The 72,089-nt window shown below is 36.0% G+C and overlaps 1 long non-coding RNA gene across 1 annotated transcript; it reads left to right on the top strand.

Moving 5' to 3' along the window:
* Positions 1 to 19,966: 19,966 nt before the first annotated feature.
* LOC132326919 (uncharacterized) lies at positions 19,967 to 50,654 on the top strand. The gene is made up of 6 exons (XR_009486368.1): positions 19,967 to 20,050; positions 39,005 to 39,098; positions 45,119 to 45,286; positions 48,010 to 48,206; positions 49,379 to 49,448; positions 50,385 to 50,654. It is a non-coding gene; the product is annotated as an uncharacterized LOC132326919 (long non-coding RNA).
* The last annotated feature ends 21,435 nt before the right edge of the window (positions 50,655 to 72,089 follow it).

Below are 72,089 nucleotides of genomic sequence, written 5' to 3'. Positions count from 1 at the left end.
TTAAAAACAATTCTCAGAAACATTTTCTTCTGATTAAATGTGTGCAACTTGCAGATTCTTCACACAGAAGGAGAAAAAGTAACAAAACAATTCTTTGATGTGTACAGGAATAGAAAGAAACAGTAGATCCTGGGTCTTTGGGAATCAGCTGGATTTGCTAACATAGGGGAAGAGAATGTGCGTATTTCCAAAGGGATTTTGAGGCACAGGCTTACTACTTGATGAAGTCTGGTAATGAAAAAGAAAGGAGAACTGGAACAGGAAAGGAGGGAAGATATTGACCACACTCTGTGGGATGTCACTTCAGCTGATGTCACTTCAGCTGATGCTAAATCTCTTCATCTATGCAAGGGGCAACAAATATTTTTAGGATCAGTGGACCATTAAAGTTGGAGTCCAGTAGGATTCAATATTGGGTTTTGAATTATCACACTGATATGCAGAGGAATGAAGGTAAGGAAGGCAAGTTTTACTTGATGGCTGAATAGTGTTGTTATTTGATTGTCATATTCAATGACATGAGAATTGAAAATATACTACTAAGTCAGGGGTTTTTTTTGTTTGTTTGCATGTTTGTGGTTTTTGTTTGTTGTTTGTGTTGTGTTCATGTGGCTCCTTCTTCTCATGAACATAGATAATGTCATCTTTATATTTGGTGTTAATTCAAATAATAGAGGGACAGAAAGTGAAGCATAACATTTACCTGGGTGTTTGTAGGCTCCAGGACGTTATTTGCTGGTGTCTCTAATACTAAGTGGAGATATAGTTCTATCTGTTACATGGTCTCTTGCCTTATTTCTAGCTTATAGTTCTAGTACAGCATTTGTGGAGGAATGAGTTGCACATTCTTTCAAAAAAAAACCCCAACCAAACAAAAAGTCCAGTACAAAATCAGATTAACCCCCATAGGTCTGAAAATGTAATTGGATTAGGTAAAGGTTCAGTAATGGTCTTTACATGTTTGCACACTCTCAGGAATATTTGCAAAAGTGGAAGTGAAAATTATCATCTCTGTAAGAGTTCTGTGGGTCAAGGATCAGTGAAGAGTTACAGAAAATGAAGAATTGAAGTAATACTGTAACAACAACAACAGTAAAACATTTCTCTCTGAATGTGAACAAGGTATGTTGTAATTTAAATTTTACTTCAGTCAACTGTCAATTTTGTGTCAAGATTGGCACTATAAAGAGTACAAAACCAGGGTCATCACAGCTGGAAGTAATGGGGGACACAAGAACTAATATTTCAGGGACAGGAAAACATATTGTCCCAAGGACAATATTACTCACTGTTAGAAAGAAGTCCATATCTCTTTAATATCCCCAAAGGGTAAAAAGTTTGTAACATGGAGCTGATATCGCTGGTTTAAACTCACATTATTCTATGAAAATTAAGAACAAAAAGTCAGAACTGTAGTATGTATTCAACCCAGGCTTTTCTGACAGAGTTTTTTTGTGTGTGTGTGGCTGTATACTTAGTGATCAAAGAAGCAGAGTACATCTCTACAGGAATAATCTGGTGCAAATGTGACATGGTTTATGCATGCATTACTTACTAGTTACTCTACTACCAGTGGGATAACACATGTATAACATTAGGATTCAGAAATTACTGTCTGGAGAACTACTTGCTCTTTCGACCATATTAGAAGCTGGCTACCTTTTTAAGTTGTTCTGAATATTGATGAGCATCTAAATGGGTATATTTTTATTTACTGGGAACAAAAGGAATGCTGAGTTGCAAATACACCTAGGCTCCAGAGACTTTCAACTGAGCTATAAAGAGAGAACTTTTCAAATTTGCAGTCAGAAAGAAAACATGGACTCCTCTAAATGTTGTTTAAGAATTAGGTGTCTCCTCAGTCCTTTTGTAATTTGAGTTAACGGAAACATTGTCTACTGGTCAGTAATCACAGGTGAAAACTAGGCCTTGTGGGTGTCAATAAAAATTCTGCCAACAGCATCAGGGGAGCCAGGTTTTGCATATTCATTTCTGGATGTGTGTGCATTATGTTCACGAATAGCTAGAGTGAAACACTGTCCATATCCATAAATCTGCATTTCATGTTTCTACTTACCAAATAGGTATAAAATTGTGTATACCATACACTACAGCCTATACCCTTGAATATGAAAAAATTGGGTTCTAAATATGTCTTTTGACAAATATACAGATTGCCTGAGAAAATCCTTAGATGAAAAAATTTACTGCTGGCTATATGCAGTATGCCTGCATATCAATTGTAATGACACAGTAAAGTTTATTATAGATTTTCAGAGGTGTACTGTGATATCAAGTTTAAAAAGTGCTTGAGGAATATAAACTACCAATGAAAATTGTAAGGAAGAAGAAGTACACTGTGCTTTATGCATTAGAAGAATGATGCTAAGAGCATTACACCTGATGGAGTTATAAACTAGCTGCTCTAATGTATACATTTTACAATGTATATAATACAGCACCATTTTTGAGAACAAAAAGTTTTGAATAGCCAACTGGAAATTTCTCAGTTTCACTTGAAGGTCATGATTTTGAAGAGGACACAGATTACTAAATTTTTTTCTGGTAGCAGCAGACTCAAAAGGTCATTCATATTTTAAAATGATAGTATTTTTTGTGTGTTCCCTTTTTGTTCACTTTCAATCAACATTTATGTAATTCAGCTTTATTGCCATGACAGTTTGAAAAAAGTGAGTTTCAAAGTCATGTGCTCGACAATTAAAGTAAAATGGATTTTAAATTTATATACATAAAGTGATCTCACCAGCAGTGTTTGCACATTCATCTGCTTGGGAAACAGGTCTAGTGGTGGTATTCAATTGTTCCTACTCAGAGTGAATAAAGTGCACAATAATTTGTGATGTCTTTAAAATTCCATTGAGAACTAAGGAATTTCTCAGAAAATGTTAACAATTGGGTCTCTGTTTTAGGTTCTTTGCAAAGATATTGTCATTTAGTACAAAATCATTGGAAGTCTCAAAACTTTGTCCTTTATGGTCTATTAATCTATCCTAATCTATTTCTCCACATTCTTTCTTTTAACACATGGACACATTATGTTGTATCTAGATGAATTCCTCCAGTCTTAGGAATCAAAATATTTAAGGCTCCTTGGCTTGCAAATTAGCTTTGTTTGGTGTTTGTTTGTTTAAGATCTCTGTCAAACTCAGTGTCAAAATTGTGGAAGAATTGTAGCCTAAAAGATCCTAGTAGCACATAAGTATCCTCAGCTTGAGCATATGGTTTACAGCATAACTATGTAGTGCCTATGTCACTTTAGAAGACAGTGAATCCCAGGAGAAATCCAGCTGTCCTTTGATGGGATGAGCTTGTTGATCAAAGGCTTACACACAGTTAAAATGGAATTGATCTTTACACATTGTCATCAAAGACAGTGTGTGCACCCCACTTGCTATTCATTCTGCTGTCATGCTGTATTTTATCTTTTACTGATATAAATACTTCTGAGTTCATATTTCAAACCAGCTTATTGAAATGATAGAGGTCTCAGACTTCTTCAGTATGTTTTCCTCTAATTTGAGATATTTTAGAAAAAAATAACTCCAGTATTTCATCAAATTTTTGGTTTGCCAATGAGAACACTGTTTTATATTGTAGGCAGAATAATGTAGATAGATCCCAGGTTACCAGGTCAGGAGAAAATGTATGTCCTTTTTTAGCTAAGGACATTCTGAATTTTTGCATCACTTTATAATTGAAACGGTAAAAGAGTGTTTTCTTCAATGATTTTCCTCATTGGAATTTTGGTTCCCACAATGCCTTGAAAATCAGCTTGCAAAATCACAAAATGCCAAAATTATGCATTAGCATCCATAGCCTCCATCCTTGTGCTTATTTGGGATTGATAAAACTCCTTTTCTATAGTACAGTATAGTAAAACATCAGTATTAAGCACTTCCATTTAGTCTGATAAGTAGAAGTAATTTAAATTTAATTAAGTCTAAACTGACTTAACTAAAAACATTACAGGCAGCTGAAAAGCATGTAGACAAACTATCTTTTCTTCTTTCATTTGGATGGGTTTTTTCTCCTTCAGTAGTTTTTTTTTTTTTTTCTGTGATGTATTTAAAAGAAATAACAGAGTATTTCACTAGACCCACACTTCTTGCATAGAAGAAAGTGACAACCACAAGAAAACTAAGATACAGCACATTGTTTGAAGAGACATGCAAGTCTTTTCTTTCTGGGTGTTGTATACTCTTTCCCCAAATATAAATTTCTTCTAGCCTTGTATGTATAATGCATACAGGAGGGATAACCATGTCCTGGGGTGTACCAGGCACAGCATCACCAGCCAGGCAAGGGAAGGGACTGTCCCACTCTGCTCTGAGCTGGGACAGCCTCACCTCGAGTGCTGGGGGCAGTTCTGGGTGGCACAATGTAAGAAAGACATTAAATTATTAGAGAGAGTTCAAAGGAGGGTAACAAAGATAGTGAAGGGTCTGGAGTAGAGGCCATATGAGGAGAGGCTGAGGTCACTTGGTCTGTTCAACCTGGAGAAGAGACCGAGGGGAGACCTCATTTTTTCCTTCAACATTCTCATGAGGGGATGCAGAGGGGCAAGTACCAATCTTGTCACTCTTGTGACCAGAGACAGGACTCGAGGAAATGGCATGAAGCTGAGCTGGGGGATATTTAGGCTGGATATCAGGAAAAGTTTTTTCACACAGAAGGTGTTGGGCACACAGGCTCCCCAAGGAAGTGGTCAGAATACCAAGCTTCTTTGAGTTGAAGTGTTTGGATAATGCTCTCAGGCACATGGAGGAAATCTTGGGATATCCTGTGCAGGGCCAGGAGTTCAACTTGATGATCCTGATGGGTCGTTTCCAATTCAGCATATTTCGGGATTCTGTATGTATGTATACAGGTGAAAATTCACTGTACCCTCTTTGAGGGGTATCAATACTTACCAACACTATTTATTACATAGGACTTTTTTCTTTTGTGGTGAATTACAGACAAGTTCAAATAGAAAGAAATTCAATAGGTTATTAAAAAAAGAAGCTAATTTATTATGATTTATTTCCAGATTTCTAATGTATTACCTATCTCCAAATACATAATACTGGTTTCTGTAACACCCAAAACCCTTTTTGTGAAGCTCAACCCTTTTGTAAAGCTGTGAAACAGGTTATCCTGAGACAATGTCTCTCTTCTTGATTGTGTGTGTGTTTGTAGGTTGGCTTAAGATTCCTTCCAGCTTGAATTATTCCATAACTATATGATACAGCTGAAGTGGGAAATTTGTAGCAAAGTGGTAATGCCAGATGATTTTAAATTTAGATTGCAATAATGAGTATCCACACAAAATCACCTCAATGCCAGATGTCCTACAGGGTTCCAGTGGGATAGTTTGCAAAACAACAGTCATCACATTTTCAATAAGAATTGCAGGAAGAATGGGTATTTACTTTGGAATCTTTCCAGTGGGAGCAAAATAAGTAAAATCTGTCTCTGGAAATGGGGAGACTAGTATAAAGCATCATTTCTATGTAACCATGTGCATGCAACCTGAGTCAGCTCGGCCAACAAAAATGGCATTTTCAGGCTGATACCTACTTACCAGGACTGCAAGTGAATAAATTACTTGCAAAATTATGTTAGGTCTGTTTGAATGCTCTTCTGATAAGCAATCCAATTTTGCAAACACCTATTACCTCTGCTGTGGATGATCCATACAAGCAGAAAAATCTTGGCTGTAAAAGTGAGTTTGAAAACTCCATAAAACCTTGTTTTTTCTTGGAGCTTGAAGTGAGGATATAGCTTTGCTGGGCCAGTGGAATCTGTAGGGGATTAAAAAGATTCTTTAAATGATTGCATGGGAGCTATTACAATACAAAGGAATAGCAATATATTTTTCTGTCAACTGTACATCTTTCTCTTACACTGTTTCCTCCTTTCAACAACAGAATACTTCCTTACCCATGCTCCATCAGACTTTTTCTATCAGCCAGATATGAATTTCAGCTCCTATTGTGATCCCTTCTTTTGGTGCCAGCAGCTATAGTTTTCACTGGAAATGGGAATTATCTGTCGCTTTTGGTGTCCCTTTTCATCTCACTCAATGTTACGCCTCTCTGACTGAGTTTTATATAGGCAAAACTTTATACAATCTTTTTTTTTTTTTTTTTTCCCCTGAGTGTTCAGCAAATGTCCTTCAGGTAACTACCAGATCATATTTTATAGAAGTATTTGAGAATTTTGCATTATTTTTCATATATAAATAAGCAACACCTAAGGAAATTCTAGTGTTATCCTAAATTAGCTTTCCAAACATAGTAATTCCTTGCATGTTGGGTTACATAATCAAATGCAGAAGATTGTATGCGTGGATGTTCGGCAGAGAGATGGAAATGGTGAAATTAAATGAAGCCAGATTTGGTCAATGCTTATTTACAGCATACCAGTTAAAGCAGAGGTAATGGGATAAAATGCAGTTTTAGAATGAGAATGATTACAGTTTTCAATTTAGCCATAGGAGAGGGGAGAGCAAGTGAATTAGCCCTTCAAGAATTACAAGAAACCTCATTTTCCAGGCAATTCAAATGTCTTGGAGTTCTTGTAGCCTTAAAAATTCCTTTTTATTTTTTTAATAATACTTTTTTTTTTAAGAAAAGAGATAAGAGAAAATATTAGTGATAGAAATACTCAACATCTGGGATGAATGAATTTGCTATTGATGTGTATGAGTGTACTATTAGATGTGTATTAGTGTACTATATATATAGCAGGCTATATATTAACAAAAAAGGGAGCTAAATCAATTAATGTTCATTTATTTGCTTCCTTAAAACTTAAATATGATATGCAGTCTTAGAATAAACTGATAATTTTGTTTTGCTTAATAAAACTGAATTGAAATAAGTGATACTCCAGCTGAATTCTGCATGGTATGCTGAATTTTTCCAATTCTAGAAGAAATTAGTGATCCAAGTTGGCTTGGAAAAAACCTGCTGTCTAAACCACAAAGCTGTCTTACTCTTTTTTTCAACATTAAAAGAAGTACTTATTCTTTAAAACAGACTATTAGAGATCTGAAATGTAAATAACTATTTATTCCAGTTCTCTGGAGGAAAATGCATCTAGTTTAGGCATTGATTTAGCCCTGAAAATTATTTGTCTGTAATTATAGAAGACATTCAAGAAGAAAATTTAATTAATCTGATAGTCTAGTAGGGATTTATATTTGTCAATGTCAATATAGTAGTAACATGTTAGAGGAGTTAACAAACTACAAGTTGTCCTGAGAGAAATTCTTTGGCATGAAACATCTTTTGCTAATGTTAACATCCTAAAGAATGCAGTCTTCAAGAACCATGTGGGATGGAGAGGCATGTCAAAAAGTATGCAAACATCACCAAGCTGCTCAACATTTAACTGTGCTACACAGAAATTGTGTTGGTGACAACACCTTCTAGCTGGCTTTGATGTAACAGGGAAGGAAAAGGCATTTTTATCAGTTTTTAGGCGTTTGATTTCTTCAGCGGGAATGGATCTTGCTTGCAATTTCAGCTACTGAAAACATGTTTTCTGGAAAAAGCAGTGGTCAGGGAACTAGTGACTCCTACTGATCCATCACGGAGTGTACAGTTAGTGAAAACACAGGGGCAAGTAAGAGCAGTTAGGTTTAGCACGTGAATATTTAACCCCAGTGCAATTATGCATGGAAGCACCACAACCATTTGCCTGAAACCACAGAAGCAGTAAACAGCACTCCACAGCCCTTAACAGATTTCCATATGGTTGGTCTATGATAACCCATGGCAAGGCCTCTAGGAGGCTGATGGTCGTGTCAGGCTGCAGTTGTATCACACACGGCTGACACCATCACAGTTGAGAAGGGCAGCTGTCCTGGGCTTGGTTACTGTGTTGTCCTGTCTTGTGAAGTCCCCTCTCAGCCAGCTGAAGGATTTTGATTTAGCCACAAATCCTTACCTTTCCTCCTCCCCTTCTGCACAGGAAGTGATGAAATGATGACAGGAATCTCAAGGTGCCTTTAGGAATTAGGCATTTACTTCCTTGTCTGAAACTAAGCACTGCTGGTAAGTAGTTGTAGGAAGAGAAGAACTACCTTTTTGCTCTGAAATCCTGGGTCACTTTCTCAATATTGGCAAACTTGAAAGGAACAGATTCAAGATTTGTCTATTTCAAACCTATCTCATGCTTCACCTGGTCTTCTATCACCTCTCTTTCCATATGTTAGCAATCATGTATGTCTTGAGTGTATGTAAATAAATGATAGTTTATTCAATAATGCTTTGTATTTGTTTGGTTTTCCAGTTGATCTGACACTGTTTAAATGCAGTATTCTGTAAAACTAACAGGAAGGCTGGTTTCTACCTCTGAGCATTTATAACCTCTCTCTCTGTAAATAGACCTTGCAAAAATGAAAAAGTGTTAACAGTGGGTAAGAATCACAGAACAGAGACTAAATAGCTGGATTCCTTTCTCAGGGCTGCTGCAGAAGTGCTGTATTTTTGACCTTGGGATGTGACTGGTCAGAATGCAGAAATCATATTACTTCAGAGGAAATAATAATTCAATTTTTATTAGAAATGCATGTATCTCTTGTTATCTGCTCAGTTTTGTGTTGTGTTCTACTGAGGAGTTAATTTGTTTTCTGGGACAAATGAGTAACTGTGACAGTTGTGCCAAGAAAAGGAATTACTTTTGAGGCCCAAAACACTTTTGATTTTATAAATTTTTCTTATATTCCTAGCTCTGTAAACTACTATTATATAGTTACATATCTTCTTAATTAACTCCAGTACATTTCCTACCCTTGCTCTTAGATGGTTTCATTTTAATTTTTATTGTTCTATTGTTTTAGAACAATAACCTGACTTTCTAAAAACATTCTTGAAATGTTGCACAGTCTTATTGTCAGGAAAAGGACCAACAAGATAAACATTTTGTTCTCCAACCAAAATCTGAGAAGTCATAACAAAAAGCAGGGCAAAGAAGCTCTTGGACTAACTCTAAGGGGACTGACCCAGGGTGGGTTACTGGGGTAGCTGAATCTCCTATTGGATGTACCTGTTAGATATCTTAATTAGTTAACCTTATAAAATTGTGAGAATCGGATGCTGGCTGTTCCTGGTAGTCAGCACTAGCAGGACATCTAGAAGCTTCCAAATAAAGGTCTGCTTTTTTTACTTTGATATTCTGACAGTGCTGCAAGAGGGATTTTTTCCTCTTTTGGTTATAAGCAATACTTTGATGAATGGGCCTGTCTTTCAGAGATTATTCCGTGCTTCTGGTTGAGCAGTTAGTATGAGTACCTGTGTAACTGTTTCAACTAAAATGATCTGTGCTTGTGTACACCTTTAAATTGTTGATCTTTGATAACTTGGCTCAGGTTGTGGCTGTGGTGTAAAGTCAAGGATGGCATGAAGGAAAATTTTCTTAAAAATTCTGGGGGTTGACAGTATCATCTGATTGCAGATACATGAGAAGTACAGCAGCAGGTCATAACTTTTAACATTGGCAGCTAAAGTCTGACGCAGAAGGAAGACCAACGATTTGTAAAAAAGACACAGAGATAACTTGGTCCAAAGTTTTCATTTTCCCCATAATGTGGGGAAAAACCCACTCTCCTCAACACAATAGAAGTGCTTGATACCTTGGGCTAGAGAGGTGGGTAGGTTTACTACTGCACATCAACAGTGCAGCATCCTTTCCCCTTTTAATTCAAGAAACTTAAACAGAGCATGCTGCATGGTCAAGGAAAGTTTTCTCATCCTAGCTCACAGGGAAAATAAATCTCCAGCATTCCTTTGGAGCTGAATGGAGGGTGATTGTTATAAAAAGAGATAGGAATGTTGAAGCTGGTAAGACAAATTTTGGTAGATGGAGTTTTGTGGCCTTTGTGTTTGTAACATATGTAACATCTATGTCAGATTAAATTCTTATTCAGATAGTATTTAAACTGTTAAAGTCGTAAATCTGGAGTCATGCTAAACATGCTCATGCTCCAGGTCCAGAACACACTGATATTAAAATGGATGCTTTTGCCTGTGTATTTAAACATCAGTTTATTTAATGTATGATGATGTGTTGCATCAGGTTGGTTTTTGCCATGATTATTTCCATGCTGCAATGCTTTACACTTTCCTAGATTACAAAACACTCTTACTCAAACATTAAAAGTCTTAAATAATCTCCTTGTCTAGTGACTGTGTGTGTGAAAAGCTGTCCTTTTTCTTTTAAACATGTCAGTCTGGCTATGAAAAAGAGTTACTCTCTCTCTCTGAACTTAATAATGATTAACAAAGGATGTCTGAAAAACTTCCCTTCTTCACTTCAACAGAGAATTTACAGCAATAAAACTGGTAGTGATGTTAGGCATGCTTTGCAATATAACAATTTAAATCCCTCTTGTAATCATGAGAAACTCTGCTAAAAACATGCATACAGTTAGTTTGCACTCTAACGGTTCTGCACGTTACTCAGTGTCCTGTTCCTGTCTTCAGTGACAGAGTTGCCTGTTTTGTGGAAGATATATTAACCAACTGTCATAGTCCTGATTGAGTAAAGGAGGGGAAAACAGAGTATTTAAAAGGAACCATTATTGGGTTTTATCCTTAATACACTGTAAGCAGCTGGTAGTGCTATTAGTCATTCCCTTTTTTATTTTCATGAAATATTGAGCGGATTCAGTCACACACCAAATAAACACTTAGAGAACTTGGGACTTTCATTGTGCCCAGTCTGTTCTAAGATGTTATCTCTACAGCTTTGTCAGTAAAAATAGAGCAGAAGACTTGTAAAGACCCACCCTTCTAGTGACTTTGTAAAAGAACTTAACAGAGGCTAAGAGAAAAAAATACAAGAAAAAAAGATGCAAGTCCTTTTAGAGCTTCTTCATTTATCTTTAAGCAGAGAAGGGGTCATGGGCCATAGTGATTTTATTTATTGAAGTGCTGGGTTTTGTTCTAGTTTGGATTTATTCATATTTGGTTATGAGCAAAGGCTGATTCTCTTTTTAACTCTCACTTGAAATACAAGGAGGAGTAATTGCAGTGTGTGCTCAGTTAAATTATATTCATATAAGTCTTCTATTAAATGATTGATTTGTTGTTGGGAAGATCTCACTCTGATAAAGTTGGTGGTAAAATTTATCCCTGATTTTGAATGAGCTGTGAAATTCTCACATAAAAATATATAGCAGGTCAAGAACAGCATTCTATCATTTTTCTGATCATGTCATGTCTATGACAACAAAGGAAAGAAAAGCTTCTGGTAAGATGCATTTGTTCTTTTGTTGTTAGCTCTCCATCACCTAGAACAGCAAAACTACTGCAGAAGTAACTGTATTTGGGTAATGGCTCTGACAGCAAACACTGTTGAAAAGTGCTGGTGACTCACATTTTTTTCCTGTCATTGACTGTAGCTAAAACCCTGTCTCATAACAACGTGAATAAGCAGCAAAATTTTGTATGATTTATTCTAGGCATTCAATATACCCCTGCGTTCATTCCTATGGAACAGTAGGTCAACTCAAAGTCTGGATGAAGAAATTCATGCTGTAGATGGGCAAAATACATGAGCAAGACACATGCAGAGACTTTGTTCACTTTGCCCTTTCAGCTGCCCATGGGAGTCAAATGCCCATTACCACAAGAAATATGTCAATTGGTTTGCTTTGTATTTCCTATTGTACTTGTCATAGACAAAAGAGTTTGCCTACCCAAGCTGTTCTGGTAGAATTTTCTTTTTAACTAATTGGTTGCAGCATAAATTTTGTCTTCAGCCTTCTTCTCTTATGGAGCACTTATTTAAACTTAGACACTTTGGCATTTTTGCCTTTCAGTATATGAAATTTGTTACACTGACATTTAATCACTTCATGATTTCCACACCAATTGTTCTAATGAGAGTAGACTAACAGTAGAGCAGAGGTACGCTCTGCAATTTGGTTTGCAAATGAAGTACTGGAAGATCTGGTGAATCAGAGTCCTTAAGCACAGAGTTAATTTGAGCTGATGCCCTCTTCACATCAGAAGGAGTATCCCCTTTTTAAAAATGTTTCATCAGGTCAATAAAAAACATCAAATGCTGGCCTTTTGTGCATCACTTTCTGATTAGAGCTTTGGAAGACTGGTGTGTGATTACCAAGTAACCTTCATGTCATATTAAAAGGAGCTTCACTGCTCCCACTTACGTTTAGAACTGAAAATCTTTCAAGATCACATAAACTATTACGGACAGAATATGAATGTGCTGGAGAAACCAAAGAGTGAGTATAATGGATGGGAAATGATAAAACACCCTCCAATATCCTAAAATTCCCATTAATTATCATAACTCCTTTCTTGATTGGGAAATTTACATCTCTGATTTTTCATAAGGTGTCTGGAGTAATCACTGCACTGCCTCCTATCCACCAAGCACCTAAAAATATTACTTGGTCTGTGACATTTTCTTTGTGGACACTAATTTCTGCTTTATTGACTACTTGCCATGCTACTCCTTCTGCTTTCCCTACCTTCTCAGGGGAAGTTTAACCAATCCAGATATTGTAACTTAATTAATACTAATGCAACAAGATATCACTGATATATTGGTACAGTTTTGTATCTTGGGGGAATGAGACTGTCTGTAGAAGTTCATCAAGTGCAGCGTGAGTGGTGGTGGGTAAATGTGTATCTCTATGAGAATTAAAGCACATTGTATTCCTTCCCAAGCAAACTTCTTTTTATCCTACACCTTCATGGGATCCATTGAAAATATAACTTTTTGTACTGAACCCTGCCCATCCAGGGGTGTGCAGCTGCTTGCAAGATAGATGTTAAGTTTGCAAGGTTTGGTACAGCAGCTGTTAATGGGGCTGAATTGTCAGTTGCTCAGTCACCTTGGTGACCAAACTGGCCAGACAGGTGAGCTAATTGGAAGTGGTTCTGAAGATGATTGTCTTTTCTCCACACCAGCTGTGATTTCAGAAATTCTATTTCATGCCACAATAGAGATTGGATACCTCAATATGTTGGTAATTTTTGTGTCAGGTGCTGCAGGGGCTGTGCGTAGTAGCCATAGAGCTGATTCCCTCTTTCTGTCTGAGCCGAAGGAACGTGCACTGCCCGTCACCATGTGCCAGGTTTGTCCATTTAAAACATCAAAACCTAAAATATTTTCATGATGGCCTTTCATTGTGAAGTGAGCAATTGCCATGTGCCTCTCATTAGGGAGCCATAAACTGCCCTTGGCAATTTAACACACACTTGTGCAGTTCACACTGCTTGCCTCAGCTGTTTGCCGTATGGGTCTCATGCCCTGCTTCTTGGCTTCTTGTGTTACCATTGAAATTTGTGCTCCTGTATTTATTAAAAATGTTGCCAATTGTCCCTGAGGACTAACTGGAGTTTAAATGTATGGGACATCATCATCTATTCACTGATCAGCCTCCACATCCTGGACAATCAGGCCCAGTTACTCATTTTCTCATTTAATGGCCTGCAGTTTCTCCCTAAGTGGGAGGAAGGGGTTGCCTCCCTTTTTAGGGAGTTGAAATATGCTTCCTTCACTGTTATTTTTTTTTTTTCTGTAATGCTTCATTTAGACTCAGTGTAATGCCTATAGGCTGACCTTGAATTGAGGCTATAGGAATGCTTAGGTATGCTGTGGGAATTCAGCCATAATTCATTTCTCTATTCTTGAGATTCTGTTCAAGGGTTCTTACCTTTTTAATCCTTGGTCCAGTTTTCCTTCCCTCTTTTACTGGTCTGTCTTTGTAATCTTCTCCCTTGGGGGCTTTTTTTTTTAGGTGGTGCGTTTCCCAGCCAATTTCACAGCTGGACCTAGCAATGCCTCACATTAATTCCACACATTTAGAGAGTTGTTTTTATTATATTCCTTATCTCTTTCTATTTAATCCTGTTTTGCAGCTAGCTAAGGTTTAAGCATTGTCATGGATCCTCTAATCACTGATTTTAACGTTGAGAAATCTACTGTAGCAGATAATGGGACATCATGGGGTCCTCATTTGTGCATGACCACGCACACATGGTTTTTGCAATGGCTCTAGAGAGGTCACTTGGGATTTAATGGGGATTGTGGAGGGTTCACCTTGCTCCATGGTATCTAACCCTCCAGCCCAATAAGCTATTTGTTTGGTGATAGAATGGGGGAGTTTGTTGCTTTGGGTCCTAAACTTAAAAAAACTCCTGGGTCCAATAGCCATTTGCTCTCAACATGATTCTGTCGCCATCACTTAGACATACTTGCTGCAAGTGTTCAGTTTGTTTCACCAAGAGTTTTGCTCTATCTCCCTTGCAAATTTGTCAGTCGCAGTGGAGCCCTTGTTTGTTTACATGTCAGAAACCCAAATTAAATGAGAACTGCTTCCTCATGTACTATACTTTTAAAATAAAGTGAGAAATGTATGGGAACAGCATCAGAAATAAAAATAAACTGAAAACTTTACAAATGTTAAATTAAAATAGCAAAGAACAATTTTTGTATAATTCAGTATCTATTTTTTTCTCTGCTGCCATTCATAAAGGCAATAATGGGAACTGATGCAGCTTTTTCCCATTTATTGATGGTGAGTTTTCAATTAATTCAATGTTGCTCATTTTCTTCTCAATTTCCTGACAATTTTTGTTCTTTCCCAATTCCCCTCTTTTCCTTAATTTGGTGTGGAATGTATACATACACATACATATATATGACCATGTATATGTGTGTATATACGTTTTGCTTCCATTGTATCCAGGTTTGAAATTTAATGTGATCTGAGCACTCATTCTTTTGATAACCTGTCTGATGTTGGTGAGTTGGATGGTGTTCTCTCTCACACTCCACCATTAGGCAGGAAGGCAACATTTGGTGATACGTTCAGTCTGAAATAGCTGTGTGCAACCATGCAGACAGCCAGTTCAGTGAGATTTGAAAATGTCTGCTAACATGCTATTGCGTTCCACTTGTATTGAAATGTTTCCCTTTACCATATAACATTAAGGTTTGTAGTACAGGGGCAAAGGCACAAATGTAATGAGTCTCAGACAATGTGAATGCTCATTTATGTTCTGTCCACTGCACTACCATTCTGTTAGAGAAATAATAGAATCCCCCATCCGAGTTTAGTCTATGCTGCATGCTGCAGTGGTGAACATGAAAAAACAAACCACCCAAAAGTCAAACTCTGAATGCTGCAGACCCATCATAAGGAAAGAATTCCTTTCTATATACACTGTCTGGTGATGATTACCAGCCCTCCTGGATACTTGATTTGGATGACTCCCATGTGTGCATGTAACTTAGACATATGTAGCTGTCTAGGAAAGCTTGTAAGAGGAAAAAAAGCTCTTATCACAAAGAACTCTTCTATCTACTCATACAATATTATATATAAACTCATAAGTCTTTGTCTTGAAATAATAGAATTTTCTTCCTGCTGTTATTACTCTATTTGGAAGCCTTTTTCTGAATTTGTTGCAAAGATGCATTTATAGCTGACATTATATTTCAATCTTGTGCTGATATTGCCCTACTTAGCTCTAATAATTTTAATCATTTTAGCAGATATTCTAATTAAAGTTAAACTTCACTGAAACTAGTTGTCCAGAACCCTACACAGTATTTTTGATTAGGCCTTTTGTTTCCAAATGTCTTTTTCCATGCATTTGTGAACTCATTACCCCATACATAACTTCAGTAATCACTATTCATAATCATCTTCCAGTGGCATGAATCTGCTTTTCCTACTATTAATCTATATTTAATTCTATCAGTTAAATAATAATTAATTTAATGCTTTTATAAGATGTTATGGTCTTTGTAAAAATGATAATCCTGTACAACTTTATAATGTTTGCTGAATTCACCTGTAATTTTTGTGAGGATCTTTTAGGAAATTACTACACAGGACTGATAAGTCACTTAGTAAATGATCCTCATTCCTTGTCTACCTTATCAGCATAAGTTGTTGTTGATCCCTCTAACTGCTTTAGAAACACCCATCTTTAGCTGCTTTAGAAATTGAATATTAGCATCTGGCTTCTCCACCTTTAGCAAACTTTCTCTGCAGGGAGATTGAATCAAATGTCTTATTTAAATATCTGATAAATAATATTCTCCTGTCTAATAAAGCAGATAACTTTTGAAAAGAGATATTGGATTAGTTTGAGATGATCTACCTTTGATAAAGCCACATTATAACTTATACTGCCTTTTATTTGTCTCTCTGCCTTTAAATCTTCCTTCAAATGGTATTCTGGGTATTTTTTTGTAAATCAGTTTATTAAGTCTATTAAGTCTAGTAGTTCCAGAAGTTGTCTTTGCTCATGTTCTTTTGAATTTAGTTCTACCTTTACTGTTCTCCAGTCATAAGATACTGCCCCCAAAAATTCTAGCAATTAGAGTGTCAATTTCATGTGACAGTTTCATATTTCTATATTCCACCATGGACTATCCAGCCTGTCTTATTTTTGCTTTATGAGGTATTAAGAATGTTAACATTTATTTCTCCCTCAGGTGCCATAATTTCTTATGCACTACCTTCATTTTTGCTCCTTTCTCCACTAATGTCCTCATCATTAACTTTACAGAAGATGGAGGCAAAATATGCATTTAATATATGGATCAGGACTGTAATCAGATCAGAGTAAAAACTCTGTTTAACAATAAATTCTATATTTGCACACTGTAACATTTTTTGTTCCTCATGCTCCTTTATTGGTTGCAAAGATTTTCTGCTGATTGTTTTAATGGTAAATGAAGTCTCTCTCACACACACACACATTAGCCATTTTCCTCTTTTCTATATCCTGTAACTTCTGAGAAACAGTGCTCTTTCTTTGTTCTTGGTAGATTTGCACGTCTACAAAAGCAGCCAATTCACTGAAGTAAACCTCATAAGCTTTTTCTTTTAGCTTCTTTTGTTTTTTCTTCCTTGCAGCTTAAATCCTGAATAGTGCCTGCTCTTTGATTTAAAGCAATTCCTTACTTTCTGTGTTTTAAAACCTTTGCATTCCTATTTCACTGTGTATGCTTTCATTAGTTCCTTTCTAAAATCTCAAACATTAGTCATAGGCAGGCCTGTTGTGTGTCTTCCACCTTGATAGAGACTGATTCAGTTTATGATCACTACAGCCAAGATTATTTTCTATGAAAAGCTGTTCTGTAAGACCTTGATTCTTGCTAAACCCATGTCCAAGTAGCATCAATTTTCATTGGTTCATTGGGTATTTATTAAAGAAATCTGTCTTACAGCAGGTTCAAGACTACCTAAGCCTTCAGTTCCTAACAATGGCATTTATATTGCATCCAAGTTGGGTGATTAGTTTCCCAAGCTCTCACCATCACTACTCTTTATTTCTTAATCTTATAGAGATTTCTCTTCATATTGCATCCCAAACTTAATATTTCTGTGACAGTACTCCAAAGCTTTCTCTTCTGGTGCTTTTCAAATTTTATCCTAAAGAGATGGATTTTTTTCACTGCAGGATTAGTTTTCAACCCATGGTCCACAGGACCAGGGAATTCCATAATCTATGTCTTTAGGATGAGTAGAGGGTAATTAGAAAGGCAAATTTAGTGTCAATAGGCTTAAATACCTAAATTCTCCCTTGACAGCTTCATGCTGTTCCCATCCATTTCTATAACAATGCAGAGCTGCCCAGTCACCTCCAGTCTTATTTCTGTCCTTGGATAATTGAAAGGTTTAGCTCTTTTACTCAAATCACAAGTAATTTTTCTGCCTGTTTCCATTTCTGCAATATCCAGCTACATTTTATGCTTGATGTTAGGCTTGCAAGAGCATGTTGAACATGTTTTGCTAAAACATGTTTTAAATTTACATGCTTTTTAAATAAAGTAATTCAATGGAGAATGAACATTTGGGTTTTCTTTTGAAACTAAATCAGGAACTATTTGGATTTTTTGTAAGTTTTCAGCAATTTGTTCAATCTTCCAAAATACAGATTACAACCAACATAATATATAATTGTGGTTATTATTGTTATCTAAAACTTGAGTGTTTTCAATTTTTTTCCCCTCAGAAGCATAAAGTATTCCATTTAAAATGAAAGTGCTTCTAATTTAAATATTTTTGCGTTCAGCACTACATTTCTGAAGTAGCTCCTGACCAAGCCCTCCATCAGAAGTTTGTGCTTTGCTTCATTACCTGAACACTAAGTAGTAAACAGGCATTAATGTAAGTCCTTCTTGAAGGGAAGAAATTAAACAAAAACACAAAAGGCTGCAAAGCATCAAAGTTTTCTCTGTGACAGCTGTGCTTTTAAATTTTAGTGAACAATAGCAGAGCTAAATGAGGTTAGAAAATTATCATAATTAAGAGAAAAAAGCCCCAAACAATCCTTCAAGCAGCTAGAGCTAATTAGTGAAGACATTTTAAAATCCTGTTATTATAGAGATTGATTAAAAATAAATATCATTTCCTTTCCCCACAAGAAGATAGAAAATTTCACCTGTTGTACTTTATTAGGATTATCAGGAGTGTGTTACTGCAAAGCCATCAGGCAGGAGTGCAATAACCCACAGTACACTGGTCAGCAATTACTGCCAGCATCCAAGTATGAAAAGCTGAGTAGAGAGAGCTGCCTGTTTCACTGGATATTTTCTTCCATATTATTTGCTACCCTGTGTGCACCTTGTTCTCGGAATTTCCCATGGTGTTCCAAAGGTACCTTGTGACTTTCACAAGGACAAAAAAATAATTTCACCCCCAAGTAAACCTGTAAATGGAACTGGGTGGAAAAAAAATTTTTCTGCTGCCTGATGCAAGTAGATTCCTAGACATGAAATAATCAACAGGATTCTCAGGAAATAAACGATTTCTAAAAGTCAATATTTATCAAAATATTAAAATTATTGTCTCTATTTATGAATACTCCTATTGGGCAACTGGTGTTTATTTTGATGATAATATGAAATGCACTACTATTTTAAAACTTTGAATTAACTATTTATGATCCAGTGCTTGCTTCTCTTGTAGGATCTAAGTGTTTCACTTTCAAGTCTTAACTGATGATAACTTTCTATATTTGATCTTTTTCTATCTGAAATCATAAGTGACTTAAGTGTATTTTGCAAAAGATTTGCTCAGAAAATGAAATATTAATAGCCATGAATCCAAGTGATTTGTTCCATCTTTTTTCCTTACAGGTTTTAATCTTCGTACTATGTATAACTTGAACATTAGCTTTAGGTGCCAGATGAATTAATGCACAGGGCTAGTACTTTGGCTCTATGAGTTCTTTCTAATCTAAATAGACAAAGCTTGAAAGAGAGATGTTTATTTAGTTGTTGCAAAATTGAAAATAACATTTCTCATTTACAGGTGGGAAGATGATGTCTAAAGATTTATAAACTGGCAAACAACATATTTGAGTCCTACTTAAAAATACAATGCCCTATTCTGCTTTTATGAATGAGATAGTATCTCTGTATTTGTCCTGACTAAAACTCTTGGGGTGCTATTTTTATAAGATCTTGTATAACAAAGTATATTTTATATAAAGTAATTTTATGCCTTTTGATCAGAATGTGAATGTCTGGTAACAGGACCAGCTTGCTGGTCAAAATATTCAAAATATTCTTTAAAACTAAAGTGAATAGCTGACTCCGAAAGAAATTTGAAATAGCTGGATAAAATTTTCAAAAGTGCAATATGATTTTTCTCATTGAAAATACTATTAACTATTGACTATTGCTGTATTAGTTATTAATAATAGCTACTAGCTACAAGATGTTAATCAATATGAGAGATTTAGACTGGAATGCTTACCTTTTCCAGGGAATCTCATCTTATCTATTGCAATTTGACTGTTGAATTGCTCTGCAATTCAAAAAAATGAAAAAAAGAACCAAAGTCTGAGCTGGTTCAGTACCGAAATAAGTGTTAAGAAAATAATTCTGGATTTTGAGGGAAAAGTATCACATCTTGATTATGACAGATGAAATAATTTAACATGTCCGTCTGGCTTGCAGAAAACTTGGAGTTCACTGATACCCGTTGGCTGAATGAAGAGGAGCTGGAGACCTGTCCCAGTGTTGTCCAGGATTAGAGGTAATTTTCTCCCCAGTAGCAGTATAGTTCTGTGTTTTGGAATTAAGATAAGAGTGATGTTGATAATACACTGATGTTTTAGTTGTTGCTAAGCCATGTTTACAGAGTAAAGAACTTGTCAGCTTCTCATCTCACCCTGCCAGAAGGAGAATATGCAGCTGGGACTGCTGATGCATATTGGCCAAAGGGATATTCCATACCATATAATGGCACTACCAGTATATAAACTTGGACAAAAGATGGTCAAGGGCCACTGTTTGGGTATGGCTGGGCATCATTCAGCAGGTGGTGAATCACTTGCTTTGTATATTCTAATCCTAATAATAGTATTATTGGTATTGCTATTATTAATTCCTCTTCCTTTTCTGTCCTACTAAAGTGTCTCTTTATCTCAACTCACAAATTTGACATTTTCTCCCCCAGTTCTGTCTCCTATCCCTCTGGGATGGTGTAGGGGAATTGAGTAGTGTTGGTATTTTACTGCCTGCTATGTTAAACTGTGCCAGGACCTCATGCTAATAAGGTCATGTGGGTGTTTGCTTTTTAGTTTTATTTTATTTTTTATATCCAAGATTATGTTCTGATGCATGCACATGGCAGGAACAACTGTATCTGGATGAGAGCAACATCCTTGTAAAGGCACATCATCTAAAGAAAATATGTTTTAAGGACCAGGATTCAGATAATATTCAGTTCAGGTGTCAGAACTAGTCAGAAATAGAATCATCACTCCAAATGCTAGTAGCTATCTTCATACAGTGTTAGAAGGAGTACTGCATATAATACTTGGGATTTTATAGGCCCTTGTATGAGTTTGAAAGATGTTAATGAGGGCTTGTGTGTCTTAGCATCATAGAATAATTTAGATTGAAAAAGACCTTTAAGCTCCCTAGAATTTATTTTTGGGAGGAGAGAATAAGATTTCAATAGCATTTGTATATATTTTGACTTTTCTTTTAGGGATATTATCTCTCCCTAGATATCCCATCTCTTTTAACACTCTTTATACCCATGAGTGTTAAAAGAGATTAAATCTCTTCGGTACTCTTATGTGCAAAATGTGTCCTTCAGAGTCAATTATAATTAAGGCTGGGGTAAATAGCGTGAAGTGTTTTGAACTGCTAAATGAATTTGTTTCAAACAAGCTTTCTCCTTCTTTTCACCTCTCCTTGCTGTCCAGATAGTCTGCCAATCCTAAACGTTCACAGAATGCAAACCCCAAGGTTTCATGCACTGTGGGAAACAGCTGCATTTTCCTTGGACAACACTTGTGGGATATGCCTATAAGTGCATCCAATTGGGAGTGTATGCAAATGTCCTGCAACACAGCTGACCAGCTGCAGATACACACTGCTTGGACTTTGACATTTTTAGTTATAAAACCAGATCAATATATGAATCTAATCTGAGCATTAAATTCACACAAATGGCAGCCTTCTGGCAGCTTGTCCTGAGCACCCACTCTGTCAGGATCACTGAACAGACTATTCTGTAAGAAATACTCAGCAAGCATTTTGCAAAGTACAGAAGTATCCAAAACTTTCTTGTACTTGACTGCTAGAAGGTAGCCCAATTTTCTGACCTGTTATGATACTGTTTAACAGGTAGTATGATGAGATGGTGGCAGATCTCAGACATTCATAGCTCTGAAATTGCAACACTTGGGTGTTTTGGAGGCTTCTGATCAACTCCAAAGAAGGATTTGTGAAACCTTTGAAGCAGAATTTTTTGTAATTCTCTATTGGATCTTATTGGAGTATTTGACAGTATCAAAATAATTTTTGCAATGCCAAGAACTGCTTGGTTTTAGCTTCAGCTGGAGTTTCTCCAGAATGTCTACTACCGCTGTGGCAAGTGGGAATATGTTGGAAAATATTCAGTGAACTGCAGATTGTTTTGTTTTTCCCTGCCAAAAAAATCAAGATCCGCTGAAGCTCTGACATCTGTACGTTGCCTCAAAGAAAATACTCCAAAGAAAAAAAAAAGTCCGTTAAACTTGATAGCATATTAGTGTCTAATGATCAGTTAATTTTATAAATCAGTTTTTATCGCCCACATATTGCTGTCACAGCTACCCTGAGCAATGACCAGGACTTAATTTCTCTTTGCAAATCACTCCATATCTTGTCTTTTACTTTTATTCCATGGTTACCATTCAATGTAATAGGAATCTAAGGGGAATTTTTTTGAATAAGAAAAACAGTAGGAGAGTTATTTTGAAAATAATAGTGGACCAGAAATAACTAGGGAAACAGTTGATAGCAAATGGCTTATTACTACAATGAAAAGGACCTTGCAATGATTAGCAGTTGTATCTCAATGCCATTATCAACTTTCACACATTCATATGGTGTCTGAGAACAAATGATTTCATTAACATTTGCAATTACCATTACTAAATACGATTCTTTTCTATGCAGGCTTATTGAGAAATTTTCTTTTGATGTAATAGCATCATGGCATGTAGGTTACCTTGATTTTTCTGCAGCTATGGAAATGGAACCAATTTCATGATCCGTACTGATAATAAACTGAATTCATGTCATCTTCCTGCTTCTCTGAAGAGCACTGAATTGGAGATAAAGCGTTATTCTGAAATACTGGCATGTCTTTGGAGTGAATGCCAGAAATATAACCAAATCTTTTCATGCCAAGTAACTGTATTTGGTTGTCAGATATGCAAGGATGAGGTAACTGGACACGTACTAATATGCCTGCTGGATTAGGAAAATCTGCTGTAGAAAAAGGGTCATGTGAGCATGAGATTTAGGATCTAGACTTAGGAAACCTTAACCTTTTTTGTATTTAAAAAATTGTTTTCACTCTATTTCTTTGCTTCTGCCTTTTCACTGCTTCTTGGCTCCACAGTTCTGCCCTTCTCTCATGCCAGCTTTGGTGCCTGTCAGACATTTATGAGAGCCAGCTGAGTTCCATAAGCCAAGATAAAGATAAAACACTCCCTACCTCCTTGGTTTTTTTGAGTTTTAGTTTGGTTTTTTTTTTTAGCTAATTTTCTGCTAGATTAATGCTCCAGCTTCTCCTGCATGGAAGGCCCAACAAATGCTGTGGCTGGTTCAACTGATATGAGTGATACAAGTACACAGCAGCTGGGGTAGTGCAGAGGGAGGAAGCAGTGGTATCACTGCCAGCTAGAGAATGTGAGCTTCTGGATACTAGTATCATCCAAATCTGTGGGGTTTTTTTCTTCTTTTTTGTTTTCTTCTTTTTTTTTCAGAATGAAGAGTGAGAAACAGTTTTCTTAAGTACTTTTAGTAACCCAAGAAGAACTAAACACTTCTAACAGCTGGCAGCAGTTCCAGTCCTATGAAGTCAGGGAATAAGTATAAACACTTTACAAGAGGATTTTTTGCCACCTCTCACTTCTCAGCCCTAGAGTCACTGAACCATTGCCATCTCAGGGTACCACTAAAGGAATTTGAGAAAAGCTCTGACAAAATAGAGTAACTTTTCTACTGATTGTCTTAAGTATCTGAAACTACAGCTGAGGCAGTTTCAGTTGAATTCAGTTCTTAAAATAATGTATAATATGGGGGTGAACAATCAAATCTGTTAAATCTGTTGTAGAAGGTAAGCCCCAGGAGAGAAAGTCAATGATAATGCCAAGTATTAAGACATATTGATAAATAGATAATCCTGCCACTGAAATTCCTCTTTATGAAGCAATAATGTCTATGCCAGAGAACAGAATGACCTCATACTTCTGACCCAAACAGTCAATTTTAGAGAAGCTTATGGGTTCTTCTCAAGAGGGGAATAAACTGATAATGGAATCATATTTCTTTCACGTAATGCTGATCATTTCAAAGAAGGAATTTTCTGTTGTCCTGAACACAGTGTGAAACAAACAATGAAAAATAATTTCCTTTTTCACAGTTCAGAGCATCTTTCTGGCTGGTACTCTATCCAATCTTTTTCTGTCTGTTTGGTATTTGAATGCAATGGTGCTTTTTTTTGTTGCTTTTTTTCCCTTTCTTTTTGTAGCTGTCTGGTCTGTATTCCGTGTCTCATGTTTTAAGATGTGCCAGAGAGCACACCTTTGTTTTCTAGACTGTCCAGCCAGAAAGCTATGGTCAGCTGAATCATCTTCTGCAGACAGAAAGTCAAAAGCCTTTCACATCAGTAGCTGAATAACCAGCCAGTAAATGCAGTCACAGCTCTCTTTTGGGTAGGCTAAGGTAGTGAACAAAATGTTGGTCTGTCTTGCTGGTTGCTTAGGCACATATGATTAAAAATATCTAGTAAAGAAAGCAGAGACCTTAAGTCTTCACCAGCCTGCCTGAAAATAGAGAGTAAATGCAACTACAGTTCTCCTGACAGCAGTGAGGAACTGTCATTTCAAGCTCCCCGTGCAAAAAAGACAGTGTTTTGTGTATTTTCAGCGCTGTGAAAATAATATATTTAATGAGAAGGATATTTTTTATGAGACTGTCATGCAGCTTGGGTATTCCCAGCCAGTAATAAAGTTAGATGGTATTCAAAGCATACTGTAATGAAGAGGCTGCAGTTCAGTCACAACCATCATTCCTATCTTGCACTTAGCCCTCTTCTCATGGAGGATGTTTTCCTCTCTTTTCCATGTGCTTTGTATTTCTTCTTCTCTCTAGGACAGAATTCGAACTGAGATACATCCATGTCTTCCATTTTACATGGTCACTAAAAAGGGACAAACTGAGTAGCTAATAAATAAGCTCAATGTCACATGCAGAATGGATGCAGTTCCTGTATAATGACTGCACTGAACTTGTACTTGTTCCAGTATAATCATAGTGTCCTGAATAAATCAATGTGGTCTCTGAAATTTGCTGCAGATTCTTGTCTGTTTCAAACAGGGATTAAACTCTTAAGGAGAACTTATGATGATTTTTTTTTTTAAGCAAGGAAAAAAAAACCCTGGGAGATTAAAAAAAAAAAAAAAAAGGAATAAAAAAAATGGGAGAAAAAGAAAATGGAGTAGCTGAGACACTTCAGAATAGTCTTCCTAGTAATTCTACTCTTGGTTGGTTTCCAGTATCCCTTGAATAACCTCTTTGATAGTTAGAGGGAACATCCTTCTTGAACTGGCTGGAAAATGCATAATGACAATGGTCTGTGAATGCAGTCCTTTATTTTTGGTTTCTAGGAGCTTAGACACTCATCCTAGGCAGACTCTTTGCAGAGCTGAACTGCTGAGCTCTTTGAAAATTTCTGCTGGACATATCCAAGTGACAGCTTATTTCATGGCTGTAGAACCTGGCTAGGTGTAGGTGAATTCAAGTCTTTCAAAAGATAAGACAAGGTGAGTGATGACTCCCTAGAAAATTTAAAGCTTTGAATTTAAATTTGAAGTTTAGTAAGTACTAGAATTTTTCAGTGTAGTAACTAAACTAATAGGTTTTTAGGATCTTTCCGCCATCACCTCCTGGAAACTCTCTCAAGTTTCTTTACAAATTGTTTACTTAACTACATCAAAAGAGGAAAGCTGAATATTAAAAACAAAAATTCCCCAAATCCATTAGTCTGTGCAGAGACCTACCATGGAAAACTTCAGCTAAAATGATAATGTTAATGAAAGTTATAAAAAAAAATGAAGAGAGACTTTTACTTATACATGTCTAGACTTTCTTTGTGTGTTTAAATTATTTTCTCAAGCAACACTTCAACACTCCAGAAGCCAACAAGCATTTTAATGTAGCAATAGTGAAAACAAAATTCTGGAGACTTCTTTCAAGTATTTCTTGTCCTTTTATTAAAGACTAATGGATGGGATCTGTATCACTGGTTTCAGACTGTCCTCCTCGATGTGATTTTGCATATTTGATACTCTTTAATCAAAATTTTACCTGTAAATTATAAAATGTACATGCTTACATTTACCTCAGATTTTTTACATCTGAAGGAGATCCCTGCAGGGCAGGATTGTGGTCCTTCCCTGTGGCCACGGGAGCAAGTCAGTCCCGGCTAGCTGCTCCCCAAGCTTGGCCGGAGGCAGCCACAAGATTTGCCACCCCCAGGATCTCTTAGAGGACCTCAGGTGGTGGTGCCGTCTGTGGCGTGGGGGGCACAGGCGAGGATGACACCACGAGGAGTCCAAGGTAAAGGAAGAAAGAGAGGACACTTGCGTGGCTGTCAAGGAGGACTTATTCCTCAACGGGTTCAGCGGCAAGTGACAAGCGAGACAGGCTCGGGGAGGAACTGAAAAAGGGAGTGGGCGTGGAAGGAGGACACTCAGGGTAGCCAATAAGGAAAGGGCAGGGGAGGAATGGACAACATACCTGAAGCAATGGGGATCATACATAGGAGGGGAAAAGCCCTGGAGGCAAATCATACAGCACAGTAAGGATGACTGACATCGAAAAATCTCGAACAAAAGGGGGGTGGTTACAGTAACTGACAAGGGGAGTAGGTGGCACCACTGGGAGGGGAGAGGACTTATAAGGGCAGGGAGGGAGGAGGGAAGGATCGCTGGGTTTGATGGGCAGGCAAGTGGCGGGAAAAGAAAGTAACAAACAACCTGGGACAAACCATCGTGAGGGGAGAACATGGGGGGAACCAAGGACCAAACCATTTTCTTAACACAAAACAACGAACACAACCAATAATAACAAATCTTTAAGAACACAATGCCACACAGGATGACACGGTCTTTGGGCTTAGTTACAACATTGTTGGTAATAGAAGGAGCTGGATATTTGACTGAGTGTTAACTAATGCTCATTTTCCATAGAGCATTGATTTACTTCATTGCCTGCTTAACAAACTTGAGATTAATCTACTTTATCCTTGTAACTCAATAGAGAATATCTGCATTTTGAGCAGAAGAATCAGAAAACGTTTTATGATGGTAAGAAAGGGAATGTCTGGATTGCCCCTAGGTGGCAGCGAGGCATTATTTCTTGACATTGGCTGAACTGCCTGTTCTGCTGTCTCTGCAAAGAAAAGCATGCTTAGATACAGCAGCTCTGTCTGGTTTTCTGACCATTTTGGATAGATCTTGAAATCCTAAACTCTGTATTGCAATAAAATATACATGGTTGCAAATCAGTTAGTCCTGGCAGACAAAAGTATTGTGTGATATGTGCAGTGAATCAGCAGGTCTCCAATCCATGCTTTCATGTGACTCTGATCAGTGGTCACATTGGGGATCCTCAACAGATCTTCTTTATTTCAGAAATCAATGGCTTCAAATGGTTTCTTTGCATTTTTGCATCTCTTGTGTGCTGATATGGCTGCCTTCTAGCACAAATTATGTTCCATGTGTTGGTACTGAACCTAGTCTAGTGAAAGACATCCCTGTCCAAGGTAGGGGGGTTGGAATTAGATGATCTTTAAAGCCCCTTCTAACAAAAACTTTGCTATGGTTTTATAGTTCTACATTTGGGTTCAGTGCAATGATGGTATATGTGATATTCTGTTCAGATAAATGACTTTTATCACTTGAGCATGAGCAATGGACCACACTAAATGCAGCTAGTAAAGGGATCAGAGACCCTTTAGTAAGTCCTTGCTGCCTGACAATATTAATTGTAGTACTGAGGAGATGGAAATTGGCTCTGCAATTGTAATTCAGGCTCTGATTTAACAATGTGTATAAATCAATTACTTTTAGCATGTGCTTCTGTTGACTGCATTTTAGCAGTGTAGCCACTAACTTTCTCACTACTCATCTGGGGAATGTTTTCATTTTTATGAATGTCCTTATTTTCTACCTAGGAAAGTGCTTTTTCTGCATACACAAAGAAAAGCATGTCCTTAAATGCTTTACAAATTGGGATATACATTGCCAGCTTTGATACTGTGGGTTAAGAGAAAGAAGCACGGTTTTGAACTGGATGATCAATGATCAGCAGAAAAATTTTTAAAAAACTGTTTTGATTGTGATCAAAACACATGTCCTTTTGACTATCATCAGTGTCGTATTCTGGAGAAAAATCCAAATGAATTTTTTATTTAAACAAGCCCCACTTTTTAACTCTGTGTTTTGCATGGGTAGGAGTATCTAGTAGTAGTCAGGAAAAGCATGGTGTTAGAAACATGGTGGATCTCAATTGCTTGAGAGCTGAATGTGTCAGTAGAAATGTTTTGTGGATTGTGCCAACCAAAGGAAAATGTATAATGAGTAATCAATTTTAAACTGACTGAGAAGAAAATGATGTATTTTGGAGAGGTTTCTAATGCAATATACTTTGGCATTAAAATTTAAAATTACTCTGAATACATTTCTTTTAGAAAACACTGTGGCAATCAAAGACTTAGCAGCTTGATGGATGTGAATGAATGAGTCTCATAAATTGAGATTGCAACTGTGATTGCTGCATTAATAAGAATAAGATTATCATAGTGTTAAATCATCCAGCTATACATTTAAAAGTATGTACTGGGAAAAAAAGAGCATATTATGCAATATGTCTTTGTCTTCTGCTCTCAGGCCAGCGCTATCATGCTACATCACAAATATGAACATTGGTAGACTCAGACAGTCTCATACAAGGAGCAGTTTTCAGAGGCAGGTTTATTAAATGGGTGCAAAACTGCAATAATTATTGCTTCTGATACTAATGTCAAAAGAATAGGATTTGGAACATAATTTTCATACCAAAGATGTAGAAAATAATACTAGTTTCAGAACAGTTCAGGTTGTAAACTGGCTTCCATTATAAATGTACTGTGTTTTGAAGATGTGCCACATTTTGCTTGGAAGGGCATCACACTGAGATATGATTTTGTGATCAAATTCTTAAGTTATTAAAGAAAATTATGTAAAACTTTATTGTTTTGATTAGTATTGCATTATTTTGCTTTGTTCTTGATAAGTTACATTCCTGTCTCAAGGTGTGAGGTATAATTCTTGCTTGCTGTGTGGAGGATTTTCAGAGTTAGGACAGCAGTGGCTTTGTGAACTTCCCATGGAAGCTCTGTGCACACTGTCATCTCTGGGGATCATAGGAGAGACAGTCCTGCAAGTCTTCCTACACAGGTCTCAATTACTGGCTGAAGCCAAAGTTTCCCTATGGAAATACATCTAAAAAAAATATAATGTCACCTAAAACTGTCACACTCATGGGTGTTTTAAATGTGACTTTATCCTGTCTGTGCTCAACCTGTTCAGTATCTTGTGTGCTCATGAGTTGAAAACTTGTCAGTGCTGTCATCTTAGTAAGTGATAAAAAATTACTCTAGCAAGTGTTGCTGGCTTATTATAGGCTTCTTTAAAGATTGGTCTGATCTGGGAAAGGATCAGGAACTGAGAAAGGATCCTTCTTTAAGGATTGGTGAACTGATCTGAGAAAAGAAAAAAAAAAATCTCCTGTACATTTACATTGTATTGTGAGAAGGATTTAAATGAGAACTCTCTCAGAAACTCCTTTCTACTCAGTGGGATTGTCAGCCAAATTGATGGAATGTTTGTCAACTCTGCTTTAATTAAAGATTGCAGTTTTTGACCTTTCCTTGTACACACTTAAATAAACATTAACAGATATACTAGTAAAAAACTAAGATAGTGGGATAGCAGTTAAAAGGTTTTAATTATATATATTGTCTTCAAAATATGGTGCTGCAAGGTTTTGGGTAAATTCTGATAAAATTTGAGTATTTTTGGGATTTCAAAGTTCTCTTTTTACTTATGACCAGAAAAAAAGGAAGCAAATCGGAGGAAAGAGAAATACTAGTTAAAACCAAAACAGCTCCAAATTTGAACTCTTATATTTGGAAGACAGACCCTGGAACATAGTGCAATAATATGTGAAATGCTTTGCTTTTGTCCCAGTGAAGGACAAAATGCATAATTCTGAACTTAAGCTGACATGTAATGCAGCTGTCTACATAAAACTAGATTAAGGATTTTTTAACCTAAGTTTGAGTTTGCATATGGATGTTATTCCCTTCAATTTCAGTAACTAGATCCTTAATACTTCTGTCAAGAGGTATCTTATTTTTTTTTTCTTTTCCTCTGAAAATTCAGCAAAACTGATGATGCTGAATGGTCAGTAACTTCCTGCTCTGATAAACTTTCAAGGATGGACCATTCAAATGCTTTCACTGGAGATCTGTGTTCCTGACAATTCCCCTCTTCATTACTTGCTGCTCTTTACTCTTATAAAGGTGTAGGTGCTTGAGCAATATCAACTCCTTTGTGCTATCTTTTTTGGATACGTCTCAGACTGACAGATTTTTTTTTGTTTCATTTTATTCATTTATTTAATTTTTAAATTTAACATATTGTTTTTATATAAAATAAAGGAGTCAGTTCTGAATTAGATAAATTTTTAACTCTCTGGGATTCTGAGGATGAGCAAAGTGGCATTATCTTTGTATTTTTACAGACAAAACATATCCCCATTTTTTTCTTGCTAGAGAAAGCACTCAACTTTCCTTGAAGGAGTTTATATTCTTCCAAATTAATCCAAGTGGAGCAGATCCTATGAGATCAGGTGAAGCTGGAAGATCTTGACACCTGTTTAAAAATCTAAATCAGGATCTCAAGTATGGCCTCAGGTCCCAGTCTGTAGTCTAAAATCAGTGCTTTTGTAAGAACAGCTTTTCCATCTCTTTTCTCACCTTTACTATATACTGAATACACTACTGGTGAAATAACATAATTATATAGGTAATGTTCCACTTTATAGCCTGTCACCATAGGATGAGGAGAAAAAAGGTATTCCATAATGTGAGATAAGAAAATAATGGTAGCATTCCCGTGTTGGCTCACCTGTATTGTGTCTGTGTTATGTGAGCTTACTTGTGGCCAGGTCTCTACAGTGCACCAAGAAAACCAGCAAATTTGCTGTTGCTGATTATTGCCTTACTGTATGTGTCCTGCTTTTTGGCGCAGCAGAGACACAAATGGGTCCCTCCTGGGTTTGTGAGAGAGAACAGCTTTACAACACAAACCACTAGTAGCTAACAAAGAAGCAGCTCCGCAAAGATTGTCTCTAGTGAAAGTTGCATTTTGATTCCACTATTTGAATTGCTTAGTAATGTTCCTACAAAAGTATCTGCTAACTTCCTTGGTATCATGTGAGCAGCTGGCTGTACTACAGCTGGGTATTCATAAGGAAATTCTTCAATGAATAAATTACCGAAAGCATTCTTTTCACAGAAAGGAAAACCCTTACATTCTTCAACTTGGATATTCTGTTCTGAGTCTTCAAATCAAGATGAGAGTCCCGGTAAGAGTCTCTGGAGCGAGGGTCAGGTTCTTTCCTTCTGTAGTTGCAAATAATCCAGCTGACAAAATGAACATGTTAAAAACCCAAACAAAACCCCAAAACCAAAAGACCACAGAAAAAGCTCTGGGATCCATCAATTTTAAATTGCTATTAAAAAATTAAATATTTTATGTCAGTGATTTTTTTTATTAGCTGTTCTGCAATAACTTGACATGTAGGGTGTCAAGCTCATTGGCCTATAAGCTCATGGTGATGTGGTTTATAAATTTGTCAGGCTTTATTAAAGCTGTGCCTTATTTCATACTTTAATGAAATATATTTAGAACTGTGTGTATTCATGCCTTTCAGGTATGTCTACTTTCATAGAGGCTGAAGAGCAGGATAAATTAGTTCTCACTAATCATCATGTCCTTACATAGTACTGACAAGCTAGACTGATCATTTGGAAATTAGTTTGGGCATTTCTATATTGCAGGAAGATTGCCAGAGCTTACTGAGAAGGAATTAAAACCTGTCTTTCCCCTTTCTCTTCTGCTTCTTCTTCATTGCTTCAGTAGCTCTGACAGTCTCACTGTGTGGTTCCCCTCCTGCCTCCCCTCTGCCTTCATCTGTTTCAGGCTGTCTCAGTCCTGGATATCCTCTTGTTCTCATTTTGCACTCTTTGTGGTTTCTTTCCTTTTTTTTTTTATACTTTGCTTAGTGAGTGAGACAAATGCAACCTCAAGTTACCAGAATAAGCATAGGGCATATGTTTCTCCCTAGTGCTGGGATTTCCACAGTAGCTCAGAATTGCATGTCCAGCTTTCACTGGTCCTTGTCTCCAGACTCCCATGCATAGAGCCTCCTTTGCAAACATCACCCAGAATTTATATGCTCACCTAGTATTCTGTAGTCAGCAAGTCCCTGAAGGACTGTTGTTCCCTGACACATTGTGCAACCCCTAGTCAGACTTCTCCAGGAGTAAAGGTGCTCCCATTCAAACCCCTTCCTCCTTGCCTCAGTTCAATGGTCTGATTCAATCATGCTGCTCTGATTCTGTGTGGAGTCAAGCTCCAGAGCAATCTGATTTCAACTTGAACAAGCAATCCCCACCATTGAGTTGTCATACTGCATAATGGCAGGTGCATGCCTCAGGCCTGGAGAGAGCAGGTGTTTTCTTAAAATTGCTTTGGTGTTGGAGAAACTACAATGTAGGACAATATCCTAAGAAGTTTCTCAGCATAAAATGACTGCCTGTGATTGCTATTTAGAAAATTTCTAGGTACAGGTTAAATTCTCTCTTTACCCCCATATGTAAAGATGATATATTTATATCAAGAGAAACTTGAGAACGTTTTAATTAGGTCAGAGGATTCTGACCTGACAGATGTTTATATTAATGCATTTGAAGTATGGGGAATGAAATCAGATAACCTAAAGATTTTTCTGTTTGATAAATCTGGTTAGGATTATGGTAACACAGGCTATATGCAAGAAATGCTGTGGTGATGACATAATATATATCTGAAATGATGTAGTGTTTCTACAAATCACAAGATGAAGGGATAGCTTATCTTCAGATTTTAGCACTTGCTACTGCAGTTTGAATTATATTTTTATATTTTACTTTCATTCTGAAAACTGTATGCAGTCACATATATTTAATTTAGGAGAAAGGCACATAAAGTAAATTAGGTTAAAAAACCAAACTCTGCATTTTGTAATGTTGATTTAATAGTAAGCAGCCCAAAAAGAGTATAGCAATGATAGGGCATAAATGTTAGCATTACGTACAAATTAATGTCAGGCATCAGTTTCCTTATAAATTTTTCTCAAGAACTGAGTTAGGATAGATGTCCCTTGTGACAAAAAGTACAGAACATCTGACAAATGCCTGGCAAACAAGAGGTTTATCAGAAAGCAGGTTATAGGAAATCATATAACATTCAACACCGTTCTCTCTTGAGTAATCTTCCCTCATTTTCCTCCACCAGCTTAGTGCAGATGAGATTGATTGTAATGATGGCCTTTTTAGGCCCCCCGGAGAGAGAGGGCTGGGAACTGGAGAGAACACACATCTGGGAAGTTTCTAAGGAGCCTGGGGAAAGCTCAATAAAGCAACAGGGAAAAAGAAAGACCAGATGGTGCCCTGACTACCAGATTCAGAAATGGAAGATTTTCTGTTTAAATAAAAGTTCCATTTTTATATCCTGATAAGATCTATGAAGAAGTTTGAGGTTGCAGTTACTTGATACAAAGTAGATGATGTCTTGCATATTAATTGTCCCTTTGTCCTTCATCTTAAGAGCTTCAGTGTGGCGACATTCGTGAGATGATTATGAGGTGTAAAACCATAAAGAACTCATTTAGCCGTCAAATGTGAGAAGTTGGTACACTATGCTTTTCTCATTGAATTATGTTAATAAGTGTACAGGTGACAGTTTTGACAAGTCTGGTAATTAGAAAAGTATTATAATATTTTTCATTATCTCATGAACTATGAAGGTACTTCTTAACTGTAGTTCCTATTTTCTCTTTGAATTATTGTTTAGCTAGACTCAAAAATATATTCTGGTTAAAGTTATAATATTAAGGAAAGAATAAATAATGCTTTTAAATGACAGTAAACCAGGATTAAGATCAATAATTTAATTTTCAGGTGCCTTAAAATGTTTGTGAAATATATGTGTTTTCCCCTGCAATTTAATCTGTGTTTTTAGGAAATTTTAGAGACAATCATGTAGTGATGCTTATTGCTCTATCCAATAATAAGTTAGCATACAGAAATGTGCTTTTGTGAGGGTGGCTGCTTTTGTGATTGAGAAAGCTGAACTCTGATCATTTCATATATACAGAATATATCCTCTTAGGTTTGTAGTCAGAACTGTTAGGGAAAATTGTAGTGTTTGTGTTCTTTATGTGTGCTGGTTATACCTTCCACAGACTTCATCTTGGGAGAATGAGGGAAAAGCTGTCCTAGAAGGGAGAGAGAAGCTGGGACAAAGGTCCACACCACAAGTGCAGTCAGTTTGGTTCAAATCACTGTTTTTGGCAATTGAGCACTAGGGCCCTGAGAGCAGCTTTGGGGGCTGCAGCCTCTCCCCTGCCCTGATGACTCAGTGCAGTGTTTCTAATTCTTTCACAGAGCTATTAATAGACAAAACCAACCAAACAAAAAGATTCTAATGCTAGGTTTGTCCAAGTTCACACTCACCATGTTTTCATAGACATGCCATTTCAGTCTCACAAGAAAGGAAAAATTGAAGGGGAGTGGGTGGTGATGGGTTGGCTGTCCTGATGGATGGCTGGTGAAAAGCTTGAAAACACCTATTAAAATGTATGCTGCTTACATATGGGAAATTTTTAAGATATATTCAAAGTTAGCTGAGTGTGAAATATGATTCTGAGGTGATTCAAATTTTGTGAACCACAGCAAAATTGGCCAATAAAATGGTAATAATAGTAAGAAAGAAAGCTACAAATGCTTGTTAAAAGCGTAAATCAACCCAAAAAGTGGTTTTTACAAATCTACAGTTGTCTTCTACATGGTTTTTAGCTGTAATATCTCAGAATAACTAACTCAGGGTATTTTTAATATAGTGAAAGAAATACATTATTTCGTTGTAACCTCATGATAGTCTACACATTGTTCCAATTTAATTTCTTACCATTACTGAAAGGAGCCTAAAAGAAATCAAAATGGGGTTTGATAGCTACCTGGATCTATGAGTGCCTTGAACTAGGCATGTATCTCTCCAATTCTATAAAATTTTATGTGAAATAATCAGTGCGTATATATGTTATTTATAAGCACTATGTTGTGCAGTGAGAAAATGGCATGCCAATATTCTTCTTTCCTTATTTTCTAGCACTGCAGATCTGCTAGATAATATAGATAAACAAAAAATTCTTATAAAACCCTATAGATTCTGGTCATGGAGATTTGTTTGGTAAATTTTAAATGCCTCTAATATACAGAGTGCAATACCCTGAAATGTCAGTTCTTACCTGCTTTTGGTTCCTGTGGGACATTTGAATTTCACACAGTGGGTATGTTTTCCTTTTTCTTTTGCTCAGGCTAAACATCCAGACAACCTGTTTTATGTACTCCAACCATTGCTTGCATCAATGAAGTTGTGAAGTTTAAATAACAAATACTATTTTAAGAATTACATGCTTTTAGAGTAATTTTGTTAGATGCATTCAACAGAAGTAATGGTACCTAAATTGATAGCATTACTAGTAATTTTATTGTGGTTTAGAATTTGGCAAGCCTGTGAATGCTTCTGCCAGCTGGGCCTTTAGACCAGGCTGTTTAAAGAACAGTTACACACAGGAAAAGTCACTCTTCTTTCTAAACATCTAGTTGTATTTTCTATGAATAGCAAGTTTTTTATTACAAGTAACAAGGATAAAATAAAAGAGGCTAATTCTTTCTAGTTTTCCCTTTATTAATGCAGCCAATTTTCCAATGGATAGAACTTTCCCACAGCCATAGAAAAGTGAAAATTTTTATTTGATTGGAAAACCTGATTAAAAAAATGCAAAAAGATGGCAGAAATAAGTTGTGGGGGTTTGTTTGTTTTTTTCTCTGTTTGTTTGTTTCGGGTGGGTTGCAGAGGGGCAAGACTTCAGATTCTCAATATTTCAAGTTGGCAGCATCCTGTTAAATTGTTTTGTGAGAGCTGGGAGTTTGCTAGCTGATGAATGCATGCTCTGTACTGTGTGATACCATGCATATAAAATGGTTTATTGAGCAAAATAAACAATTCTCTGCAGTCTCCATCAGACAACTCTACATTTCTCTGCAGTCCCATAACTGACAGCTATGACCAGCCAAGTAAACTCTACCTGTGCATTTGCAATACCTTCTCTCTATTTCATGTAATTTAACCCTAAATGCCTCCTTAGTAGTGCACACCCGTCACTTGTTTTGTTAGTTGGAATTTTTTTGATAATCTAATTGTCTTATGTTACACACAAAGTATAAAAAATATTTTACATTAATATCTACCTCTGAAGCTTAGTCTGTCATAGACCCTCTGCTTATCTAATATCTTCTGTCAAACAGTTGTTATTTCCTAATTAATATACATACAATTTTTCTAATCATTATTTTCAGTTAGCATAGGGAGGACTGAGGTAATGTGTGTTGTTTAGTTGTTCCCTTTAAAAGAACAAAATCCATGCAATTTATTTTCATTATCCAATTTTCTTATTTTTTAAATGCAAAAGTGGCACTTAAAGAAACACAGGGACCCTAACTTTAAAAAAAGTTATATTACTATTTCAGAATTTATTTTGTCCCTGCTAAGTACATCCTGTTATTCAGCCCTTACCACTGATTTCATGCTTTTATTTACTTGTGTCAAAATGCATAGGAAAAAAATAGCAGATAGCAGACATAGCAGAGCCACTGTAATTTCATCCAATATATCAAACCATCTTTTAAGCTTTAAAATGGTCTTGTTTTTCTGGTACACTGTTATTAACAGAAAGAGAGTCTGCAGTCTTCCAGCATCCTTCGTTACTGCTAAGTATCCTGAAACTAAAATGAGTAGAACCTGTACCTTGATGATAGCTCTGTGATTCTGTGCTCATTATTTTTGAAATCTGCACAGAGTCAATATCCAGATGGAGATGAGAGGCTGACTAAAATCAAGGTAATGTTTTTAAGGTATCCAATATCAACAATAGTCTATTGACAGTTACTTGGCAATTTTGTGATAATGAAGTAAATTTAGAAGTTAAAAATGGGCGCACAAGGATGAGCATGTTCAAAGCTGACATGCCATTTCTGCAAGGGACCTTTTCTCTGTCATTTCTGATCACCTTCACCACCCTGAGAAGGGAAAACTCTTCAAAGAGCTTATTTTATGGCTGGTAAATTTGAAAACACTTCGAATAAGGAGAAGTGGTCTTATTCCTGATCTGCATCAAGATAATTCATAATTGACAAGTTTCTTGCTTTTAAATGACCTCTTTGCCAACACCTGCTGAAAAGGGTAATTTCCTTAAAGAGAAACCCGGAGTCCATGTGAAGAGGAGTACTGTGCAGAGATACAGACATAGTGATGTGCTTTCCTTTATTGCTTTTGAGGTAGCTGTGTAATGGTATCCTGGATTAGTGATAATAGGAAAATGCCAGCAGGAGACTGGGTCGCTGTTCTATTTTCCTTATTCTTTAATGGTATTAGGAAGAAAAGCTTCCACACAAAAAATTTAACTAATGAGAGAAACACTTGGGTTTTTGAACATTTACAGTACACTATGTTTTTCCACTAATGAGATATTAAAATTTTAACATTTCCATTTGACCACCTTCTCAGCACCCTCATGAATTAAAATCCAACTCTACTTCTCTAATAAAATTATTAATTTATGGCCATTATGAACTTCTATAGCATGGATCAATATTTATTTTCTGAATTGGTATCCCACTAAACTTATTAAAATAAACAATCTGATCATAGAAAGAAATATTTATGCTTCAATTGAGTAAGAAGCTGCTTGAATCTTACTTCTGTATTTTGAGAATTTGAGGACTCCAATGAAGACTTAAAGCAACTCAGGCCTGCCTAAGGCAGTGAGTAATAGTTTTTATGGGTTTTGGTCAAAGGAGTCAGCATGAGGAGTAACATTTCAGTTATTCCTGTCACTAAGAGAACAATTAAGCCTTTGAGCAACTTGCTGTTCTTGGCTCCAAAAAGCAAATTATTTAGACCAGTTTTGGACTAGTCTAAATAATTAATCACAGACCATGTGCAGAGAATCAGACTATCTCATGGCACTGAAAGATCAGACACTGACTGCAATTCATTGCCTGCATGAAAGTGTCTAGCATCATGTGAGATGCCCTCAGGGTATCCAAGACCTCTGTGAAGAACTGGGAAATATGACACAGGATGAATGGGAGACCTTTGGTCTTCTAGCATATCACCTGAAGGCCAAGCCAAAAAGCATCTGAAAGGGTACTTGATGCCTATGCACGGGCAAGTGTATCAACCCCTTCAGTCAGAGAGTTTAAGAATAAATAGCTTGCTGTTCTTATTGGAGCCCCAAGTGGATAGATAGTGTTAGTGTGTTTTGAAAATTTTGTTTTCACGCTACCTTGCTTACGCTTTCCTTTCCTAACTTTCTTCTCATTATTGACCCTTTTTCAGTTTTGGGAATTTAAGGGTTTTGGGGTTTTTTTATTTGGATGTGGCATTTGCCTTGGCAGATGTAAAGATACGTATTAGGTTGAGTCTAAAATATGTCTTTTCCTATATTTCCCATTTGTAAATATTTTCAAAATTCTGGAAGATACTTTTGTTGGTTTATCTATTCGTTGAACATGAATGTTGTCCATAATTGTAAAAGGGGAGAGTGCCCTGTGATGTGTGTTTTCAATGTAATAAGTTAAATAGGCAACATTTAATGAAGCAGCTGTTGGATGTAGTCACGACTGACTGCTCAGAAGCAAAAGGTAAAAGCACTGATCAGAAGCAAAAGTGTGATTTACTGTGGGAGAAAGTAGCTAAAGGAAAGTCAAACATTAGCTGATGCAGTGGAAGTTTCTCTGTTTTAAATGATAATGAATAGCTCTCTCCAAATAGGGTCCTTGCCTTCCCTACAATGAGTGCAGATGGGAAGGCTTATTAGGTGGAGGAGAGCTGATTACTATGTCTCCCTAAACCAATGTTATTTTCGGATCATGCCTTACTATCTTAGAAGACTTTCCATAACAGAACATGTAATTTAACTACAAACAAGTTGCAATGAAAATGTTAGAAATAGAAATATTTTATTCCCTCCTCTTTTGCAGATTTTCTTTTCGGGCATAATTGAAAAGCACTTATGATACAGAATTTGGTCTGCATATCTGCAAGAAGAATTTTTAAATCAGCTGGCTTTCTGGGGTAAGGACCTCACATGGGGATTCCATGTGAACTGTTGCTTATTAGAGCTTTCCTGATTTCTAGTGTCACTTTTACAGTGTTAGCTGGTGCCAGCATACAACTGGAGAAATGTTGATTCATGAAAGCTTTATGGATTAATCAGTGTGAGTATCAGTACCTCAGACACTCATAAATATGTGAAAACTCTGCTGTTCTAATGCCCAAAAATCTCAGACAGGTATTTCAACTGAAATGCTTGTGTGGTTTTTTTTCCACTGAATGGCTAAGTAGAAAGTGAGAGATTGTTGCGGAAATAAAAGTGGTTTATTTTCAGTGACAGAGAAAGTGGGAAAGGAGGCCATAGGGACTGTTCTAATCTCTTCTGCATGGTTATAAGTGAATGCATCCTCTTTTGTCTTTTTCGTTTTTTTTGATCTTTTGTCCACCAGAAAAAAACAAATGCTCTATCTATTGTCCAGTAGTTTCCTGAATTGAGTCTCTCTCCTATGGACCTCTGACAGCAGATTAAAAAAAAAATGAATCCCTATTGGGAATTACCTTGCTTTTCCCTGATTTTGATTTTTAAGTGAAGGTTGTTACACTAATCAGTGCAAAATAAGGAAAATGCTAACATGGGATGTATCTAACAATCTGCAGGTGGAACAGATGTGTCTGAAATTTACTGTTGTCTGTTTTCTGCTATTCAAGAGCTGTACATAACAAACATAATAACCATGCAGTTAAGCTGTGTTTGCTTTTTTCCTCATGAGGGGAAGGTGAGGATGCTGGAATATGTAAAGTGTTTCCATTGCTTCACATGCTCTCTCACACATTTCCCAGTACACTTGTGCACCTCCTGTTACCCTTTGCTTCCTACCATCTCTGTGGGCTAGATCTGCTGAAAGTAATTGCTTAAGCAAAGAAATATTTATGACTGACAATTAATTTTTCTGCCCTTCTTCAAAACTGAAAGTTTTGGTCTCAGTAGACAGAAATAAGAATACAGTTATCTCCTTAGAGAGACTTGCAAAGCGTTGGACCTTTTACAGCATGGACATTACTTCATTTTAGTCTCTGTGGGAAGAAAAAGGACAGTAGCTATCCCATCCCAAAGTAAGGAGGAGTAAGAAATGTAGAGACTGTACAAGACCTTTGGTTAAAAGTCTCTGAGACTGATGGGGTAAAAAACTCACGTGTACAAAAATCATACTAAACTAAAAATGTAAGTTGTTCAAATTATTTTAATGAATATTAATGAAAAAGATCTTAACTGGGAAAGAAATTTTATTGACTTCAAGGGGTATTGATACATATTAAAAACAAATCTTCTATATGTACCAAATCCAACAGTTATATCTATGTTCTTTTACTGGAGAGCTGCCCAAATTCTGGCTTCTTAAAAACGCAAGCATTTTCTGAAGTTTTAGCCTGTGTTTATCTTTTGCGCTCTGAAAAATAATGTACAAGAGCCTTGTAAGCACTATGGTTGTTGGGATGATTGTATGAGTTAAACTATTTTGTGGTTTTTGAATTAATTTTCTTTTCTTAGGTTGTTGGAAGCCTGCCTGTTTAAATGCCAGTCTAATCCACCAGAGCTGGTTTTCATACATGGCAGGGACAGCTGAAATACTTGGAACACTTCAGATAAATACAAATTATGTAAGAGATTTTTTTCATGGTTTTAAAGGAACTGTTTTCAAAATTTTATTTCTGAGTAACAGTCACTTTGTTCTCAGTGGATTCATTTATATTCAGGGATATTCAGCCTGAGTGCTTTAAAACTGGACAAAAAATGGCTTGATGCATTGCAAAGATCTGAAATTTCTATTTTAAGCACGAAACTCATCTTGCCCTTATCAGAGGAGCCAGAAGCAAAGCCCCGTAAAACACAAAATCCTGCTGTTAAACAGGTGCCCTCTCTTGGTGTGTTGCCCGGCCCTTGTTTTTACTGAGCAGTTGTTATGATCCAAAGGCACATGGGAACCACAGCTCCTCTTTGTTCTAGGCATAGTACAAATTTGTAAGAAAAGGGACAGTCCCTAGATGAAGGGTTCAGGTATGCTTGGCTTTGCATTTGTGCTATTGGGACCTAAAAATCTTTGTGTTTATATTACCAATGTTATTGGGTACTGTACCAAGGAGTCACTGTTCATCATGTTTGGAGTAAGCAATTCATTATCTTTCAGACAAACTTCATGTTATAGTAGTAGCAGCTGCAAAACTACTGAAATACAAATAGCATCTGGAGAACCCTGTTTGATGCCTGATGATCTGGATCCTGGTTTGGTTTTTTGCTTTGTCTTCAGACCCTTTCAAAATATTTTTATTAAAAGACACACTCAGTGTAAAATACCACTCATAGTAGGGCTGTAAATACATCTTCGTCCTGTTCTTGGGAAATATTTTTGTATGATCTTGGTTCCCTTTGCTTTTAAAACCCAAAAACTTAAAAAACAACTTTGGTACAAATATCTTTGATAATGATGCTTAATGCTTTTCTATGGTATAAGAGAAAAATAATGAGGCCACCTCAGGAACCACAGCATTAGCAGCAGAAGTACAGCTTCTGTAGAGTTTGTACTTTGTATTTATGAGGTGCCTTTGGTGGTAATCTTTAAAAATTCATTTTAGTTCTGTTTTCTTCATCCATACATTGCTGGCAGGCAATGTATGGATGGGATAATTGCTGCTATCCTACACTGATCAGCCTCTTAAAGAAAGAGAACTTTTTCAGACAGTGAGACAAAGTCTTGGGTTTGCTACAGGTTTTGATTAATGTTATTACAGCATTTTTTTCCTCTTTGTTTTCCTGATATATATATATATATATATATATATATATATATATATATATATATATATATTTATATTTATATTTATATTTATATTTATATTTATATTTATATTTATATTTATATTTACTTAATCTCAGATTTTATCTTAATAGGACTTAATGCAGCTTGCATGTAACACATCCTTGTCAAGTAAAGAAAGGTCAGGACTTTTCACATATGAACAGATGATATGAATTCCTGCCTGAAACACTAATTCATTCAAATTGCTTGGGAATATAGTGCAAAGAGAATATCAGCTCAGATCTAGTTTAGACACTAGACAGATTTTGATCTGTGTTAAAACATATGTGTTTGAAACTTGTGTCAGTGGCACTTATCTCAGATTTATATCCATGTAATTGAGAAAAATCATCTGATCCTCCATGGCTGGTCTGTCCCCTAAGATTTCCTTTGCTTGTCTCATGCATCACAGAGATTGTCCCTGTTGTCTCATATATAAATTGTTAAATATATGTCTCTCTTTGATCAAGTTATGTTTGCCATTTTTGTATCAATCTTTACTAGTCCAACCCTGTTCATTGGTCTAGTTTATCTTAAAATTTTTGAATGGTAGTCAGAGAAAGTAAGAGAAATATCAGGACATTTTTGTTTGACCCGTTCAGATTTGGGTACCTATTCATCACTGCTAAGAAAATGTATGGGTTGGATTGCTATTGTTGTTACCATTCCCATGTTCAAAAACATGCTGAATAGGAGTCAGAAGTCTTTGCAAAATAGGGTGGTATGTGAAATGAGTCCCTTAATGTTGAGAGTCCTGGATCAACACTTCTTTGGTGTCTGAGAGCTAGGTAAGCTGTGAGGGGAAGGCTGCTCAGCTGTCCAGTCCTTGTTGCCACAGCCTTTTGCTCTGTGCTTTAGTGAATAATTCAGTCATGCTGAGAGGGGTTTTCCAATGAGGTATAAATGATCACTTTGCATGATTTTTGTAAGGTCCATCTTGGCAGTAGGGGGGAGCTTGGCTAGGTCTTGGAAGATGCTGAACCATCTTTCCTCCTTCTGACAAACATGTGGTATTGCTTTTATTCATCCCCTATGATCTTAAAACACTTAACCTAAGTACTCTTGTTACAATATATTACTGGTAAAATTAGTGGAGTAGTATAGCATTTTCAGATTACATCTCAGTTAGCTGAAGATGTGAACTGTCTTTTGGACAGGTCTGTTTATCTCTGTTTTAAACCAGGAGCCTGGACTGACTCGGTTTCTTACCTGAAATATCCTGAATTCTAGAACTCATGTCTCAGTGCTTTGCATTGAAAAGAGGCTAATTTGATATTCCTTCGTCACATACAAAATGAAGCAAATACTTTTAAAGTTGTGGGGACATCCACATATCTAGGATTGATGGGGCTATTTTCTTCAGTTTTATATCAAGTCCTGGAATTACTTCCTAACGAAAAGATTTTCTGAATATTAATGGTTATGGAATATTTGGGAATGTAAAACTGAATAATCAATTCTTTCTCTTACGTTATTTTTGTTACTTTTTTATGTGGAAAAAAGAGTAATTTGCAATACTGTGAATAAGGTGAAGTAATACAAGAGTGGTTTTCAGTACATTGATTTTGCTTTGTGATGAAGGAAGTGCCAAATGGTTCACTGCTCCTAGGTGTAAATGAGTCACACTTCTGTTCTTCTCATTTTGAAGTGAAATGCTCTGGAAATTGAGTATATGAGCAATGTTGGATAGTCAAGAAGGTACTGGTAGAATGAAGTAAGTTGCTTGAAATTAATTATTTGGGAAGTGCTTTGCAAAGCAGAACTGTAAAGAAGGGTAAATTTTCAACTGGTTTATTGAAATGTGAGCACTTTATATTATAATCAATGAATAGTGATTAATATCCCATTTTATTTTTGTGTAAAGTACAAGATCTGAAAACTAAAGTACACCTATTTTCAACATATGTAACCTTCAAGTGCTTTGTCGGTGAAGATGTACTTTGATTAATCTTTAGGAATTTCATCTATTTTTTAACTTTAGACATTGATTTCATTGTTTTGAAATGCCTGATATTCTGAAAGTTGTGTATTTTCTAGCTAAACTTAGATCTGTATCCCACATATTTATCTTCTCTATTTGTCTTCAATTTGCCTTCAAATGAATTTTCATTTCTCATTTATTTTTTTCCTTCTGTCCATTTTTAAGACATCTGAGTTCAAGCTAAAAGTACAAGTGCACAGAGGTATGATCTTTGATAGCATTGAAGTGCCTTAATGTTTGGATAGGCTTCATGTGTGTCTTAGAGAGTTCTGAGTTAACTGAGTCCTTTAATGATTTCTGACACTGAATATCAAAGCACACAAAACAAACCAAAAACTTGCCCCCTACTATGCTGTCCTCATGATATTAGACCTCAAATACCATTTAAAAAGTAATTTGGCCTCTAAGTCATTTGCATTCTTTGTTCTCCAAATACCTTCATAATTTCTCCAATTCAGTGTGTATTAAACAGATATATGCTATATGTAGTGCATACATTTTTTGGTGGGAGTACATTTTTTTGTGGAGGCTTTGCACTGGAAAGTTAGGAGGGTTGGAGATGTGGGGTGCTCCCATGGGAATCTTGGTATGGCACAATAAACAAGCCTATGGGGTGCACTGAGTGTATTTATCCCACATTATTGAAAGTCACAGTCAATGTGAACTGTACACTCAATAAATTTGTCCCTGTAAAAGCCAGTGTGTTTCTAGGCATTAAAAAACCTAATACCTTAGGGTTAATCAAGCAACCAGAGCATGGGATCTCAGCATCATGGTTTGTCATTTGCCTTTGCACCAGACCAGTTTGTGCCTCAAGTTGTACCCAGGCACTAGAGTGAGTAGAAAAAATCATCTCTGCCTCATTTGTCACTTGCATAGTGAAGGGTGTTGTTAGCTGAGGTACCAAACATTTTGGGTGTGCAAAAGACAGCATTGCCTAAGCCATTACCCCTTCAGGATGTGTAGCAGTAGTGATGCCATGCTGCATGGGGTCATGCTGCTGTTCTGTGCTCAACTCTTTGGAATCCTGTTGTCCATTTGCTATATATTTATCCTCTGTGGTAAATTGTGTGGTGCAGCGTGGAGCAGTTGTCTTCAGGAGAAATCATTTTACTCTGAGTCAAATTTAAGTGAGTGGTGACAGGAGAAACAGTGGATTCAATCAATAACCTGCCTTTCTCCCCTTTCCCATTTTCCCCATACAGGGAATGATTCATTGTGTGCCCAGATTCTCTCTGTTTCTCAATTAAGAAGCTATGAATTGAAAACTGGCATCGACTTTTCACAATACTGCAAGGTCTGGATCCCCTTGGGCTTTCATCCCTCCTGCAACTGAACACTTCAACCTTCAAAAATTTGTTTTGGCTTTTGAGGTAGGGATGTCATATCATTTTACAGCAGTGAGTGTTTCTTTCCACTTGCAGCTATGTGGAAGTCACCACAGGGACCAAGATTGTTCAAGTGTTCAGCAAGAAAAGCTGTATCACGTTCATAAATCTCTAAGTCAAATCTGAAATAAAAGTCATGCAGCAAACCGGAAAATGAATTTTATTTTAAATCGAAACAGGGATCAGAAGATATAGCCTGGGATTTGGAAATGATTAAGTGTAGGATTCAGTTAAGAAGTTTCACCTCTCAAGAAAATATAAAGCAAACATTCTTATTCCTGACCTATAGATCTTCACTGTGTTCAGAATAATAAAATGACTGATCCAATCACATATTGATGCAGAAGCTCTTGGGGTATTTTTACTGAGACATGAGTCAATAATAGATTTTGTGGTTTTGGCTTTTCTTTCCTGGTTAGATCATGTTTTAGTTTCAGCTCCTCTCCCCCTGAATTGTAAGTCCTACTTGTAGATGTTGAAATGTGCAGAAGGTTGTATTTCACCTTATTCTTGTTTGCATCAGTGGGAATCTTGTGTAAATTGAGATTGTGGTCCTGAAGGTCCAAGTGTGCTTGCTGTATTTCTTGTCTTTTAGACTCATGTTCAGTGAAAGAACTGAGATTCAGAAGGAAATGTATTGAGCAAAGTATGTAAATCTTATGTCCTAAGTGGATATAATTACAAATCTAAATTAATGGTGTTTCTAATTGATTCAATTCAATGTGTACTTGCAGTTTTCAGCTTTGAATCCTAGAAAGATTTTCAAAGCCCACTTAATCCAGTCTTCTAGGGACTCTTCTCTGCACCAGCTATTAACCCAACTTTCCCTTGTCATCTTGTTGCTTACTACTTGGTTTTGAGGTTTGGATCATGGGTTTCCCTACCATAGCCAAAATGACTTCTAGATCTTTTCCAAATTTGAATACTACTCTAGTGGTAGTGTTGTTGAATCTTGACTAATGGTATAGATAAGTTCATCATATTTAGCTCTTATTTTTCTTTACTTACTTTATTGTCTAAGGAAATGACTGATAGTATAAGTTAAGATAGCTTGTAGGATATGATGAGGTGGTAGGAAAATTTTGAGCACTAATATATAATCCCAAAATATCCCTAATCTCACTATGCATGAATTATGCATCTGTACAAATTCCATTGGACAATCTGAATTTGAAAAAAACCATGACTGAGAGTAACACTTGCCATTTCCTGGTTATGATGCTCATACTTTTGATGTGAAACTATGCATCTCTCACTCCATAGAAGAACCTGTTAGATTGGAGCACTCTCTTCAGTCTCCTGCAAAAGACAGAAATACATGATTTAACTATTAATCCCCGTCTCCATCTGCCACTGGAGATTTTCACTGACTAGACCCTTCTCAGAAACAAAATAATAGGGAGCAAAGTTTATATTTGTGGACTTTATTTTAGTAGGCTTTATACTCAGACTGTGTGCAGAAGCTTTTTTTCATGGGGAGACAGTTTTTTTGGGAGTGATGTCAAGGTCAGGCATTTTGACCTTTGGGAACAGGAGACAAGATTCCTCTCTGTTCATAGGATCTGAATGCTTTTTTCAAAGTTTCTTCATGATCTCTCTCCTGCCTTTATTTTTCCTTTTGTGATGAATTCTTATGAATGGAAACTGCATTTTATCTGCTGTCATGCCCCACTGGAAAGTTTTTAGCTCATATTTCACCCAGATGCTTGATGGGCAAAATCCTCCTTGCTTTGGCATTTTCCTGTGATTTTGAGCAAGCGATACTGCACTTGATATTTATTTCCATTAAGCTTTGTAAAATTTAAGACAGAATCACTGAAGCAGTGACCTCTGACTCTGACAAAAATTTTTTCAAGTCAAAACTCTTCCCAAGTGCATGATACACAGATTAGCAGATTTGTCAAAACTGACTTTAAACCATCTTTGGCCTTCCTAAAATTCACTTGTGTGTTATTTACCTTTCATTGACCTATTATAAGTACATCTCAACTGAACCAAAATTATACCAAAATCTAAAATTCAGGAAATAATGATTTTGGTTTTCATGAGCCTCAACCTAACATCAGGAGAATTTAGCTTGGAAACTACTGCTGATATTTGTGAGATCTAATGTTTTGTCTAGCTGTGTTAAAACAATTTACTGAAACATTGATGTTTGGGTTTTTGCCTCCAAAATAAAATGCTAATGTAAAGTAGTATCATAGAAAAGGAAACCAAACACAGATACTTGCTTTACTTTAATCTAAAAATTAATAATCCTAAAACATCCTGCTGCATCAATTCTGCTCTTAAGAGACTTAAGCATCTGGAGATGAAGATGTGGTAGTCCTAAGTTTTTATAATCGAAATTGGATCCTGGAACTGGAAGGATGTGAAAAAATTTGCTTACCTTAGCTTCCTGATGAATAAAGCATTTATTATTAATTAAGGCTTGGGAAGATAATGCTGTAGTGATGCCATGAAAAGATCAAAGGGCATGAATCTTTCAGGTTTCAATTCATATGGAATTTATACACATACTGAACTTTATCTGGAGAACTAATGCCATGAAACTTAGTACTGATGTTGGATAGGGAATTCTGAAAGTAATTCTGGAGATAATATTTCAAGATAAACTACTGTTTGGATTAAGAAGAAATATGAGTATTATATTAACCTTGGTTTTCAATGTCCTTCATCAGATTATCAATTTATTACTTTTGCTGCAGGCAGTTTATTCTTTCATCCATACCCAGATACCTCAGGAGGAATGCTGCTGAAGTTGGATTGAGCAACCTGGTCTGAAATAAGTTTGACTTCCCGCTCTGAATGGCAGGATGCACCAGAGGATATCCTGAAATCCCTTCCAACCTGAATTATTCTACCATTCTGTGTTATACTGATGAGAGACCAGAACAGGGCCCAGGTAACCAAGGATATATTTGAAATTTCAGGTGTACTGGAAATGCAAACAGCTGCCACAATACAAGAAGTAAAATTGTACATTCTAGCAACAACTGACTCACTCGTCAGCAGTCATCAGCACCTGTGCTTTGTGCACTGAACTGAATGAACTTTTCCACCTACTCAGGACAAATAATTTTTTTTTTCCTTAGCAAAGATAGGAGCTTTGTTCACCAAGAGTGAACAAGTCAATTTAAAGCTAAGTGGGAAAACCCTAACCCTAACCCTAACCCTAAACCCAAACCCTAACCCTAACGCCTAACCCTAAACCCAAACACTAACCCTAACCCTAACCCTAACCCTAACCCTAACCCTAGCCCTAGCCCTAACCCTGCCCCTATCCCTAACCCTAACCCTAACCCTAAACCCTCACCCTAACCCTAACCCTATCCCTAAACCCTAACCCTAACCCCTAACCCTAACCCTAACCCTAATCCTAACCCTAAATGGCGGATCGTCACAGAAACGAGACATTCTTCTTATTCTGAATTATTTGACTGAAAACGTAACTGTAATTTCGTGTTACCTAAGGTTTGCTTGGAAAAGGTAAAATCTTTACCAGAAGGCTGTAAATAATATTGCCATACTAGACAGATGTTGCTTTAAGCTGTCCTCCTTACAAATATAAAGATGTCCTTTTGGTCAGGGATCAGAGACAATGCAGTATGATTGCTCATCTAGCCAGGAGCCTGAGGTAGGAGAGGGTGAATGCTTAGAATGACTAACTGTCTAAGTCCAAGCCATACTGGAAACAAATTGTTGTTGAATAAAAACATCTATGTGTAGTTGTGTAAATTTTTAAATATTTTAAAAATACAGAAGACAAATTTGTGTAATCATGCATTATCTGAAGATATATTACATCTAGCCCATTGCAAAGTGTGTAACATTGTTGCAAAGGGGTGGGATAGTATTATGATTATTATCTGGCAAGCCACTGAAGGTAGGCTGTGAAATCTCTCAGATATAAGTGCATTGTGTGCCCAAATTGTGCAAAAGTAAACTTCTGCATATAGTGTTTTCAATTATGATTATCCAAAAATAGTGACTAGATAAGATTATCTTTGATTAGGAGGACTAACTGTAGATACCAAGCTACTATAACTAATTATTTCAATCTTACACTATTTACAGATCTTGGAAGGAAAAGCTCCCAGCCCTTTCCAGCACAGAGAATATTGAGGTCAACAGCTAAAAAAATGAAGTAGGAAACTCACTGCTTGCACCTGAAATGCATTACTTTTCCTTAAATAAGGTGTTTTTTCTTTAGACTGTTTCCCTCTTTAAGGATAGCAGCGAATTTCCTAAAGGCAAAAAATACTCTAAATTTATTTGTAGAAATGATATATTTTATCAGTGTAAGGATCAGAAAGAACCTCAGACTCATTGGATTTGCCTTAGGAAGAAGGACAAATAGACTTGGTGCAGATGTTTGAAAACATAAAAATGAGTTTTGTATCTGAAGAAAATTAAAAGCCATACTGACATTTCAAAATGTGCACTTACTGACTGATGAAAGTGTGTTGATATACTGAGGTAAACTGTAGAGCATCAAATGCACTTACAAAGGAAATTTTATTGCAATAATTTGTTTTAATATCTTCATGCTAAAATAAGAACCATTATTTCAGTAAATTTCATTGAATTATAGCATCTATTCATCTATGCAAGCAAACACTTAAAAAAGTGTTTATCTGGTTTTAGAGCTTATTTATACAATACAAAAATTTATACATACAACAATAGAGCTTATTTATCCAATACAACAATTTACTGGAAACAGCAATGAAATAATAATAAGTCAACAATAATAGCAAGAACATTAATAGAGTGTACAAGGGAGGTGAACATTTCCCATTCAAGTGGTCACCATGTGGAGGCCTTTTCTCAGGAATAATCAGTATTAATACATATAAATCTGTTTAATGAAACCTGTAGTAGAAAATAGCACACAGTGGGGGATTTTGTTAACTGACACTCTCTTGAAATATGTGAAAATTTTTCTATGTCATGTAAATGGCACACAGTTAATATAATTCTGAGTGAGAAGAGACACTAGTAAAAATAAAAGGAAAATATTGAACAATCTACTTTGTTAGCGACTTTATCTTGTCATGTAGTTTTTCTTATTTTATTATAGATACAATACATGCCTGAAGGACAGCATCCCGTGGCAGTGACCCACATTCCAGCAGTTTGTAGGGAACTGTTGCCTGTAGGATGGACCCACGTCGGAGAAGTTCATGGAGAACTGACTCCCATGGGAGGGACCCCACAGTGCAGCAGGGGAAGGACTCCGCTTCCTGAGCAGTGGCAGAAACAATGTGTGCTGAACTGACCATAACTCCCCATGCCCTGCTTCCCTGCATCTCTCAGGGGGAGGAGGTAGAGGGGGGAAGGAGGAAGAGGTAGGGGGAAGATATTTTTAATATTTATTTAACTCCTCATTATCCTGCTCTGATTTTGTTGCTAATAAACCACTTAATGTCTCCAGTTTGAATCAGTTTTGCCTGTGACAGTATTTTCTGAGTGATATCTCCTGGACCTTATCTCAACTCACAAATCTTTGTTATATTTTCTCTCCCTTGTCCAGCTGAGAAGTGGAGTAATAGAGCAGATTTGGTGGGTGTCTGGCATCCAGCCAGGGTCAACCCACTCAAATGTCAATGACATTTTGGAAACTCAGAGTCACAGGCACTCTGTACTACTGAACCTGTGTGTGTGTGGCTTATGGAAATGGATTTCATTGGTTTGCAAGCTAACAAAATAAGTCACTTGATTACTGATGATCATGAGTGAAGATATGGAAGAATGAAGATATGGAAGAGTGAAGATGTAAAGTAATGCATAATTAAAATGACTGATTCATGATCAAGGCACTATTTTTGCTCCCTGCACTGAGGAATCCTTCCCCAAGTATTATTGATTCTTGGTTCAGGCTTTGACTTTGTACTGCTCTGCTGCTCTAATATCTAGAAAGGCAAGTGCTGCCATTGCATGCCAAGGAAACATCTTGCATCGGGTCAAAGGGTGTCACATCAACAGCATTATCTTTGTTACTATCACAGTGCCCACAGACAATTTTACTGTCTCCAATAACTCTATGGAAGGAGACTGGGTTTGTACTTCAGCGTACATAGAGTGGTGATATAAAACTAATTATCCTGCTAAGATGAAAACAGATGAGGAAGAGGAGTGAAAGTATACACAGACACAGGCATAAATCAAAATTTGTCTTTTAGCATATTGATGCATCTATTTTTGTGAGGGCTGAAGTCATAAATACTCTGTTGTAATTAATATTGTGCTCCAGTGAATTAGGAATAATTTCTGCAGTAAACCCAGGGGGCCTGTGGATGACCCTTCTGCAAAGGTGAGTTGAACTCACAGAACTTCTGATTACTCTGCTGGGGAATTGGGGGACTGCTGGAGGACCATTGTGCCATCCACCTCTTGAGAACTTAAGGGTGTTTTGTTGCCTGTAGATTTCTATAAAATAATAGAGGTTTTTCTCAAGGGTAATGTCAGATTTATTCCAGAAGCACAAAACTAAAAAAATGAGCAGTCATTTTCACAAGGGCTAGAAAAGAAACAACAATTTTCTGAAAAATCCTGGAATACAAAATTACAATTGATAAAATAAATACAGGTGTGACTGATCTTGTTGGCAGATAAGTATCTGCCTTCTTACTGGCTTCCTGCTGGCCCATTTGAGGGCTGTCTTGCTGCTATGCTGATTTGAGTCCTTTATGGAAAGGTTTGAATGTCTTTTCTTTTGTTTTAATGTCACCTTGCTGTATGGCTGACCAAAAAGAAGATAGTAGGTGAGACTGAGGATATGAGAACTTGGGCCTTAGTAACATGTTACACTGTGTAACTTTGAAAATGAAAATTTATAAATTATCAGATTACCTTTTGGACTATGATTTTTGGGATATTTCCAACTAGAAAAACACACCAGAAACAATTTTTTGAATACAGACAGTATTATTGACTACTGTGCAAAAACAACCTGGTGGTCTGTGATTTCCACTGTGGCATTTCCTGCCAGCTTGCCAGAAGTTGCATCAGTTTACAAAATATGCATTTTTCTTCTTATAAAGCAGACTTCATGGGAATGGATTTACTATTTTTTAAATCCTTTAATAGCAGATTTAGCATGTCAAGGATAAAAAAAATCTCATAAATATGTGATACTTTGTTTTATTCATTCACAATTTTATCTTTCAAGATACAATATGTATTCCAGGGGCTTTTAAAATATTTTGTCTGCTGACTCTTTATGGACTCAAAACAATTTAAATAAGTAAATGTCCTCTTATTTGTATTTCTGAAAGTTTTTTAAAAATGTAGTTATGACTAACAGGCTGAACATATTTTGTAAATGTTTTACAGGTTTTTTTTCTGAGATGATTGTGAAGTACATAATTATGTGTAATGTATACCAACAAGCAAGCTATAACTGCTGAATGTTAAACAATTTGTCATTTTTGGTTACACTTCTGGCATTTAATTGACCTTTCAAAAAAGAAAGCTTGCATGCAGAAATGTACCTAAAGTGTACTTGAGGTAATGATTTGTCCCAGCTTTGGTTGAATTTTGAGGTACAAAATCAGTAAATTTAAGCTTCCTTTTATGATTTTGTTAATTAATGGTACTGTTTAGGTGGTTCCCCCCCCCTTTTTTTTTTTTTTAATTTTTTCCCCGTTCTTCATTTATTATAGACTTAAAATTATGAGAGGAAAATTATTTGTAAGAAAAGCTAGGGGCCATTCTTAGAAGCTATATTCACTTCCTAGGTGTTTCTGGGCATTCTTTACAAAATCAGTAAATTTAAGCTTCCTTTTATGATTTTGTTAATTAATGGTACTGTTTAGGTGGTTCCCCCCCCCTTTTTTTTTTTTTTAATTTTTTCCCCGTTCTTCATTTATTATAGACTTAAAATTATGAGAGGAAAATTATTTGTAAGAAAAGCTAGGGGCCATTCTTAGAAGCTATATTCACTTCCTAGGTGTTTCTGGGCATTTCTTTAAGCTCTGGGCAGGCACATGGATTGTACAATTCATGTTTATACATAAAAAATGAGGTCTGGATTAATATAATAATCATCTTGTCTGGAAATCAGGTACTATAGCCGGAGTTTGGGGAGAAAATAGGCTGATATTAATAGCTGAGCTATCCAAGTACATTTTGCACCTCAATACAACTGAGACTGCATATCTACACATTTGTAGGGAAGCAGTATTGTGTATCACACTTTTGGAAGTTATCCACTTAAGACATGTGACTGTCTTATGTCCCTCTCTAAATGCCTTATGGTTCTGTACTCTTAGTGTCATGCAGAGTTTTCATGCAAAGTTTTTTCTTCTAGGGGAAAAATAATATAGCATCTCTGAGCATTACTCTTCATGCTTACGTGCTGTTTAGGAATTGTGTCCATTTGGTGGTTTTGCATGAAGTGTCCCAATTACATAGGAATACATGTTCTAGTCATAGATTTCAATAAATGCCTTCTGATTTCTAGCCTAGAACTCTTGAACCTTCTCTCTCCCTACAGGTGTTTCTTCCACCTATCCTCAGTATTATCATTCTGGAGAGGTTTTTAATTCTCTGTACATTTAATCTATAAAACTAGATCAAACCATTCTTCACTGGTCAGTGAGGTTTCTGCTTCTGCTGCTCCCTTTCTTTGTCTACCTACACTGTAAACCTTATTTGAAATATAAACTGTTGAAGTTAGGAAACAATCAGGTTGTATTACATTTGGTAATAAAATGTGCAGGGAAACAGAAATGCAAAACTTTTCTTTTGAAGAGAACAGAGAAGATAGGAATGATTAAATTGTTTTCAATACTAGTTCCATTATTGCAATTGACAGCTAATTCTCTGGCGCTACTTTCTCCCTTTTCCTGTTTGGTATCTGAAACTGTGAAATGTTTCAGTAAAATCTTTCGAAATTTTCCATGGAGAACATAGACTTTTTAGAAGTATATTTAAACATATCAGACAATTCACATGCATGTATAGGTCATCTAAATGTGCATATTTTTGTTTCCATATTTTTAAAATTTTATGCTATGTTTAGCTGAGCACATGCGTATATCTATCTATCTATAGTCTTCAGTTTTATTTTTTGTTAGTTATCTTTTACAGCCACTTTTAATTTGAAGGTTTTATGTTACCAAAGTTTTCAGATACTCTTTTAAATATTTTTTTTTAATACAGTGTCCCAGATGACAAGCAATTTGATGAAATGTTTACAATGTTTAACAGTGATCTCCAGTAAAATTGAAGGAACCTGATGTTAATGCTCTCTAGTTACAACCTTTATGCAGAAATGGTGAAAGAGCTGGTTTGCTGTTGATCATAGCAGTATTTATGTTTTTTGTTTTTTTTTTTTTTTCTAGTGCACACCACAGAAAAAGTTCTTAGAGAAGCCCATTTTTCTGTCTGTGTGCATGAAAGAGAGGACTGGTCTAATTCCCCTGTCTGGCTGAATTACCTTGTCCTTTTCCTATGCAAAATGTAAACTTTTTGACCGAAGTTATTGATCCAGACATGTTTCATAGGAGTCTATAGTTCTTGTCTCTCATTTGGACCAAGACTTTGAGTTTCATGGTCTGAAAGTACACTGAGTACATCAGTAGCACATTGTAGTGTTTCATCCTGGAGTGGTTAAGAACATCTTGAAGCCGCAGGGTGTTTTTTCTGGCACAAGATTCTGCAGCCTTTTCTTCTGAAGAGCTTCTCTTTAAAAAAATTGTCATTTCGCTTTGAAAATATTCTGATCAGGTCTAATCTTGCTTCATTTAGAAATTATTAAAAATTCTTTGAAAAAAAAATGTTTGTTACAAATTGTTATAATTGTGAAACAAGTGAACTTGGCTGTAATATCTAGACTAAAGATTTAAACTTGTTAATTAATTAATAAAATGTCATCCTTTTTATTTACTTTGATGTATGTTTCATTCCTGCTCACAAATTGATATTCCAGAGAAAATTGGCTACTGCAAGCATGAAGCTGCCTAAAGAAAAAAACTACACCAGCTGAGGTAAGATAATCAGCTAAGATACATCATTTTTTAAAATAGATTTTTGCACCAATTATAAAAAGGGCAACCTCTGGTTGGACTCTTAAACAGCTCGTAACCTCTCTCCTGAAAATGAGAAAGAGAGGAAGATGCTCATTCAGCAGGCTAGAAATGTTTTTCAAAAATATTAAAATAGATGTGTCTAACCTTCTCACATATAGCCATTATCAAAGACCTAACATTTTGACACTAGTAGTATTTAAATGCTGTCATGGTTTGTTTTTCTCTATGTGAAGTTTAGGAGGGTGTTCCACATGGTTTGTTTTAAAATGTGTTTTACATGGGAGGCTTACTTGCATTTTTCACTCCTATAAACTGTGCTCTAAAACTACAAAACACACTGCTGTATGAAAAAATCTTTTATTTTTCTCTGTAGGCATTTTCTGAAGATATTGTTTTTGTGTAGTGATGTAAAACTAATTATACAGACCTGTTTAAAAATATATCAATATGTTTACATGACTGCAATCATTATTGATGTTTGTCTCTTTTTTGGAGTGTGATGCAAGACCAAAACCATCCTTTTCACTGTCATGTGGCAAGGTCCAGGGATGCTCCACTGAAGCATCCACTTTTCTTCATAGATTCTATGAAGGGAAAAATTCTGCCTGAATATAAAACTTAATATTTGAGATCGTGTAAGATATTCTAGAAGTAATTTTAAGTGACTAAGACTGTTTCATAATATTAAAAAATAATCAAAACAGGAAGCAATTTGTCTTGTTCTACACATAAAATGGATATTCTGCAAATGGCTGGGGTAGCAATTCTAACCTCTGTCTAAAAGAAAAAGCTGAACAATCTTATCATATCCTTGTTTAAAGCTTAGCTGTGCCTACAAAACCATATTCATAGCACAGCTATAAATGTATTTTTAATGTCAGTCTAGCTTTCTTAAGAATTAAATCTAGGTTGTTTAAAAATTTGTATATAGCAATTTGTTCTGAAAAACAATTTAATTGCAATTGGGAAGTGGTGAAGAATTTCTTGTTTTGCTTGGCTTCCATGTGTGGCTTTTTACCAATTAAATTGTCTTAATCCCAAGCCATGAGATTTCTCACTTTGACTCTTCCAGTTCTGTCCCCTGTCCCACCAGTGGAGTGAGTGTGATGACTGGTTGCCAGCTGGGGTTAAGCCATGACACCATCTGAGCACAAAAGTGACATGTGCAGAGCAAACTATCCTGAAAGGTTTAGAACAAATGGTAGCAGGAGAATAAACTATACTCAAAACTAACCCTGGTATTATTATTTATATTTTTCATTGGTTTGCACAAGGCTGTGTTTCCTCTGCTCTTTTCTACATTAAAAACAAGACAAACACCAAGATGGAAGCCAAGCCAAATCCAGGACGTTGTTAAATGTATCTGCTTTCAATTTCCCTGAAAGAGGGGGAGTGCATCCCCTCTCAGGTCACTACTTTTTTTTCCTAAACCTCCGTTTAAGAAGAATTTGTAGTAACTATTGCATATTTAAAATCAATTTCAAGGGTCAAGAGGAAAACAGTCTGTGCGCTGGCTGAAAAATTCTCTCCTGACCTGCTATTCTGATGTTCTCTGTACTGAAACTATGCCTTCATGCTGCTGTGGGCTAGACCTTAAAAACATCTTTTTTAAAAGCCCTGAAGTCCTATGTCTGTATTAACCTTATCAGTGAACTATTTCAATAACAACATTCTGAGTATGTCTCCTAATAAATAGTACAGGGAGAAGCAGCTCTGCTAAAAATTCACCTTTGGACTCTAAGCAATTAGCAAGAAGCAATCAATGAACAAGAGGATGAGCTTAGTCATCACTGCCCCATTTGTCAGAGGTTGCCCTGAAGTCTTTATCTACCGTAACTGAACTTGTGGACCCTAGGAACTACTGGGATTGACTTTTGGTCCTGAAGACTGTGGGTTAACCACCCTCTTCCCTTTCAGCAGCCAGAGATGTCCAGCAAAGGCATCTGCAGTGAGGGCTGGCAAAGAGAAGATGTATACCCAGGGCTTCCATCAGCTACATCAGCTCAGATGGGGGGCGGTTAGCAGGCTCCAGTTTGAGCTACCGGTTCCCATTCACACCTTAAAATTGCCTTTTCTAAGCAAAGCACTTAGATTTAGTGCATGACACCACAGCCTAACACACTAGCAGAGGTAACTTGTCACACATTGCCTATACCACCACCATAAAATTTGGCTGCTTTTTTGTCTTAGTGTGAAATTCTGGTTGCCAGAGTCCTTCTCCCCAGAAAATGGTAATGCATAATGGGTCAACCAGCCTGCAAATTTTCCCACGGATTATACAGTTTCTCAAGTTCTCTTAGTTTCTCTGCATCCCATCTGTCCAGTTTGTTGAAATTATAACAAAATACAAAAAAATAACCTTCAAGATATTTATGTGGTGGGTTTTTTTTTTGGTTTTTTTTTTTAACATAAATAATATTAGGGAGATATACAGGGGACTGTGCAGGCAGTTGTGTGAAAAATTTATGTGATTAATTCATGTTTTGTTTGTTTTTTTTTTTTTTAATTTTTTTGTTTCCCAGCTGCCCATCTATTTCACTTTGAGTGCCTGTGCTTTCCAACTTCCAGTAAATTCACCAGTTTTCTTTATGCATATAAACATACCTCAGAATGGCAGAGCCATTAATTTATATAGTGGGTAAGTGATTTGACAGAAAGTTGCCTAATGGTAAGGAGAATATAAACCATTGGATAAAAGCTAAACAGTGAAGTCAAAGCATTTGGTTGTTAAACATAATTGTCCTGAAATCTCAGAATACTGCTCTACTTATAGAACAGGGCTGTTATAACATCCCTTGCCATCTTTCAGTCCAAGCTACTTTACTTTTAGCATATGAAATCCTGTATCATATCTGTTTGCAGTCTCACTCTACACATGATAAATACATATATAACTTTTTTTATGATGAATCTTTCTCTGAGTCTACATCTTTTATTTTGTTACTTGGGCTTTGATGTTCCTATGTGAGCAAAACTCAAAAGAGACTTCTCAGGAAGTTGTGCCTTTGCTTATAAAGCAATTTAATATAAAAGTAATCTAAAATTTGTTCTATTCACTAATTACATGTAGCTGCCTTGCGGCTAGTCAGAACAAGACTAAATTGCTAGGCAAAAGTCCTATCAGTGTGAGTGATGGCAATCTACTTGAGATTGTCACTGTATACATCTATCTATCTGTCATGAACACTGGGATGGACTTTAAATTCAGGTTCTAATAAAGCAGTAGCCACAAAATAAGTGAGGAAGGACAACGTAAGTGAGGAAGGCGAAGAAGGAACAAACCCCAACTTTTGTTCACGCCATTCAAGAATGTCAGAGGTGTTTTTTCATTTGAAATGGCAGATTGGCAATCTGTTGTTCATTGCTGACAAGCAGATTTGCTAGAGTTTTAAAAATAGGCAGGTTTTGATATTGTTGATTCTTTCTAAAACTCAGTCTGGTTTGTTTGTAGCACTGAATAAATTCATTGTTTACTGCTAAATACCATGTAGACTGGCAGTTATTTTTATCCAAGAAAATTACATCAGAGAAAGTGAATGTTAGTGTTACCATCTGGCTTTTTAAATACTGGAAAGTAAGAGACGCAATAAATGCCCTACGGGCAAAATCCAGGAGATTTTAAATGACTCGGGGGGATAGTAGGTGTAACCTGAATTGTAGGGCATAGTAAGAGACAATAATTAAAGACTAAAGGTTAGCAATGGTGTTTTGTGGCACTTCCTGTTGACAGATGCTTTAGGGCAGAAGAAGAAGGTCATTGATCTAAAGGTCAGCCTGAAATAGGAATGTCTGTATTTTTCTATCATTTGCTTGTGCAAGGTTTGGCATTTTCCTTCTCCTGCAAATCTAGCTTCCTAGCAGAAGTCAATACCCAACATGGATATAGTTATGAATATAACTATATGATTCAAATATTGCTTTACATAGGATATGTAATAAAACTATCAGAGACATGTATGTATAATATTCAAAGTACAAACCTGTTACTTTGTTTACCTGAATTAATTAGAATACAATGGAATTTGCCACATGACTTCCTTTAAAAAAGGATTATTTGTTATGTGATTATTTATGTGACAATATATTGGCTTTATAGTTCTTGGTATGGTGACCACATGAAGACTTTTATCTCTGCCTCCTGCTGTGATCTTATATTAGAAGCAAGAGGACAATGAAGCATACGTGAAGGTAACTTGTGGGACAGGTTTCAATAGATGATGCTATTTGCTGTGAAAGCTCAAAGAAGAAGGATGGATGCAATTTACAATCTTTTAGTTCCTAACCTGAGGACTTAAAAGAGTGATTTCATCCAAAAAAAGAAGTAAAAAAAAGACAAAATGAAATGATTTTGAGGTATTGTATATAGAAATTTGCCTCAAAATAATTGACACCAGTTTTAAAAGTTCTGAGAAAAAATAAAGACTGAAGGAGCATAGTCTTTCTAACTCAAAATCAATATATTTATTTCAGTTTCTGTTTTTGATTTTGTCAAAATGATGCTGATAACATGGTCAGCTTTCTCTTCAGCCTGTGGGCAGCTGTGATCTTCCTCCTTCCTTCTTTCAGGCTTTGCAGTAAGTACACATCTATTCATCAGTTTCACCTTCCGTGGGGCAACTCTTGAATTATATGGAAGCTGCAGAATTTCTAAGCTCCAGAGCTTCATGGAATGTCTGTTTTGTACTTTCCTGCTCTACCCACGCTAGTGTTGGATCTGTGTTCTGGAATGTGCAAAGACTCACAACTTGTTTCTACACTGAATTTATATATTTTGTTTTAGGAATGCAACTTCCTGGAAGGTACACATTTTTTTTTTTTTAATTCCATTTGGAAACAAGGATTTCCAAAAGGAGATATGGAAATATTCAGGGGAATTAATATTTTTTTGTTAATTTTTTTGAGTAGAACTGGCTCATCATTGATGAAGAAAAGTACGTAACATATGATCCATTAGTAAGAAGAGATAAAGCTTTTAGAATCACGCCTGTTCTTTACTCATCCCATTGATTTTTACAATAATTTAAATTTGTGGTACTATGATACCTTTGAATATCATTCTCCCAGTTGAGAGTATGGATATCAAAGACTATGGGTATATCAGTCACAACACCCCACCATTTTTATTTCAGTTTCTCTCTTTTCTCTTCATTACTGGCTGGCAATGTTTCCTGCTTAAATTTTTGATCATACTTTATACCTCAGACTTGATGGAAGAGAAACTTTTGCTAGGTCACATGAAATCTCATCATATACATTTAGGCAAAACAGTGGTTTTGTCCTTCTACCTAGTAAAAATACATAGTGAAATTTTTATGATGGTGGTATGAGCAACAGTTATCTTAAAACCTAGAATTCTCATATTGTTTCACTGTTACTGAGATTAGCTATTTTTCTTGTTTCACCTCGATGTTTTTTCTAGATAGAGGGTTTAAAACTCTTCATATTAAAGTGCAAGAAAATATTTTGTAATCTAAATGCTTTCTCATATTCAGTACCTTCAAAACTCAAGCAATGCTTTTCTTTACCCCCAAATCTGTACCCTGAAAGACAGTGAAGAAGAAAATAGGTCATGCTGTACACTCCTATTGTTTCCTTAGCAGGTGTGCATTGTGCCTCATTAATGTGAGTAAGTGTCATCATCTGCTGCTATCTCTAATTATCTGTGATGGATCACAACAACCTTTCAGAGCAACTGAAGCTGATGAAGAATATCTTTCGATGCTGAATCTGGGAATGCACCCCTATTTCAAATTCTTCCAAAATCAGTCAGTAGGTTAAATCATTATTCTGAGGTGAGCTGTGTGATAGACATTGATGCAGAGGTAAGAGAAGGATTGTGCCTGTGGAGTCTGTGGGTTGCACAAGCCTTTCTTCCACAGGCTATCATAGTAAAAATGGATTGCATGCATAAATATATTGTGAATGACTGCTCTCAACATACAGCCGTATATTATTCTATGAGGAACAACAGCAACTCAGTTACTAAAGAGCTTTTAGAAAAAATGCTCCATCAAAAAACTGGACTGAATTTCAATGTCCAGTATATCAGCAAAAAGCAGACCTTTTATGCTCACTTTGCGAAAGAGGTCCCACTTTTGTAGGAAAAAAGGGACATGTGCAGGTGACCCTGCCTGCTGGGACAAGGAATCTGTTTGCAGTCTCCTATATCTGTGGCAGCCTCTTTTTACCCATCGTCATCTGGCTGGGCAGTTGCTGTGCTCTCTGGTGCACCATGGCCCTGCTCCACAGGGTTCAGTAGCAGCCTAAGCTCAACTGACGAGTTAGTTTCACCTTTTTTCCTGGTCTGGCAAATGAGTAGGTCCAGTGCAGTTGTCCTGCCAACATCACACATTGGATATGACTTAAAATTGAGATTGATGTGAGAATTTGTGGAACTTTCCTTCAATTTTTTTCTTGTTACACATTCCAGTATTTTTACTAGGACAGAAAAAACCCTTTTAATTGTGAATATAACCTGATTATCCCAATGGAGCTGATTGGTTTTGGTAGTTAAAGCAGCAGCTGCTTTATTTCTATATGTTGTGCAAATGCCATAGATATTGAATTTACAGCCAGCGTCTTGTGCCTTTGGCTGTTATCAAATTTAGGTTCTACTTGAGCTTTAATTTCCCTGCAGCAGAGATAGATATTGTGTCCTGTAAACACGGTGAGCTGGCAGCAGAAATAGGTGGCCTTGTTACCTGTTTGTCAGGATCTGGGGTGCCAAAAGATTTGTGCTTCCTCATCGTGCATTGCTATCCCAACTTCTTGGGAAAGGGCAACTTTAACAGTCTCAGCTGCTGAAATTGTTGCTGAGTGGTGTCAGCCTTGCATGCCAGCTAAAGCTGACTAAACAAAAGGTGTTTCTACTGAAGTTCTGCTTAAACAAAGGAGAACTAGTGTAATCCAGGTTTATCACCTCCATACAGTCCAGTATTTTACCCAGAGTGTGTGAGCAGCAATTTTGAGTATGGTGTTTGATGAGGGCAATTTCCCACACTTTTCTAACAGTCTTGATTGTTTGATAGATCGTGATCTTCTTGATCAAGAAGATCAAGATCTTGATCAAGATCTTCTTGATAGATTTTGATCTTCTTTTCCAATGTTTTCAGCTGACATCCAGGTCTGAATGTTTAGCTGAAGTTGTGGCTGTCATTCCTTTGCAGATCTTTAGAGCAAGACTTATCTTCCAAATAGGTATTTTTGCCACCAAACAATATGCCAACAGACAATTAAATGCATTTGTGGATTGATTTTTCTGAGGGGAGAGGGAATAAAAAGTTTATTCAGTTGCCTGTAAAATGCCCTCCTCTCAAGAAGGTTTGACATTTGTTTTTTTTCCCCTCTAATTGAATGAAAAGTCTGAATTTTTAAGTGGAGAAATATTTGGAACTGTGGAAGGTAAGGAGATTAACTTAGGTTTCATGACTTCAGAAAGGAATTATTTTATTTTTAAAAAAATTTTTAAAATATTGCCTTTCTGGAAACAGTGCAATTTACCATTTGGAGACAAATAGCAGAGCTCTACCTCTAGAAGAGGAAGTACAACTCTGAAAAGGTAGTTGATTAATTTCAGACTTCTGAGCCACTTCAACTATTCTATCACATTTTTATTACTAAATAAACTACTTTTTAAAGCATATTGCTGTCAAACACAGTATATTCAGTTAACTTGTGCAATCATGAGCAATTATACCTAAGCCCTTGAGGTGTAAATCTTTATGCCACTAATGGAAATCTTGTTCTGAGAAATCATTATTAATGTTTTGTTTAACTCATAAAGAAAAGGCCAATAAAATAGGCCAATGAAATAGGACTCAAATTCTAAAAGGCTTTCTGGCATCATTTGAGCATTGTATTCACCACAAAGAGAAATTCTGAAAGGCTTATCTAATATGATGACAGTAAGTAATCCAGATTGTTGTTATCTGCTTTATATTCCTTTGGTGAGCCAGACCCTGTAGAAGCTGTGAACAATGTCAACAAGTCATGGATCTCAGCCCAACTGTATAATTAAAAAATCTAGTGAATAGAAAAGCATCCATCTTGATTGTGTGAACAAGAATAGCTTGCTGAAGTTAGTGAAATTGCAACATAGAATGCTTAAATTTGTGGTAGAAGGATGACACTTCCACACATAGCTATACAAGAGAGGAAAATTCAATATAATTTAAAAAATATTACCTGACTCTGTAAGTAATGCTCTTAACTCCAAGTAAAAATCTACTCACAACTAACTGAAATAACTCCCTCTTCCTGAAACCTGCGTATCTCCACACCAAAGAAAAGCCTCAAACCAAACTAGCCTAACAACAACAACAATAACAAAAACGAAACAAAGAAGAGGCTCTCCTAGTCTTATTTAACAATATAATTACAGAAGCATATATTTTAAGAATTTTCATGACATAACACAAAAAGGCAGAGAAAAAAATTGGTAAGGGTGATGCGGACTTACCAATAGACTGGAAATGTAATATGGATTGTAAAAGAATGATGAAGGGAATAGTGACATTTTAAAAGCTAAATTTGAGTGGTAATCTGTAAAGAACAGAGAGAACACTGATTAGTATTACTGGTGTTTTTAAGAGCATATTTGTTCAAGTAGTCTGGCTTTCTGTGTGCTGTCTGTAACAGATTCAAGGAATAATATATAATGAGGCAGGTGCTGCAAGTACAATCAAGAAATAATATTAGGTTGAAAGAACATAAATGTGTTTGAAACTCAAGAAAATAGGCCCTGTTTTACCAAATGATTTTGGGCTTTATCAGTTCTGTTACAGAACATGAATACTGCTGTAGTGTATTTGTTGCTCTTTAAATCCAAGTTGTGATAATGAGAGTGAAAATGAAGATAGCTATTCTTTTGCAAACCCTTTCTGAAGTCCAAGCTACACTGAGGTTTATGTTGTTGTAGTGAATATTTACAGCAATAAGAAAATGGATGTGTTTCTTCTCAGAGATTTGCAAATGTTAGCATTTTACTTAAATTATCATATGGATAATTGTACATTGAATTAAACCACCTCTATAGAAAGATCACCAATTAATTGAGTGATGCCTAAGCTATGTTCTTCTTGTCTTTGTAAGGAATGCTCTCAGAATTATAGCTTATTGAAAATTAGCAACATAAAGGAAGAAAGGTCAAAGCTGATCTTAAGCACAGCAGTAAAACAGAAAAAATCTCACTTTGACTACCCTGAAAATAGCTGATCTATTTGCATTATTATTATTATTATTGATTATTATTATGATTATTAATATGTACTCTGCTGTAGGAATGTTTCTGCAGCCTATAAACAACTTATTCCTTTTCATTAACATGTTTCCTTGCTACTGTAAGAAATACTGCTAAATTTTCATCCCAAGTCAGATATTTTATGTAAACCTATCTAAATGTGTTCTCATAAAGTTAGAATGCAGAATCCTGCAAATAACAGCATAAATATTGCTTGCCATGTTTCAGACATTCTTATTTCACTACACATGTGCAGGATATACATTCCTTTTTGACTTGAAGAATTCTCTCTCACATTTGTGTGTTGGTTTGTGAGACAGTGTTTTCGTCTGTTTTTTTTCTTTTTCTTTTTTTAGTATTTTTTTCTTTCCCTGTTAGATTTTGTTTCAATTAATGTTCTGGAAAGAAGGTATTCAATGAAGAAAAGAAAAAAGGGGAGCTAAAGATAGTTTATAAGCTGACTGATTCTAGTAGCTTAAATCTGCTGTGATTAAAGATATAAAACTCCTGCATCTTCTCTGTGTGTGTGTATTCCTTCCTTCTATGTTTACAGAAGTGATTAACTACTTTTACATTGGTTTTACTGTGGCAACATGAGAGAGTATACTGATAATGCTATTATTTTTTTAAAGACCTTAAGCAATCTAATTACACTGGCACAATTTCTATGCTAATTTACCACCACTACAGGCATGAAATTGTTCCACTAGTTCAGTCATATTGGTGGTCACATCAGATGTGATCAGTTTAATAGACAATACAGTGTTATTATTGACTCATTTGAATAAAATGCTCTTAGATTGGCCTAGATATGTATTGAATGTTATACATACTGCAAGGTCAGAAATATCTCTTATTGATTGCTGTTTTTCATCTGTTTTCAATGCCTCCAGTAATTGTGCTGTGCATTTGGTGTTATTTCTGTATCTTCATCTGCTGATCATTGCCATTAAAATTGTATTTTGTATTGGTATTTCTTCTCAGCATATTACAATTTAACATAGATTTTTTTTCTGATATAGGCTCACCATATAGAAAATATTATTGTTACTTAACTTTGAAGAGTACTTGCATGGTAACTTCCTCAGTCATGCTTCCTGCTTTTTCTGAGATGCACTTTTATTTGTTGTTCTGCCAGATTAAATAATAATAAGAATAAGTTTTGAGTAAGAAGTTTTTTTCCAGAGTAGCTTCTTTCCTTTTCAGATATCTCAACATGCTAAAACTCCTATATGAGGCATAAGAAAGATAACATTAAAAAAAAATTAGTGGTAACACATGAATAGTGAAAAACAAAGCATTTTTTTAATAATTTATGCACCAAAATTTTCAGATATTACTCAACAGTATTAAAGATGCTTGTTTTGCTTTAAATAAGAGTTTTGAATGGGACAGAGTTCCAAAGTTTGGGAGTATAAATTTTTTAATTACTACTCTGCCTTTAATACATGAAGGTATCCCATAAAGAGAGAATGATTCTTTTGCTTTTCATTGGTTTATTGGAGACAAGCCTGAGAGGCAAACATTGCAAACATACTGCACTTCGGTGGGCTTTGTATGGTACTGAGGAAATCAATTTCCATTCTGAAACAATGTGTTTGAGTTTTACAGGGGGGCACATGAATGATGACTTGAGAATACAGCTAAAGGAAAGATCTGCTCAAGGTGAGAACAGTAAAAACAATCCTTCGCATTATGTTAAAAAGCCTCCAAGAAGAAAACAATTTAATTTTCAAAGAGAAAACATAATAAGTAAAATAAATAATAGAGACTGAGTCAGGCAGCAATTTGTTTGTTGTGTTCTACATTCTACATTGTGCTCTACATTCAGTTCCTCTTCATTCATGAAGAGGAACTGATGGCTTATTTAAATGTCTTCTTTCTATTTTTTTTTTTTTTATTTCTGTGGTTTGAGAGAAATTCCTTCATTTATTCTCATAATTTTGATGTATTGCAACTAAGTGGGAATGAAAATTTTTCTTCTTAGCTACTTGGGACATTCAGTTGCATAAAGTCACTTTTAACTACCTGGGATGGTCACCTCCAAAGAGTCAATCTTGATTTGGGTGACTGTATAGGTAGAAAATTGTCCAATTCAGTATTGAGAGCTAATTAATGCAATCATGAAGCATGCAGTCAACACAGGAAAAAAAAAATTAGTATCACAGTATTTTTTCTTTTTCCATGGCATTTTTCTACTCCAAAAATAGTAAGACTCCATCTGTCCCTGTGAGCCATGAACTTTGGCAAAAATTATGTCACAATTATTTTCTGACTCTAATTTATAAAGTTAGACAGTATGGTAATTTACTTTGATCAGCCAGGTGGTTTAAAGTCTGTGACTCTGTTGTGTGCAAAGATTCTGGTGTTTTCTCTGAGTATGGGACAGACATTGAATGCACTGTTTTGGACTTCGTACAAGTGCTGCAGTGTCTGAACATAAAATATTCTGAACTTTGATCCAGTTTGGAATGTCAGCCTTTTGGACTGGTGAGATTCAAAGCTTGTTTTTTTTTTTGTTTTAGTGAAAACTTGAGACGTCAAAGCCGGTCTGTGGCAGTTACACTGAACATTTACACAAGCAGCAGAACTCAACAGACAAGGTGGTGGGAAACTGGGACTCCTAGGGGCAGGCTGCCAGGCCACCAGCTGTAGTACAGTGACTTGTGAGTTACTGTCCTTCCATCTGTGAGACTCCAATAAAAATTAAAGTCATCTTGACAATGGTGTACTACCAATCTTGTATCTAAATTATTTTCTGCTTTGTGACCATGTTTCCATCACAAATGCCGCTTCTACGCTTAGCTTTGCCTTTTTTAATCCTATAAATTTCAAAAATTTGTGGAAGTAGAAAGTGCTCTACTCAAGTACTGAAATACAGAAAAAGTCACTGTTATACCCTTGACCTGAATTCTTTGTTCAATTCTAGTCATCTAGATGAAGTCTAGACAGCAGCTGCTGGAGTAATCAGAAAAGTAGGGAGTTCATTTTACCAGACTGCTGAAAAATTCTGTCTTATTCCATCTAGCTCATAGATCATATAATTGCTTGCTAGAAATTTATCAAAAGAAGAATAGTGCTGGTCAAATGTTGCAGAGAAATCATCCCAGTCAAAGAGCAAATGCACACAAATCAAAAGACCAAGGACAATGGAAACAAATACAGCAACCATTAGAAGAGTAGGGTTCTGGTAGCCAAAAGAAGAATTAGATTTTGAAATAAGCTTGCTTTTAAGTCTGTTTTGGCTATGTCCTCGAACCAATTTGATAAGAGAGCACTTCTGAAAGGGACTGGGCTGTTCAATATACATTGCTTCATAGAACAAGGAGTTAGACATGATGACAATAAAAGTTGTTTTCATTATTTTATTTTATACTATTTATTAAAATAGTATCTTAAGCACTGTGTACCATGCCTAGGTATTATTCATAGGTGTCTGCTCTGATTCTTTTTCAGCTCAAATATATTGCATGCCTTATATACAGAAAAATTTTAGATGTTGTCAATGTAGTTGCATTATATTGCTTCGGGGTTTATCTTGCTCCAGAAGCTTGTAATTCAGGCTGGTATGTTCAGAATGGTTGTAGGATTTGGGTGTCTAAATCACACTGATGTCGGACATAAATAATCATCAGGAGTTAGATATATTGGTTTGAAGTCTGCTCTCCTTAGCTGTGAATAGATTTGTGACTTAACAGTGCAGTTTGGGATTTTGAAAAATGGCTGTCCAATGTCAGTTCGGTATTACAGTTCTACTTCTATGTAAAATTAGAATTGCCTGTTAATTAACATAAATAAATGATGTATGACCACACTGATCTTAGTGCTTTTCCTGTAAACTCTGGAGTTAGTTCATGAATTTGTCACATTTTGGCAAGAGGGAACCAGTTTTTCACCTGAAGTTGTTCCAGTTAATTTGCATGAAAAGGTCAAGATTCAATGCATTAGCTCTTTAGCTCTTTGCAATTGTCATTACCTTTCATGCTGCTTTTTTTTCCCATTTCATGACCCCAAAATCATGTTTCAGTTTAAGAGGGTCTGAATTTAATATGGTATTTCTGGTATAAATCATATAAAACATTAAAGTATATATTTACCAGAATTAGGTTGTTACAAAAGTAATCTCTTTGACTTGAATAAAACAATTTAATTGAATGACTGCTATTTATAACCAGTAACATGGATCACTTTAATTCTATTTTACAGGTAAATATGCTCTTGTCATGGAAGGTTGCTATGGTCATATAAAGAAAATGTTTAACAGCTCCTCATTTTATATTTACTGATTTTCATGTTTATTCAAAGAAAAAGTGAGCTAAAGAAGAATCTGACAACTAGAATAAGAGGTGTCTGCTGACAGAAGAGATACAATTTTTTTCAAGGAGGTATGTCTTCTAGTTTTAATTAACTTTAATTTCAGTATCAGTTCTCTAAAGTGCTTTATTTTCTAATGTCAAAAGGGGTTAATGAACAGTATTTTCACTTAAGTTAATTGCTCTTTCATACAGTTTCTTGAACACTTTGATATAAAAGGATTCAGGATGACTCCCTGCACTTAGCAGGTAAAAGGGCAGAGATCCTGGTCATTATTTTAATTCTTTTAAATTAATTTGTCTGGAAAAATTTCTGTCTGTGCAGCATTTAGGCTGAAGCTAATTGTAAGAGTTTCTAATTGATCTTCCTGTGAAGACTAAAAATGACTTCTCTCTCTCTATTTCCTAAAGAGAAGAGTGTGTTTGCCCACTTGCCATTCTCTGTGCCCACATCTAAGATGCTTTTCTACAGCTTTTTCAGTTGGTGAATGTTCTCCCTCCTCCACATGTGCTCAGTGGTAGGATGGATCATGCTGGCTTGGCAGAGAGCAGCTCCAGCTGCCCCTTTCTCTGTGCTTCTTACCAAGGCCAGTGTGGACTCCTTGGCAAGTCCTGTCTCTTTTCTGCAAACCTTTGTGTCTCCCACCATTTAATCAGCACCGTTTTTCATATTTAGTTCTACTTCATAGACAAACATAGTTTTGGAATTGGTGTTAATCCACCTGTAGTGGGGTTAGCAGTGTAGGGGTACACGTATAGCCATAATTGATGAATATTTCTGATTAAGGTTGTTTTTAATCAGTTATCATGTGCTTTTAATGTATTCTACACTGCTGCTTTGGATTTGGTGGTGCATGATAATTATTAGCCAGGCAGCTATCAGAATTTACATAACTCATAATAGGGTGTTTGTTAAGACCTTTTTATTCTTTTCTTGTAGTCTTTTGCAGAAACTCAGATCTTCAGGGATTTAGCTGCTCTTGTGCTAATATTCCTTAGATTTTGGTGCTCTAAATCAACCAGTAAAGAATGTGATCATCTTTGTGATTTTACTTATAAGTAAAACCAATCACAGTTTTGAACCAAGAAGCTTTTTCCTCAGGAAACAGCACTGAAGGTAAAGGTGTATAAAACATCATCTCCATCAATTTTGCCTGTATAAATAAGATATAATTCTGGATACACTCTTTTTTTTTAAAGCACTGAGAATCCTGTTATGCCTATGTGGTATAAGCCAAAATATAGTAGCATTATTGCAATTGAGGCAGTGATAAAGAATCTGAAAGTGGCAAAGATGAAAAGCCCATCTAGCTGCATAACTTTTCTGTCATTCCCTGGAAACATCTGTATTTATTTCTGCCTGTGTGACTATATTTCTTTATGTGTGACTGTGTATATACATAAATAATTGTATGGATATTTGTATGTGTACAAGTGTAGCAAATATCCTACAATTTGTTTTTCTTTTTTTCCCCTTTACTTACCCAGGGCACTTTCAGATTATTTTATCTATTTTCTCTCCTCAGTTTCCTGTTTGATTATGCCATAAATCTTCCAAATATCTAATTCTTGCTCTTTAATAACTGCTTTCAGAACAGCAAGCTTCAGCAAGAACATGTAAGTACCTTCAGATAATCCAAAAGAAAGAAGAAATCAGAATAACTTTAGAATAGCTCCACATATGTGTAGAAGTGGTTGCAAAAATATTTCTCAGATAAGTAACAATTCTTTTGCTGTTGTTAATTCTAGGTAGTCTCTGTGCATAAATTTGAGCTACATCAACTAAACTCGCATTCATATTCTGTTCACTTTAGTCAGAACTCTGGGTTTAAGGTGCCTTAGGGAGAATAAATGGCAACTAATCCAGATGACAATCCAGGAGAAAAAAGGCTACAAAATGTAAAAAATTCTGAGCAATTATGCACTAGCTGACTACATTGGGAATAATTTCTTCTTACTATCAATCTTTTTTTGCTAGATGAAATAACCTAGGAAACAGAAATGGCATTAGAATTTATTTTACTTCTAAAATATGATAGATTAGTAACAAGATCAAGTTTGGTAAACAGATTGTTATTCTTGTGGCAACAGGCAATGTGCATTTGAGTAAAAGCCAAATTGCTGGGTCGTGGAAATATAACATTCACCTTTCTCCTCAAAGTGAAGAATTGACTAGAAGTTTTATATGGCCTTGGTAATTTTTCCATTGATGTTGTGTAAATAAGATTCAAGTCTAGAAATGCTTGCTTGCTTTAGCAATGTCATGCTAATTGCTTTAGTATGATTTTGCAATTAATAATATGAAAAAATGAAAGACTTGTAACATATCCTAATTGAAGGAATTACCTTCTAGACATTATTGCCTTTTAGGCTATAGTTTAAAACCTGATTAAAAGAATATCCAAAACCTGTTTGTTAAAAATATTTTTATAATGCATTTGCACTTAAGAAAATTTAAAAACCAAAATATTTTTCTAAATTCTCAAAATATTACATTTCTACTTCTAATTGCTATAGCAATTTCTTACAGAAACAAAAAGTGAATCCCGAGTTTTCACTTATCGTAATGAAAGTTTATTATGAAAATGCTAAATGTAAACTTGGAAAAATCTGAAGAGGACTTGTACAGGACTGAGGTTTTTTTCCTATTTAAATGAGGTTACAAAATTAGAGATAAAGAACTTTTAATATTATAAACTGCATAATATTGGAGTTCATTAAGTTGCTTGAGTCAAAACACTATAATTGAAAGACTATAGTCTGAGAAACTAATACAAAGAGTGACACATCTAAGGCAGAAAGAAAATAACTTAACATCAAAAGGGCTCAAAAAAAGAGACATTGACATGGGACCAGTAAAAGAGCATAGGATAGCCATGGTTTATTATTTATGAATGCTGCAGGCAGTACAAATTTTGCAACATATTTAGGCAGTTGAAAAAAGACGTCTTTCATATTTGTGTAGCTCCAGAAAGAATCTGATTTCTTGCTAGAATATTAGAATAATGCATTCATTGTCATGACATATTAGTAAAGCCACAATCTTACTGAGGGAGAAGAGGCAAAGGTGTTTGTGTGGTTAAGCACAGTTATACTTTCTGGATAGACTGGAACTAATTCCTTGTGCTTCAAGACAGTAAGGCAAATATTTTTAAAGACATGTTCTCTTAAGAAGTTATCATGTGCTTATCCAGTATTAT

This window comes from Haemorhous mexicanus, chromosome 4, assembly GCF_027477595.1.
Source record: "Haemorhous mexicanus isolate bHaeMex1 chromosome 4, bHaeMex1.pri, whole genome shotgun sequence".
Taxonomy (NCBI): domain Eukaryota; kingdom Metazoa; phylum Chordata; class Aves; order Passeriformes; family Fringillidae; genus Haemorhous; species Haemorhous mexicanus.
The sequence above is the reverse complement of the archived record's forward strand: the minus strand, read 5'-3'. Positions and strand labels throughout refer to the sequence as shown.